Here is a 71,650-nt window from a genome sequence, read left to right on the forward strand (position 1 = left end):
GTAGTGTTTCTCTGGATCAAACGTGTCATCACATCTTTGGAATTTGTGTCTCTCAGTTATGATGTGTGATGTGGCTCCACAGTCGACCATCAGTCCATTTCTTTTAATGTTGTCTGGAAGAAATTTTTTACTAACCTTGAAGACGAATGTTTGTTCTTCATTCTGTTTTTCTTGTCTTTCAGAAGTCTGTTTTGCATTATCTTTTTGCTTGATTTTTCTCCTGCATGTCTCATCACTGTGTGTGGAGCTTCTGTGGTAACTGTACCACTTTGGTGCTCCTTTTTGGTGACAGTTTCCGGTAATATGTCCACGGTTTCTACATCTGGAGCAGGTTACTGATGATAGATCCACTTTCATCACATTGTTTCATTTGTGTCAAACTTTTCCGTTTCTTCATCGTGTCGTAGTTTGCTCTTGAATTGAGGAATCGTAAATTCCTCACTGCTCTTAGTTGTGTGAATGGCGAACGGCTTGTATGACTCTGGAAGTCCCTTCACTATCAAACCCGTCAATGATAACTTCCTTAGCATTTCTCAGAGAAGTTACTGCTTTCTCAGCTCCGATAATATAGTCAGTTATCGTTTGGTCAGGCTCCTTCTTTAAGGACGTTAGTTCTGTATACAGTGTGATATTTCTGGGTTAACCCTGGCTGGCATAATGGCGCCGTAGGATCTGAAGAGCTTTGTTGCCGTCATCCGCCGCTTATCTCATCACCAACGACAGGATTTTGTCGTTGAGGAATTGTATCAACTCCATGTAGCATTCTGCATTCAGTTATTGGTCTGGGTCATTAGAAAGTATTGTGGTTTGTAGGCCTATTATTCTCAAATGGCTGAGGAACTTTACCTCCCAAAGTTTGTAATTGTTTTCATCTCTGTCAGAAACTGATCTGCCATCTTCCTCCTGTGCTGCGCCTGGGCCCATAACCTATTGCGCCTGCAGCTTCTTCATCCATGTTGAGGAAGGATTACACGTAATACACTTCCGTGTTCACTATATCTATTTCTTTATAGCACCGTATTTATGTCACATGAAGTAATCATATAACTTAGAATAGCAGCACACATGAAAACAAATACACCATCTACTGAAAATAAACAAAACATGTAAATTAGGGCACAAAACCCAACAATACTCTTGTCTCCCGTGGCTACGAATATGCTCACGCTCAATGTGAGTTGTAAAAGTGTAAATATAATTTCATAAAATGTAATTGTAATTTTTTAAGATTTATCATATATATATATATATATATATATATATATATATATATATATATTATGGCCCATGTTTGTGGAACAGGCTGCCATGGGGCCTCACATCCGCAGAAACTGTTGGTGTTTTTATAAGCAGGCTCAAATGTTGCAGGGTTCCTTAAATAGAAACCTTCACAGTAGAGACTGAGGGTACATCCGAAAAGTCCCACCTACCTCCTTATCTATCAACTTTTCCTTCACCCCGGAAGTGTTTTTTGTAGCGTCCATGATAAGGACTGTCCGAATTCTCAATAAGCAAAGGAAAGGACCCCGTTGCTTCCTTTAGAGCCTCTTTATCAAAGGAGGTGAGCTCATGCTGACCCACAATTCCTTGTGGTGACAACATTTAAAGGGACCTGCTCATCTGGAAATCTCGGAAAAAGTGAGCAGATCATGTAAGTTACCAAAGCAATAATATGCCTTGAACGACTGTAAATCATATAAAACCCAAATTAACTTTTTTTAGTCCATTTTCGGAAACTTGTAGTTCTTTCCCACACTATGGCAGATGTCACTAACTTGCGCTGCCGTCGCATTATTATGACATCACTAAGTGATAGTGCGGTCCGACTACCACTTGATTGCCTTTCACTAACTCCTTTAGGAAGCCTTCTAACACCTTTCCTTAACCCCGCGATGTCATCGACGGGATTAAGGTAAAGTTGATAGATAAGGAGATAGGAGGGACTTTTTGGACGTACCACCTGAGTCAGCCTCCCTACTGAACTGCTGAACTGCTTCCTCATGGGAGGACCCCGAGAGCTGGAAGCTCCGCCTCCATTCTACTGGTAGAAAACCTAAGAACCTCCAGGGGGCAGCGTTGAGAACCAGGTGTTCTGTAGAAAACCTAGAAACCTCCAGGGGGCAGCACTGAGAACCAGGTGTTTTGGTAGTTCATATCAGAATAAAGAGAGCTGAGAGGTTCAACCAGAGGTGGAAGAATATTAAAAAAAAATTCCAAAAATATGTAAATGAAAATATAATTAGTATAAAGATGTACATTTAGAATTAGCCAGAGGAAGCTCTTTGACGTTAAAACTTACATGATAAGTCAGCAGAGCCAAACTGGCCTGATATGAGAGCCCACAGTTTCTTGACTTAGAGTTTTTTCTGTGTTCCACTCTGTTTCCATGGTAACGTTCTTTTGATCAGTCTTTGGTGCTTTGAAGTATTATGACATCATGACATAAAGCTTTGATCTAAGCAGAAACTGTTAACTGTGTGACAAAATGTCACACTATCACACTGTCAACAGTTTCTGCTTTGATCTTAGATGTTTTTTGTGTGAGTTGACAGTTACTATCAAGAGAATCTTCCTCGTTAGAAAACCCCAGGGAGACAGAATACACTTGAATCAGACTGAGAGCAATTTGAAAAAGTTTAAGACAATTTTATTACATTATTCTTGCAAGAAGAGACAAAGTCACAGTATAACCTTTGCGTGATTGTCCAGAAGTTTGTCTAACTCTGAAGTCAGACAGCACCTTCTTAAAGGCTGAAATTGTTTTGAGTCTGCATTGTAGGACACCAAAAGTAGCACAGAGGTTTCAAAAGTGCTTACATAGGTCATCCTTGAACACCGAATGCTAAATTTCACATCTTCTTTTTTGAGACAAAACAAGATTTCTCCAACACTAACTCAATAATTGAATTAGGAACCAGCTGACAATTCAGAAGTTTGGAAGCCATGACTCATTGTCACACACCAGGGTTCCCATCAGCGTTTCAAGCTGACAATGTTGAGTACGTTCACCCTAAATGTTCTGACAGGGACAAAAGAATGAAGGATCTTGACCGTCGCTTCATGATGGTGTCAAAGAAAGCTCAAAATTGTATTGCTGCAGTACATGCAAGGGATAGACCTGGTCTGAAAAGAATAGCGGAAGATACTGGCTCCACTGCTCGGCCTGAATCGCCTTTAGGAACCAGCGGGAAGCCGTCTTTCAGCTCAACGTCCCCTCCTCATGACATGCTTCTGTGGAAGTTTCCTGTGCTACCGAGCATTAATGGACAGTCTAAAGAGAAATTTCCGACCGTGTGGACAGAGCGGCTGTCTGACATTGATCAGTCAGTCATTGGCCATTACCCCACCTGTTCCATCAATCGAATGTCCTGGTCACAGGATGAGGTCCCCCCCCCTGCTAAGGTGTCCAGGAGGCTTCCTGTGCCACTGAGGAATGGTGAACGCCGTAAAATGGTAGCCGACTACAGCCTCCCGACAGTCGTTATGAAGTTTGAACAGCTAATTCAGACAGTGGAGTGTCTCCTGAATCGCAGGCTTTTACCAATGGGCAATTGTCAGCAGAGTATGACAACACCTGAACCCAGACCACTAGCAAACTCTGCACCACATCAACAAACTGCACCTTCATTGCCACCTCTGATAGCTTCCTCAAAGAAGTGTTTTGTTCCAGTACCTCCACGTGGACCCAAGCCAATCCCAAAAAAAAGACCTGGCCCAAACGTCACATTTCAGCCTTTAAATGCTGAGAAAGAAAAGGTGAAACAGACAGTTAAACCTTTGGCCAATCCTCCAGCGAGTTTGTCTTTCTGCTTGCAGCAGCTGGCCTCAGACAATTGGGAAGATAAAATTGATGCCATGAGGGTCATCAGAGCTTTGGCGCAGCATCATCCGGAGGTGTTGAAGACAAAGCTACAAGTGACTTACACGGCTCTCTTGGACGAGATCAACAGCAAGCGCACTCTAGTTGCCCGTGAAGCCATTAACACCTTGGTTGAGAGTCTTTCACCCATGGTAAAAGCCCTGGACCCCATGGTAGATGTACTGGGAAGCTCCCTGCTCCCCAGACTAACATGCATTGACAGATTTATCAAGCAGCTGGTAAACCGGGCCCTGGAAATAATTGTGAAGCTGTGCAGACCGAGTAAAGTTCTCACGTTTCTGTTCAATACAGGCCTGACTCACCCCAATGCGTCTGTAAGAGAATCCACAGCGATGCATCTCCTCCAGCTGATGCGCAGGGTGGGAATGGATGATGTCCTCACACTGGGAAAGAGTTTCTCTGAGCGTATTGTTATTAGTGTCTGTAAGTTGGCGGTGGATTCTTCTGCAGAAGTCAGGATTCACGCACTTGAAGCGTACCAGGAACTCGCTCTGCAGAGAGGGTTTGTGGAGCTGCGGAACAAATTAATCCCACAAAAAGAACGAGGCCCACTAATTAAGCTAGGCAAGCTAAAGAACAGATTGGTAGCACAAGACTCGAAGTGCATGCATGGGCACTCACAAAATTGATGTAGGGATTTCATAAGGATAAGGATTGTAGCAATAGGAATTGTTTATGTGTTTGTTCCTACCTGGACACAATTGAGTGACGCACCGGATGAAAGTGTGCCTGCCATAGACTTTGGGTACGTCCGAATTGTCCCTCCTTATCTATATTCAATTAAATTAAATTCAATTTTATTTGTAAAGCGCTAAATCACATCAACAGACTTCTCAATGTGCTTTTACAATGATAGAGGACAACAGAACCCAACTAAATCCTTCCAAAGCAAGCAGATGTAACAAGCAACAGTTGCCAGGAAAAACTCCCTCGCAGGAAGAAAAGTTCATAAAAAGTCCCTCTTCAGGAAGAAACTGTGGGGCGGACCCTAGACTCTGGAAGGGCGGCCATCCGTCTTGACCGGTTGGGGGGAGAAAGTACATGGGATAGGACCGGGAGAGAGAGGAATAGAAGGGGGAGACAGAGAGTGGCAGACAGGCAAGATAAATACAAATACTAAGAAAAGTCTATGATGAGCGTTGGTCTGATGATGAACCAATCTCAGTCTGGATTTTAAGGGCCGTGCCGTTGCGGTGGGGTCACGGTGCTGTGGTGGGGTTGGGTGGTGGGGTCGGGTAGTAACTCCACTCTGTGAGTCTTGGGTCTGATCCCCTGGATCCTGCTCTGGTGGCTACAGTAATGTGGTTACACGGAGAGAAAGAAAGAAAGACAAGAAACAGAAGCTCCAAATATAGAATTCTGAAGCCGGACTGAAAGTCCTCTAACAGATTATTCTCGTGCAGATAATCGTTGAGTTGTTTAGCGACTATTTCTCCAGAACTTTTGACAGGAAAGGAAGGTTGGAGATCGGCCTGCAGTTTGAGAGAAGGCTTGTGTCTAAGTTTGGCTTCTTTTTTTTTTTTTTTTAAACATGTCTTTATCCATCCATCCATTTTCTTCCGCTTATCCGGGGCCGGGTCGCGGGGGCAGAAGTCTAAGCAAGGAAGCCCAGACTTCCCTCGCCCCAGACACGTCCTCCAGCTCCTCCGGTGGGACCCCGAGGCGTTCCCAGGCCAGCCGAAAGACATAGTCTCTCCAGCGTGTCCTAGGTCTGCCCCGAGGCCTCCTACCGGAGGGACATGCCCGGAATACCTCCCGAGGGAGGCGTCCATGGGGTATCCGAAACAGATGCCCGAGCCACCTCAGCTGGCTCCTCTCGATGCGGAGGAGCAGCGGCTCTACTCCGAGCTCCTCCCTGGTGACTGAGCTCCTCACCCTATCTCTAAGGGTGCGCCCAGCCACTCTACGGAGGAAACTCATTTCAGCCGCTTGTATCCGGGATCTCGTTCTTTCGGTCATGACCCAAAGCTCATGACCATAGGTGAGGGTAGGAACGAAGATCGACTGGTAAATCGAGAGCCTCGCCTTTTGGCTTAGCTCCTTCTTCACCACGACGGACCGATACAGTGACCGCATAACTGCAGACGCTGCACCGATCCGCCTGTCGATCTCACGCTCCATCTTCCCCCACTCGTGAACAAGACCCCGAGATACTTGAACTCCTCCACTTGGGACAAGGGCTCTCCATCGACCTGAAGGGGGCAAGCCACCTTTTTCCGGTCGAGAACCATGGCCTCGGATTTAGAGGTGCTGATCCTCATCCCAGTTGCGTCACACTCGGCTGCGAACCGCGCCAGTGCACGCTGAAGGTCCAGGTTTGATGAAGCCACCAGGACCACATCGTCTGCAAAAAGCAGAGACGAGATCCTGTGGTCCCCAAACCAGACCCCCTCCAGTCCCTGGCTGTGCCTAGAAATTCTGTCCATAAAAGTTATGAACAGAACCGGTGACAAAGGACAGCCCTGCCGGAGGCCAACGTGCACTGGGAACAGGTCCGACTTACTGCCGGCAATGCGAATCAAACTCCTGCTCCGGGTGTACAGGGACCGGACAGCCCTTAGCAAAGGGTCCCGGACTCCATACTCCCGGAGCACCCCCCACAGGACGTCCCGAGGGACACAGTCGAACGCCTTGTCCAGGTCCACAAAACACATGTGGACTGATTGGGCGAATTCCCATGAACCCTCGAGTAGCCGGTGGAGGGTATAGAGCTGGTCCAGTGTTCCACGACCTGGACGAAAACCGCATTGTTCCTCTTGGATCCGAGGTTCAACTAACGGCCGGATCCTCCTCTCCAGTACCCTGGAATAAACTTTCCCAGGGAGGCTGAGGAGTGTGATCCCCCTGTAGTTGGAACACACCCTCCGATCCCCCTTCTTAAAAAGAGGGACCACCACCCCGGTCTGCCACTCCAGAGGCCCTGTCCCCGACCGCCACGCAATGTTGCAGAGACGTGTCAGCCACAACAGTCCCTGCACATCCAGGGACTTAAGGAACTCAGGGCGAATCTCATCCACTCCCGGTGCCTTGCCACCGAGGAGCTTAGCAACTACCTCGGTGACTTCAGCCTGGGTAATGGACGAGTCTACCTCTGAGAACCCAGCCTCTGCTTCCTCAGCGGAAGACGTGATGGTGGGATTGAGGAGGTCCTCGAAGTATTCCTTCCACCGCCCGACGACATCTCCAGTTGAGGTCAACAGCTCCCCACCTCCACTGTAAACGGTGTTGGTGAAAAACTGCTTCCCCCTCCTGAGGCGCCGGACGGTTTGCCAGAATTTCCTCGGGGCCGACCGATAGTCCTCCTCCATGGCCTCCCCGAACTCCTCCCAGGCCCGAGTTTTTGCCTCCATCACGGCCCGGGCTGCGGCCCGCCTGGCCTGCCGGTACCCGTCAGCTGCCTCAGGAGTCCTATGAGCTAACAGCGCCCGATAGGACATCCCTTACTTCCGGTGTCCACCACCGGGTTCGGGGGTTGCCGCCACGACAGGCACCAGAGACCCTGCGACCACAGCTCCGAGTAGCAGCTTCAACAATGGAGGTGGAGAACATAGTCCACTCGGACTCAATGTCTCCAACCTCCCCCGGAATCCGTGAGAAGCTCTCGAGGAGGCGGGAGTTGAAGACTGCGCGGACAGAGGGCTCGGCCAGGCGTTCCCAACAGACCCTCGTGACACGTTTGGGCCTGCCGAGTCTGTCCGGCTTTCTCCCCGTCCAGCGCATCCAACTCACCACCAGGTGGTGATCAGTTGACAGCTCTGCCCCTCTCTTCACCCGAGTGTCCAAGACACGTGGCCGGAGATCAGATGACACGACCACAAAGTCTATCATCGACCTCCAGCCTAAGGTGTCCTGGTGCCAAGTGCACTTATGGACACCCCTGTGCTCGAACATGGTGTTCGTTATGGCCAAACTGTGACTAGCATAGAAGTCCAATAACAGAACACCGCTCGGGTTCAGATGAGGGAGGCCGTTCCTCCCAATCACCCCTTTCCAGGTCACACTGTCGTTGCCCACGTGGGCATTGAAGTCCCCCAATAGAACAATGGAGTCCTCAGTTGGAGCACTATCCAGCACCCCTCCCAGGGACTCCAAGAAGGTCGGGTACTCTGTACTGCTGTTCGGTCCGTAGGCCGAGACAACAGTCAGAGACCTGTCCCCTACCCGAAGGCGTAGGGACGCGACCCTCTCGCTCACTGGGGTGAACTCCAACACATGGCGGCTGAGCTGTGGGGCAATAAGCAAGCCCACGCCAGCCCGCCGCCTCTCTCTGGCAACTCCAGAGAAGTGGAGTGTCCAGCCCCTGTCAAGGAGCTGGGTTCCAGAGTCCAAGCTGTGGGTGGAGGTGAGCCCGACTATATCTAGCCGGTATCTCTCTACCTCCCGCACAAGCTCAGGCTCCTTCCCCCCCAGCGAGGTGACGTTCCATGTCCCAAAAGCTAGGTTTCGTGTCCGGGGATCAGGTCGTCGAGGCCCCTGCCGTCGACTGCCACCCAATCCACATTGCACCCAACCCCTACGGTTGCCTCTGTGGGTGGTGAGCTCACAGGAGGGACCCGCGTCATCCCTTCGGGCTGGGCCCGGCCGGGCCCCGCGGGCAAAGGCCCGGCCACCAGGCGCTCGCATGCGAGCCCCAACCCCAGGCCTGGCTCCAGGGTGAGGCCCTGGCTGCGCCTCGCCGGGCGACGTCACTTTCCTCTTTTGTTGTATTTTCATAGGGGGCTTGTTGAACTGCTTTTGGTCTGACTCGTCACCTAGGACCAGTTTGCCTTGGGAGACCCTACTGGGGGGCAAGCCCCCCGACAACGTAGCTCCTAGGATCATTCGGGTACTCAAACTCCCCCACCGCGATAAGGTGGCAGTTCAAGGGGGAGCGTCTTTATTATTTTTCATATTCATACAACAATACAACAACCAACAATTTCAACATATGGCATTATTGAACAAAATAAACAAAAAAAAAATACATCAACAAATATTCAACAAAATTCTGAGCAATAAATGAAGAGAAAATAAATAAATAAGTACATACATAAATGAAAATACACATTGAAAATGATGAATATTAATATATTCTCGATATAAGTTATAGCATACTACTAACAAAAAACAAAACAAAACAAACTCTTATATAAAAATCTTTATCATCTCACTCTCCCACTGTCTCCTCCATATCTCCCCTCTCCAACAGTTCCAGAAAAATCTTCCAAATGTCATAAAAATCAGAAGCCCTTTTTCTAACAATATAGGTCAGCTTCTCAAGAGCCAAACTCGATGTTATTCAACCAGTGGTTAACAGAAGGACATCCAACATTCTTCCAACATAATGCAATACAGCGTTTGGCCTGAAGTAAACAAAGATCAACCATTTTCCTTTCTGTGGTGGATAAAGAACAGTTCTCAGGATAGATACCTAAAATACAGAGCTTAGGGCATAGAGGTACAGGAGAAGACGTGATTTGAGAAACATATTTTAACACTGAATTCCAAAATTTTGGAATCCCTTCACATTTCCATAAACAGTGAATTAATGTACCCTGGTGATTGTTACATTTATAACATAGGTCAAGATTATTAGGATTAAATTTATTTAATTGTACAGGGGAAATATATGTCCGCATTATCCAATTAAATTGTATCATTCTCAAACGAGTGTTGATGGTTTGAGTGTGTGCTTTTAAACATAATTTACTCCATTCACTGAGTGAAATGTCAGATTGATAGTAAGAGACAGGAGTGGATACGTGACTTACAGAGTTTTCCTTATGGTTTTCAACCAATAAGTTATAAAACCGGGAGATCAGCCCTTTTCCAAAACAGTTTTTTGTTGCATGTGTTTCTAAGGTGGATAGTGGAGGTTGTTGCACTGAGTTGCTTAAATTTGCCAGAATAAAACTTCGGAGTTGTAAATACTTAAAGAAGTGTTTCTGTGGTATATCAAACTTTGCTTTTAGCTCACTGAATGACATTAAAGTACAATCCTCATATACATCCTGCATTTGTTTTATGCCCTTGTTCATCCAAGTTTTAAATCCCATATCATTCTTTGCTGGGGCAAAATGATCATTACCCCAGATGGGGGCAAAACAGGACAACCTTGAAGAGTCACCCAAATATTTTTGTACTTCATGCCAAACAACAACAGAGTTTTTTACAAAAAGATTAGCAGTATCTTTCTTTAGTGTTTTAAAAGAAGCTGAGTATAGATAGCTATTCAATGGCAAATCTTTTGAGGACCGTTTTTCAATTTCTAACCAGGGTATGAAGGCATCTTTAGAAAACCGAAACATCATGGCCCTCAGCTGAGCAGCCCAATAATACCATTCTAGATTTGGCAGCTGTAGCCCTCCTCTATCATAAGGAAGATATAAGAGGGAAAGTCTGAGTCTTGGCTTCCTATTGTTCCAGATGAAATTAGAAAGGAGCTTTCTGATCCTGGGAAAAAAAGAAAAAGGAGGAGCCAGTGGAATTGATTGAAATACAAATACAAACTTTGCTAGTATAGTCATCTTTACTAGATTTATTCTTCCCAATATTGAAAGAGGTAGTGTTGTCCATCTCGAGATCTCTTCTGTTACATCAAGTACCATGGGCTCATAATTGGCTGAACTAAGATTACTTATCTTTGGGGTTATTTTGATGCCCAAGTACTTAAATCCCTCCAAGGCATTCACAAATGGATGAGATACTAAAGGTTTCTTCCTCTCATTTTCATTTAAAAACATAATAGATGACTTTTCTTTGTTCACCTTAAACCCAGAGATACTTCCAAATCGACCAAACAACCCCAAGAGAGACGGTATCGATTCTGCAAGTTGTGATAAGAACACTATAGTATCGTCAGCGTACATTGCTGTATTGTGTTCCAAATCCCCAATTTTAATACCATGAATTAAGGGATGGGATCTGATCGCTATTGCTAAAGGTTCCATGGCTATTACAAAAAGAAGAGGTGAAATTGGTGACCCTTGCCTTGTGCCTCGAAACAACTTGAAAGGCTGAGAGATGAGACCATTAGTGGATACCATAGCTGAAGAATCAACAAATAAAATTTCGACCCATCTCCGAAAATACTCACCAAATCCAAACCGCCTAAGCACTTCGAGTAGGTATGGCCATTCGACTCTGTCGAATGCCTTTTCGGCATCTAATGATAATATTGCAGTATCAGGGGACTCCTCACATTCATATATTATGTTAAGAACTCTCCTCACATTATGGAACCCTTGCCGCTTCTGCACAAAGCCATTCTGGTCACCATGAATAATGGATGGTAGAACCTTCTCAAGTCTCATGGCTAGAGCTTTGGCTATAATCTTTGCATCTGAATTTAAAAGTGATATGGGTCTGTAAGAACCGCGTTCTGTTGGCACTTTGCCTGGTTTTGGAATAAGAGTGATCAGAGGACTACGAACCCAATCAGGGAGGCAACCAGTTTCAAAAGATTCCAAATAAACATCTAGTAGAGGGGCTAATAATTTTGTTTTAAATAATTTATAAATATCGATAGGAAGCCCGTCTGGTCCTGACGCTTTACCTCCTCTAATGTTTGTAATGGCATTAGAGATGTCATTTAAATTTAATCCCCTCTCCAGTTCAGTTTTTATACTCTCAGAAATACAGGGGATGACCAGCCCATCCAAGAAATTGTTTTGGTTTATCTGGTCTTGAGGAGTGTCAGAATTATAAAGAGTTTTATAAAATGAGACAAAGGTGTTATTAATTTCTAAGGGATCTGTAGTTAATTGTCCTTGTTCGTTTCTAATTGTATTGATGACTCTGTCTGATTCAATTTTCTTTATCTGCCAAGCTAGTAGTTTTCCTGGCTTTTCACCCTGATCGTAAAAAGTTTGTTTCAGTCTTACTATACCATCCTCAGCCTTAAGCATGGAGAGCTCCTCATATTTTGCTTTAAGGATCTGTAATTCCTTTTTCTTTTGTGTTGAATCATCTATGCTAACTTCTCTCTCCAATTCTCTAATTTTGGCGTCTAATTCATTCATAGTTTGTTTAAATTTGTTAAATTTAGAGCTGGTGAAGCTGATCATTTGTCCTCTAATATAAGCTTTAAAAGCTTCCCATCTAATGGCTGCAGAAGTTTGATTTGTATTAATAGAGAAGTAGAGATCAATATGATCTCCTACAAATCTTATAAAGTCAGAATCGTGTAGCCATTTTGGATGTAATCGCCAATTAGCAGATTGTCTATACCCTCGTCCGATGTTGTACAAAAGTGATGTTGGGGCATGATCAGATAAAACAATACTATCATACAAACAATTAGATATACTAGGTAGCAGAGATGAGGATATTAAAAAATAATCTATTCTGGAGTGTGTTTTAAATACTGCAGAGTAGCAGGAGAATTCCCTTTTCTTGGGGTTCTGAGCCCTCCAAGGATCACAGAGGTTTAGGTCTTTAATGTATTGTTGAATTTTTTTTCTGGATTGGGAATGGGATGCATCTATCCCTGTCGATCGATCCAGTTTAGGGTCTAATACACAATTTAAGTCACCTGCCAATATAATCTTACCAGGGAGTGTGGCCAGCATCAGAAATATATTCTCAAAAAATGATGGGTTATCATCGTTGGGGCCATACACATTAACCAAATTAATATTTTCTCTCACGAGAGTTCCTTGAACCACCACAAATCTACCACTTTTATCATAAATAGTATTGTTTATTTGAAAAGGCACCGACTTATGAATTAACACCATAACCCCTCTTGAACGAGAAGGGAAACAGGATGCTACTACTTTGCCTGGCCATCTCCTATGAACTTTCACCAAGTCCTCTCTGAGTAAATGAGTCTCCTGGATGAACACTATTGAAGACTTGACTTGTTTAAGCCTGGTAATCACTTGCTTTAATTTAGTCAACTTTACCATCCCTCTAACATTCCAAGAAGTGAATTTAACATTTTTATTTGCAGTCATCTAGTCTTAATAATATACCAGATTGTACAGCATAGCATCATCTTTTAGTTGTTTGTAAACCCGATGAGCATCTCTGAGTAACATTTTGGGAGAGTACCGATGAAATATCGCAAGATGTGGAAAAAACAAAAACAAAAACACTTAAACTTTGCCATGAACAAACCCCCTGAGCTGTCAACCGGAACAAGACAGCCCCTCGCCTTTCCCCACCCTCCCCCCGAACTTGGGGTGCAGATAAGTGCAGTAACTGATCCAGTGTGAACAAGGGAGCAGTTAAACCAAACAGATCTCCATTGTGTCCCCTGGCAAAAGAATATGATCTACATAAACAAGTATATATGAAATGTTCATCATAGTCTTTCTTGCGGCTTAAATCTCTTCCGGGAAAGCTGACAGTATGTCGAATAATCACTTTAAATAGACTGTGAGTCCTCTGTATTCTGTAACCCTTGTATGAATTTCTCAGCTTCTGCTGGGGTTTCAAACTCATGTGATTGTCCATCAGACGTCACTCGTAGTTTGGCTGGGTAGATTATTCCGTACCGAATGTTCATCGATCTCAGCTGTTGTTTTGCCCGGTCGAAACCCCTCCTGCGTCGGTGGAGCTCCGCCGAAAGATCCGGGAAGAACATGATCTGTTGACCGGCGTAGACAACTTTGCCTTTGGCTCTGGAAGCTCGCATCACTCGGACTTCATCCTGAAAGTTTAAAAACTTCACGATGATGACTCTCGGAGTGGTTGATCGATTCGGTTGCGTCCGGCCAGGTAACCTGTGCGCTGTTTCAATCAGAGGAAGATTCGGGAATGTCGCTGGTCCCAGCACCTCGGGGAGCCACTTCTCCAGGGAAGCTACTGCGTCACTCCCCTCACTCCTCTCAGGCACGTTAACAATCCGCAGGTTGGAACGGCGAGAGTGGTTTTCGAGCTCGTCAAGTTTGTTTGTGAGGAGAGTCACTTGTTTAGCTCGAGCATCAGCCTTGCCCTTCTCTGAGTTAACTGTGTCCTCTACGCTGCTGATGCGCGCTTCCGCTACATCCATGCGCGCCGAGAAGTCCTGCACGTTCCTCTTAACATCTTGAATAGCTTTCAGGACCACATCTATCTTTGTGGAAAAGTCTTTTCTTATCCCGTCAAGTATCTGAATGACGTCCGCGTTTTGGGGTGCTCCCGTGTCCACCTCGTTCTCACGAGGCACGTGACTCGCAGCACACTCCGAGTTAGCTAGGCTGTTAGCATCTGGGACGTCGTCTTCTTCAGTCTGAGAAAAGTGTGCTTTCGAGTTGTTCCTCCTCGGCATACTGTCGCGGGTATGCAGTATTAAGTCGCCGCAAAAAAGGTTATCACTGTTTATGCAGTTAAAGGAAAGTTTACAGGATTGTATTAGAATATAGCCAGGAGCTCACAAAAAGATGTGTGCTCAGCTCAGCGCCATAACCACGCCCCTAAGTTTGGCTTCTTAATGAGTGGTTTAATAACTGCCAGTTTAAAGGATTGTGGCACATAACCTATTGTTAGAGACTGGTTAATAATTGCGAGTATAGAATTATTGATTAGTGGCAGTGCCTCTTTCAGAATTCTAGTAGGAATTGGGTCCAACAGGCTAGTAGTTGGTTTAGCAGAAGAAATAAGGGAATTTAGTTTGGCTAGTTGTATTTGCTGAAAGCATTCCAAATGACTGTTAGGTTTAACCAGTTCCTCTGTTATGGGGATAACGGACGGTAGGGTTTGATGGATGTTATCCCTAAGCGTTGTAATTTTATTTTGAAAGAACTTCATGAAGTCCTCACTACATATATTGATAGGAATGGTGGGCTCAATGCTATTTTGGTTCTTGGTCAGTTTGGCTCCAGTACTGAAAAGAAACCGAGGGTTGTTTTTGTTTTCCGCTATTAAGGATGAGTAGTAATTAGTTCTACTTCTACTCAGAGCTTTCTTATAAGTTTTGAAGCTATCCTTCCAGGCTATATAATCTATGTCTGTTTTTGTTGAACGCCAAGTTCTTTCTAATCTACGGGAGCATTGTTTAAGCTCGTGGGTTGATGAGTTAAACCATGAGGATGACTTTTCCTGTTTTTTAATTTTAATTTTTTGAGGAGCTATGTCGTCTAGCGTTGTTTTTAGCATATCTGTCAGACTGTTTGTTAGGTATTCAATGTCTGAGCTAGCAACAGTATGCGGGTCAGGAAGATTCACTGCTGATTCTATGGCAGAGGGAATTCTTTCCTTGAATTTAGTTACTATGTTATCAGAGAGAGACCTGGTTAACACGGCTTTAACTGGAGGGTTATAACTATTTAGAACAAAGTCAAAGGCTATTAAGAAGTGATCTGACAGGAAATCATTGTGAGGAGAGATGGTCAGATGCTCTATACTCAAACCATAAGTTAGAATGAGGTCTAGGGTGTGGAGATGTATATGGGTAGGGCCGTCTACCACCTGAGAGAAACCTAGAGAGTCAAGTGTAGATCTAAAGCTGGCACTGAAACTATCATTTTCTACGTCAACATGAACATTGAAGTCTCCTACCATGATAAGCTTATCTTTAGTCAGGGCTAGATCTGACAAAAATTCAGAGAATTCAGTTAGAAAAGTTGAATAAGGTCCAGGAGGACGATAAATAATTACAAATTCTACAGAATTTACTATTTTATTTGACGGGTGTTGCATGGTCATGCTCAGACTCTCAAAAGAACTAAAGTTGGATTTTGGGTTAATATTAATTAGTAACAGAGTTATAGATGGCTGCCACGCCCCCTCCTGGACCACTTTCATGAGCTATTTGAGTGTTAATATGACTTGGAGGGGAGGCTTCATTTAGACTAACATACTCATAGCCAGGTTTCTGTTAATCCAAAGAGATCAATGTTGTGTTCGGTTATCAGATCATTGACTAGAAGAGCTTTGGATGATAAAGATCTAATGTTTAGGAAACCACATTGAATATTTTTGTCTTGATTTTGTCTAGTTTCACACTTGATACGGATCAAGTTTTTGTAGTCATTAGAAGTTGTTTTCCTAGGTTTAGATAGTTTTATAATTGTGGTGGTCCGAGGGATAGAAACAGTCTCTATGGGATGTTTAACTAAGTTAGCTATGGTTGGTGACTGCCGAGAGAGAAACTCGGAGAGGCGTGTAGGACTGCGACTCTGTTGCCTGGTCCCCACTCTGGTACATCAGGATGGAGGAGCTAAGCTTTTAAATATGTTTCTAGATAAGAGGTATGCTCCCTCCAACGTGGGATGGATGCCGTCCCTCCTAATGAGACCAGGCTTGCCCCAGAAGGACTTCCAATCATTAATGAAGCCTACCGAGTTACTGGGACAACACCCTGACAGCCAGCGGTTAAAAGAAGATCAAACATCTCATCACTGATGAGGTTTGGGAGGGGGCCAGAGAAAACTACTTTGTCTGAAATGGTCCACGCATATGTGCACACGGACTCTACGTTAGCTTGGAGGACCTCAGACCTCTTCAGGCGAAGGCCATTTTCACCGCAGCGGATTACAATCCGTTTAAATCTCCGTTTACTCTTAGTCATTAGCTTTAACTGGGACTCTATGTCACCTGCTCTGGCCCCGGGAAGGCAGCTAACTGTGGCCGCTGGTTGTCCTAAGTTAACGTATCTCACTATAGAGGAGCCAATAACCAGCGTGTCCTTCTCAGCCAGCGTGCTGCCGAGTGGGGCAAACTAATTGGAGGCCTGCGGGGTATAGCGGGGGTGTCCGGTAGACTTTTTGCTGCTACGTTTACCCGACAGTCACCCAACCGCCCTGTTTCCCCGGCTGCTCGAGGGCCGCTGAGGGGGAGCTAGAGTTAGCAGCTACCTGCGCTGCTAAGCTAGAATGCTCCGCTCCAGCTAAACCTGGCCTACTAGCTACAGGGCTAGCCCTAAGCTCGACAGAGAGGAGACGTTCCTCAAGCTGACTCAGCCTCGCCTCAAGTGCTACAATAAAGCTACACTTTTCACAGGTCCCTGAGTCAGTAATTGAGGTTGAGGTGTAGCTAAACATCTGACATTTGGAGCAGGAAAAAATAGGAGAGGAGGGAGAAGCCATGACTAAACAGGTGCCAATAGGAGCTAAAAGTAAAGCAAGCAAACAGAGCACAAACGGAGAGAAACTGGAAGGCAATCACCTTTTTGGTTTAGGGATTCGGTTCTTTCCGTCCAGTAGTTGGTTTTAGCCATTCTTCTTGGTGGCTGGGCACCGCTCTGAGCACCGCTCTCCGCGGTATAGACTTTCCCTTTACCCCGTCGATGACGTCACCGGGTTAAGGAAAGGTGTTAGAAGGCTTCCCTAAAGTAGTTAGTGAAAGGTGATCACGTTAGTGTGGTAGTCGGACCGCACTTTCACTTAGTGACATCATAATGCGACAGCGGCGCAAGTTAGTGACGTCCAAACATCTGACCGGCCCCCCAGGAATTGTCCCGGTCATCTCAATTAGCCACTCTGGGCCTGATGGATAGTGTCTTTTGTCCTTGTGTGTTAGTCTGTGGTTATTTTCGCAAACGATCCCTCCATGAATATCTACGCAATGACAGTATACAACATAGGCTCAGCAACAATGTACTCACATTTTTCTTTATTGTAACCAACTAATATTTCCATTTAATATGCAAGAACAAAAAAAAACAAGTGATTGATACACAGTATACGCAGTGTGTAAAAAAAAACAAAAAACTCCAACCCAAAACAGATTGTGCTCCAATGAACGAAATGGAGAAAAGAGGCAAGATGATATTCGATTTAACATGGTGGGTTTTTGATAAAGCCAAAAAGAATAATAAAAAAAAAAAAGGGGTGGGGGCATAACTTACCAAAACCTTCTGTTTCGCATCATTCTTTTTCATGTTTGAGTAGGTAATAACATGCGTCAGTCCCTCCCAACTGAATCTCCCACCAGGGGAGGTTTGAAGGCACAGATGGACTTGCATTTTCCTTAAATTTGACAGTTTCTCTCTCTCTCAGACCATCCAAGTTCATTTAACCAATCCAGTGGTTTCCTTATTGCTCATTCCTCTCACTGACTGATATCTGGTAGTCAATTTACAGATTTTTTATTTATTCATTTGGTTTTGGTACAAAGCTTAGCCAGACTTGTGTATTTTTTGCTTATCCAGACTTTCACAATTTAGAACAGTACATTTATATTTACATACAAAAATCAAATGATCTCGCTTGTACAACCTTAATAGAGACCCCCCATTGACAGGCATCCTGTACCATGGGGAAGCAGAAAAGAAACCACAGAAAAGATATTTACAAGAAGACATTTTCATCTGGAGACTGACTAAACTTAACAATCGTGAGATACTTTTGTATTCAGATACAAGTGAAAGAGTATCAGACAACATTTTTTCTTTGTCTCAAGATGAACGAATGTTGTTTATATTAAACCCTGGAATATTTGTTCTTTACACATTCCACCAGGATAATTGTTAGATTCATAAAATGAACTCACCTTACTAAGTTACTAATGTCAGTCATCAGGTGAGGCCACTGAATGACAATCTAACAAATCTGCCCTGTTATCTTGTAAAGAATCACAGGAGTATTTTGAGCACTATCAAAGAAGGAGTAAGGAGGCTCTGCATTAGGCTTTGTTCTCAAGTTTCATCCTGCAGGAACGTTTAAGCTGGCGTACGTGAGGGAGGAAGTTTAGCTGCGAAGGAGCCCATGGTGTTGAGTGCCGCATGGATGCGGAAGTGTAGTCTTGACTCCATGCTGTAGTCTTTGTAGTTCATCCTATAAATCAGAAAGCTCATTAGCAGTGTATCATTGGAGGTGCCACAAGAATGAAAGGCAACTTTTGGAGGTTCTTTCAGTCCTCCACTATATAGAAAACTCCCTTCAAGTGATTAATCCCAGGTAATCTAAACAGTACTAACTTGGGAAGTAAACAGGCTAAAACAACTTACTTGGCATTTTCAATGGTAGTGATTGCCTTGCTGATGTCACCCTTCTGTCTGTAGAGAAGACCCAGCTCATACATGGTGAATGGTACCAGATAGTTGTCATGCCTGATATCATTCTCACTGTTATTACAAAGAAAAAAGAAAAGACCAAGAAAAGGAAAATTAATTTCTTTCATGTACCGTCCAGTACATAATGCATTTTTGGAATTGAATATCAGACATTTTACTATTAACATTTATCTGATGTGACTTGCTTTAAAAACATTTTTTGAATACCAATAGCTCAATGCAATATAAAGAGCACCTAAATAGTGGCATGTACCATTTGATAAGTTCTTAGATAACATCTCTATTCCAAACTTCCCCTTCTGTTCAGAATATATTGTTTCCGGGTTAGACGTTAATGTCCACTGAGCATTTTCCCAGAATTTGAGACTTCAACCTTTTTATTGTATTTTACCGTTTGCGTGCTTTGTCTAATTTCTTTTTAGATTCTTGCCTATGTATGTACAGCAGTTTGGCTTCAGCTGAAGTTGTTTTAACGTGCTCCAAAAATAAAGTTGACTTGTAAGCCTCCATTTGTGTTATGTGATTCAGCAGCAGCTTAACCCCTACCAGGAAATGACGCGATTGAAGCAGATCTCGGCCTGAACCAGGCGCCCCAGCTCTCTCAGACACAGGCCCTTCAGCAGCTGGACAAGACACTGGTCATCCAAGTGATACTCCGATGGGTCTACAGATGAGACGAAGCAATTTATGAGTTGTCACAAACTGCTCCCACTGATATTTCATTACCTGAAATGACCTTTGGTGATATGAATTCTGCCATCTGACTCACTTTGATCATTCTTGAGCTGCTCTTCTGCTTTCTCCAGGGTAGACAAAATGTTTTCAGTCAGATTGGGTCTTTTGCCAACTACCGTGATTCCATTCCACACGTACATCATTTCCTGTGGCGAGAAATTTGGATTTTTTTCAGACTGATAAAGGCTTGTCAGTTTGGGTCAATATTTTTCGCCATCAATCCCTCACCAAAGCAGGGACAACGAGTTTCACAGGTACAGAGGAGGAGTATCTCTGGGCCTTCTTTGCGGCAAACTTCTCTGTAGGAATTGACTTCCCAGCAATTCGCAGTCTGAGACTGTCCACCTGCCTGCAAACCCAAAATGTTATCATTTACTTCACACACAACTGTATAGATAAGACACTGTGCTCCCCTCTGCGTACCTGAATAATTCCACCACGTTTTCACCCAGTTTATTAACCTCTTCCTCTGGGAGCATGCTCAGGATGGAGGCCTTTTGAAATACATAGGTTGCCTATATGAAAAAGAAGAAAACTGGTTGTTGTGAGGGAAAGAACGGGGCAAAATAAATTGGACTACATGGTAAAAATAGAGCATTAGATACCTGGGACCACTTGCTCTCCTCGCAGAGCATGTTGGCATATCGATAAGCCTCTTTCCATTTTTGTTCAAAGGAGTAGGCCCACATCAGCTCCCAGTAGCACAGGTGGTGAATCTGCCGCCACTCCTCCTGCGAGGCAATACAGGCCAGGAACTTCTCCTGGGCCTACACAGAAACCCCGAACCACTTCATTTCACATTTCTATCTCTACCAAGAACATGAGCTAGACTGCACTTCACAAGAGGAAACATTTGCATTTTGTACGATTACTCACAAATGTGAAGTTCCCTTTGAGCACAGCGATCCTGGCAGTGTAGAAAAGCATGAGAGCTCCCTGTGAACAACGTTTACAGCGTCATTTCAGAATGATTAAAAAAGTAAAAATTGGACAGGAAACACATTTGCAGCAGCTACAACAGGGTCCACCAAAGCTACACATGCCGCCACTCACATTAGGGAACTTTTTAGTGTAGGGCTCCAGCAGAGTCTCCGCCTCACTGAGATTTCCATCACCGGTTCCTTTTTGGTGGGGGGTGGGTGAAGAGAAATCATTAATATGATCATCCTCCAAGTGAACCTCTCTCTCTACATATTCATCTATTTCAACCTAGATGGCAAATAAGTTATTTCAAGTCTGCTCACCGAGTATCACAGTGATGTAGAGATGAAACATCAGCAGAGTGAGCGTACTCAGGATAGAGCGTAAGCTGTTACTCGCTGCTCCTGCTTTTAACTCTGACAAACCAAGTTCCTGTGAGGGTGAAAGAAAAATTAAAAAAATATTTTTATAACAACGAACATCACTATAGTCAGACTTTTTTAATAGTGTCATAAGACCTGAGGTCTTCATTTGTTGAGTAATGCCACCCACCCTGTCTCCTGAGAAGCCCAGAAACTCCATCAGTCTGAGGACTCTGGATGGGAGCAGTGAGAGCATCTGGTATCGAAAATAAAAGGACATTAGCACCTGGTTAGGGTTACTTCATTGGACACAACAGTTCATTTTGCAATATTGAGGTATTGAAGCTCCATTGGCAGAAACTGTATATTGTAGAATCATGTGCAAGATTATATTTTCAAAGTCTAGAATTACCTACACTAATTGGAATTGCGTTTCTTTTTTAATACATCAACTATCTCCATACTGTTCCAAAGAAATAAGTTCTCTTCTGCAAAACTCCAATCTCACCACTAGATGGCACACATTTCCGTGCAGCTCAAAAAACGGCCCATTGATGTTTCTACCATCTGATGTGTGTGTGTTCTCTTACCAAATTAAAGGACCCGATCCCCATGCTGACACCTCCTGTGAAATGAGGGTGTGTACTTGTCTGCTTTTTCTTGTCTTCCAAGCCATTTATCATCACCTGGCAATCCCTGAACAGAAAGTCAACAACTTGAAATACACGTTCGCTCATTCATGTAAATCTCGTTTTCATCTTTGCGTCAGTGCTGAATCCTTTTCTTCACAACAAGCACACTCTCAGCGTCTTACTTGTAAATTTGATAGCTGTTACGGATTCTCATTCCTCCTTTGATGAAGCCAATGATGCTTTCGTCCAGGAATGTGAGAGCAGCTTTTTGCAGCAAGACTTCAGCATAGCACAGCTCTGCATGCATCTCTTCTGTCAATGAGAATAAGCAACAACAGCTGCATGAAAAACAAAAGAACTGCCTTGGATAAATTATCAAATATTTGTTAGACAACTTGCTGTTGACACAATAATAACTTTTAGTGTCAACATGACAAGAGCAAATTCTTGTATTACAAGTTTGTACATGACTTTTGCACGCCAGCAATAATTGCATCCGAACGAAGGTTATTTTTGGTCTTCAATCTGGTTAAAATAAATTGTGTTGCTCAATTTGTTCGGGAAAAAAGAAGTTCATTCACCTTCAGTCAGAGTCTCAGTGGACTGTCCGCTCCAGAGGTTGGCTATGCTCTCCATTAACCCAACCTTCTTCCGAAATCTAAGAAAAGAAATGGTCTTTGTAGTTATACATTAAAATCCTCATTTTAACTTTTAATTATTATTATTATTTTTTTTAATTTATTGAAACCATACTTATCGCAGGTCTGCATGGATTCCTTGAGTGATATCATGGCAGCATCCATGTCCTTTGGCTCAAAGGTCATGCCTGCCTGCATCACCAAAATGCTGCTGTAGCCCATTGCATGATACATGCTCTGACTCTTCCTAAAGGACACAAACGTACAACGAACTCTTTGAAAAACAAACCCACAGCTAATAAGTCAGAAGACCAATCAATAAGCGTCGGAGATTCTGTAACTTACCAGGGTTTTAAAAGAGCCAGTGCGTCCATAAACCTGTTGTTCAGAAAAAGGTCGAGGGCAGAGGAGCACTCCTTCAATGCCGACTCCAAATCCATTTCGGATGATCTACAGAGAGCAAGTGAAAAGTCACATTAAAACTGAATCACAGAAGACAAACACAAGTTAACGCCCTCGGGTTAATTGACGCAAATTGGCGTAACATGACACATGGTTAATTTGCTTGGCTTAGCAGAGAGCAGCAGCCACACTCAGACTTCAATTTGGCTTCGAAGTGCAGATTTTAAGCTTTAAACCCATTTTTAAAACCAGAGTTGTGATAATAATTAAAAACCTGATGTGTTGGCGCGTGTTTTCTGGAGGAATTGCCGGTAACATAAGCGATTCTGTGCCTGGGATCAGTGGCAGAGGGAAAAAAAAAAGAGAAACGTGACACTCCTTTTCTATTGGTCAAAAGTCCACTCCAATCAGCCAATCGGGAAATTGTATTGCTGTTGCTATGAGAGAATGGGCAGACTACAACGGCTCGCCTGGCAGTCCGGAGGTCCATCCGAATACTTCCTCCTTGTTCCTTTCCTATCTACTTTACCTTAACCCCGAGGATGACGTCACGGGGTTAAGGCAAGTGTCGGAAAGCACGTTCACCAGGTGACATAATGGGACGGCGGCCCAATACCACAAGATTGGAATTGGAATCAAAGGAAAAGAGGCCACCATGTGAATAAATAACCAATGCAAACTGAGAATAGGCCGCACAAAAAATGTACTGTGCTTATTTAGCCACATCTGCATAACATTCATAGTTGGGCTATGAGTTTTAGATTATTTAAAGTTGTTCAAGGCATATTATTGCATTGGTAACTTAACATAATCTGCAGGGGCGGAACTGGCTGCTTTTCCACCCTGGGCAGTTGCCAACTTCACCCATAGCAGAATCCGCCACTGATGATCTGCATTGAGCCATCCTGAGTTTCCCTGAACGCTCGGACGAGCGGGTCCCTTTAAATGTTGTCACTGCAAGGAATTGTGGGGCAGCATGATCTTGTCTCCTTTCCTAAAGGATGCATCAGTGTGTCCTAGAGTAAAGGAGGTTCTAAAGGAAGCGTTGAGCCTCCTTGTTGAGAATTTGGATGTTCCTTACACTTCCGGGGTGAAGGAAAAAAATAAAATATATATATATATATATATATATATATACATACATACATATATATATATATATATATATATACACCTGGGAATTTCTTGTATTTTTATATAAATGTGTTTTTTTGGATACATTTCTGCATTGGTTTGTACAAATGCTTTCTAAGTTGTGAACATTTTTCATTGCACATGTTTGTAGCTGTCAATATAAATAATAAAAGAAATCTAACTTTTTCCCAATCGCATTTTGTAGGTCCAGTGTGTTCAGCCAGTATTTCAAAATGAGTAAATAAATGAAGACTCACATAAGTGAGGTTGTGCCGGAAAAAAAAGACATCAGGAAACACAGTCATTGATGTTGACATATAGAGGTAAAAGCTAAATTAGTTAAAAACGGCAGACTGACCCCCTGGCTCCAAAGTTGAAGTTAAGAAGAAAACCAGGAGTCTGTTGCCAGGATGGAGTAAAGTACAAGTAGTGCGATCTCTAGTGTTTGAAGTAGGCCATTGCACTGAAAGCAGGATTTAACCGAGTTTGATTGGAAATATTTCATTTTGCACGAAAAGTAGTCAGCGTGTCATGAATCTGACATTTTAATAAACCAGACAAAGGCATTCAGTCTTAACTTACGTTACATCTTCTGTGTGATCAGTGAGGTTCACCTGAAAGAAATGTTGACAGAACATTAAAAAAGTGAAATCAAGACAGAATATCCAAAAGGTTTGAATTCATTTAAAGTAGAAAAGAAACAGAACCATAACGTGAACAACACATTTTGATGAATAGACAACTCCACACTTCTAAAACGAAAAACTCTATTTATTATTACACTATTTCAATTTGAAAAATACAATTCTATGTTGGAAAATGTAGCTTTAGACCTAAATGAATCAGCAATAGTGTTAATAAATTGCTGGAAGTCATCTTTGTCCGTGTTATTTTTGAAATAATATTTTTTGTATGATACAAAATAATAATGTGGTGTTTTGAGATGATTGAGATGTTTTCCTTGAATCCCCTCTTCAAGCGATACTTTAATGACCCGAACTGATGATTTCATTAAATTTGGAAATTAAATTAGTTGAAGTAATCTCTTTTAATCTACTTTTTTTTTCCACCAGCGCACTCCTTTCATGATCTTACTTGAGATAACTTTTAAACGAAAGAAGGTCATATTAGTCATTGTTAACTTTAATTTTTAGATAATTGAGTAAGTAAACTTACCAGCTGCAACGAGTTGCCTGTCGTCTCCATTAGATGTTTGAATAAAAACACGCAGTCCAACTACAGTGGTGGATAATCTGTGTCTGAATCAGGATGAAGTGATGGATTTGGCTGTCGGGGGATTTATAAAGTGAGATTCGGGCGTGGCCTGGACCCGGCGGGCCACCCCACGCTGTTACATCATTCCTTCCTCCTCTCGGGCTGAGAAATGAGCTGTCTTTAAGCACATGAGCATTTCTTCCAGATCTGCTTGATAAATTGAACGATTTGCGTGTGAACGAGTTGAGCTGCAGACTAGATGAATGAATGAGTGTTGGTTTGTTAGGTAATTCAACTAGAAAATTCCAGAGGAAATTTGATGTGCCTGTCTCTCTCCCGCGTTTGATCTCAGCGTCTCCATGGCAACAAACGCTGATCTGCTTTGGTCCCAATCACTTTGTATTGGACAATTTCCCCCCGTTTTTTAGGGGATTTATTTAGGAACAGTTCGCGGAGTCATTATCAAAAGCCGTAGCAACATATTCCCGAACGTTGCGCACGTTTTGATATCCTTTTTGTGTCAACAACAATAACAACAAAAATAACAACCATAATAACAACAACAACAACAACGCTAATAATAATAATAATAATAATAATAATAATAATAATAATAATAATAATAATACAATTAAACGGCCGCCTAGAATAGTAATCTTTGCGCCTTGTCACTAAAGCAGGTACAAGGATTTAAGATTCCAAGAATTATAAATTGCCCCTGAAAGGCAGATGTTGATGACACTACACAAGTATGATGTACTAATAAAATAATTCTATTAATACTTCACCTCCTAGTTCAATATTTATTTACTATGATTCCTTCTGAATTGTACAATGAAGCAGCCCCCCCCCCCCCCCCCCCCCCCCCCCACCACCCAAATCATGTAGCTAGAACTGTTCACTGACAAGAGTCAATTTCTCTTTAACCTTTATCTCACCACTGTAATCACTTTAAATTTAATGTCATCAGAGTAACGTGGAAACTCAAGACTACAGGTCCAAGTTTAAAACACAATTACAAGTTTGGATGTTCTAATTTTTCTAAACTTTGTAAAGGTTTTTTTTTTTTTTTTTAATAACTTAAGCGAGGAACTTCTGGCTGTCAACTCTGGCAAAGCGTTGAAGGTAAATGTAACAGTCAAACCTTAGACAAGTGGTGTGAAACGAAAGCAATTGTTACATAAGATGAAATGAATCAATGTCAACGTTCTAAATCTGTCCAGAATTAAAGAGGCAGTGGAGAGGATCATGTGTGATTCGTTGAATGTTTCCTGAAGTTGTTCCTTGTTTAACGGTTTGATTAACCAAGATGGCAGGGTTGTTCAAATTTAGGTACAATTCTGGGAATCTGCACACAAACTAGGTTGTTGTGATCTTTTTTTGTGTGTGTTGCTCTTCACACTACCCTCATTCAGAGTGTTATTATTTACAACTCAGCAAAGTGAATTTTCCACTTAACTTATCAGTGTACGTCACAAAAAAAACAGCGGAGAATTATCAGACTAAACTACATGGATTCTGAGATTGAAACATAACAACTATTTTAAAACGTGACATTCACAATATCTATTTTCTTTGTATTTCATAATAAAACAATAAACGGCGAGTTTTCGTGTTAAAACTACATTACCCACAATCCTTCGCGCCCACGCGGACGACACGATTAAAAAAATGGCGGCGTCCAAGGGGCTGAACGCTGCAGACACAAACATCCCAGACTTTGAATACATCGACGTCAACACCAAACCGTTTCACATCGGCTCGTTCAGGGAGGAGTGGCTGAAGAGGCTGAAGCCAAGCGAATACTCCTACCAGCAGGAGGGCGACGACGACACGTTTGATGCCAACTTTGCGAAAGAGATGGGGCTCGGTGCGGAGACCATGGCTGAACTCAAGTCTGTGTGCAGGTATCGGAGCACCGTGGGGCCAACCGTTTGTACAGAAAGCTGACAGTCAATATGATTGAGACAACATTACTTGATATGTCAAAAAAGAACCGATAGCTTTCTCCCCTTGACTCAATTCATTTATCTCTCGTGCTGCTTAGTCCAACTGCAGGTGTGTGCGTCACTGGAGTCGATCCCAACCAAATGTCACTGATCACAGTCCATCACAGGGAAAACACACAGAGACAACACGTCACGTGCAGGGAAATCTGAATCGACAGGCACAATTGTGATGACCAGAGTTGTTTAGTGCAGATCTGGTCCTGGATTACCCCCCCGTCCTGCATGCTTTAGATGTTTCTTTGCTGCAGGACACCTGATATTGCAATGATGGGTCTTCATTGAGCTTTATAGATTGCCGATGACATAATGATGGGATTCAGATGTGTTAAAAGTAGTGGAAACCAATAATTATTTAAACTTTGATAGCTGGCTCACAGGCTGCAGAGTGCAGTAACATGCTAGTTGAACTTGTCTACCCTATCGCACATGTTCAACACATACAGAAGGCTGACGTTAGGCCCTAACGCCGGATTAACAAGCATTTTCTCAGCTGTGATACAAATGCAGGTTTTGATAATTGAAGTTTCAAGATACCTTTTTACTGTTTGACCAGTTATGATAAGAAACACTTTTGCTTTCATTTGTTCTTTCAAGTCTCGATTCGCTCCGTTGCCATCCTGAAAATCAGGAGCCAGACCCAGATGTTGTACCTCCAGACTCCGCCCTAAAAACACTTAAGTAAGTATCAAGGTTTTTGTTTTGTTTTTAGTTTGCCGTGACATAGTTAATTCTACATTTACACACGTCACAGAAAACCAGAATAAAATGCTTTCTCGAAGATGTGCTGATACACTTTTTACATTCGGCCTGATCGTCTGTTTTGTTTTTATTTTAATTTCTTTGTTTAACAGACAAAGGAAGCAGAAGCAAGATTACAAAGCGACTCTAAAAGTCACCAAGAACAGACATGACCTTTACGCGGATGAACTGGTGGGTTAATTAAATTGTCACAGAAGAGCCATCAGTCCAGTAGCGAGACCACGTAATAATCACCCTCTTAACATTAACATTAACGTTAACATTTACTATTGAATAGCCGGTTTAAAGCAAGGCAGCAGACATTTGTAATTCCCGTCTTTGTCTTCATGTAAGTCTGTGGTTCTCGGTGTGATCTCCAGGATCGTCTCACTGTGAACAGGAATCTTGAAACCATGACTGACGTGGTCCCTGAAGGGGAAGTCATCCTAACCATCAATGTTTACTATCCAGCCACCTTTGAGAAAGTGAGCATTCATCTTTCTCTTTCTTTCTTTTTCCACACTGCAGCAGAGCTTTCGCCTTGCATAACTTGATGACTGACATCCTCTGTGACAAATTTCCATCCGTTTCTTTCAGTTTCTCTACGTCCGGCCACACACGACTCTGCTGATGACGGGCTCTCATCTCCTGACAGAACTCCGGGATGCAATCTGCTGTGTCAACGACCTGCAGGCGTCTGGAGAGTTGAGCAACAACCCAGACGTGGCTCCAGACTTCATCAGCAAAGTAACTACGACTGGTTATGTGTAAATCCACAGTCTGTATGGATGTTGCACTATTTCTGGGAGTTTGCGCCCAACTGTGTATCTAAGTTTCTATACAAATATACTGTTCAAGCTTTTTTTGAACTTTTTATTTTCCTACATGCAGAAATGTGACTCAGAAATTGTCACAGTGATTGTATGAACCAATATGTCTCTCAATTGCCGGACTGTACAAGGCTATTAATTGCATATTATAAATCTTTCTCTGAGTTCTAACGCAGACATGGGGAATTGTTAGTTTGCTTCCATTGCTATACTTTGTGTTCCTGGAGTTAATTTTCAAAAATCAATAAAGTATTTGTCTCGTGAATCATAAAAAGATGGTAATGTTACGTACATTTGAAGCAGGTATCACTTGAAATGACTCCGAATTATTAATATTTCAAGATAGTAGTGTCAAGTAGAAGCATGCTGATTGAAATCCCCCCCCCCCTTAAAAGAATAAATGGATTATTTGTATTTGCCTTAATTCCTATGAGTTGTTATGGTAGATGTGCTCAGTCTCAATTTGTCAACCTGGAAGTGAGTGTGGAATGTGCATGCCTGTCACAATGACTGACGTTTCCCATCTCTGGTTTAAGAGGTCGCGCATCAGGGTAAACCTCGAGAACAGTCCAGCCGCAATAACTTGCCACAACTAAAAAATGACTTCTTCATTGAGTTCTGTGATCCGTATGAAAACTCTCCGAATTATTCTGTTTCAGGATCATTTCAAGTCGGCCTTCTTCTTCTTTGAGGGAGTTTTCTACAATGACATGAGGTTCCCGGAGTGTCAGGACATCAGCATGTGAGTATGACCTCGACTGGGAAGGCTGAAGCGTCTGCGTGTTTTCAGAGTTGCCGGAGAAAATGTGAAACGTGCAGGACAGATGCGGCCATCCACCACCAGGAATGGCCGCCTTTGCTTCAAGGTGTAAGGTTTTTTAATAAACACTCAAATCGGTAAGGATTGGCTGTGCAGAAACTAAAAAAACAACAAAAAAAAAACAACATTTCATTCTTCATTCAATAAATATAGAATCTAGTTTCCATAGATATCAATAAATGTCTGAGACATGCTCCAGTTTGTATAAGATTCTCTGGACTCCATGGTGCCCTGGTCTTGTTTAGAACTGACTTGAATTCTAGAGCTTTTTAAGAAAAACAACAACTTTGTTTTGGCGTCCATGTCCAAGCCTGTTAGTTTTTGCTTAATGGGCTAAATGCGTCACTTGAGTCGACTGTGGGTTCATTGTGTATTCTTTTATTTGAATGTCTACGTTACAACCACAATTGGTATATTATCATACAATAAAAAAGAAAATTGTCTTACGGTCGATTTCTTTTAAATAATTCCATGAAATGAATTTAGGATCATTCGACTAATCAGCAGGGTGCTGTCGCATCCCATGGTGTCCACTGGGATTACACCTACTCCCTAAAATAAATCCACAATAAAATGTACAGATGTAGCAATTATTTTTGATATCTTGGTTTTTTTCCACCGCACAGCGTCAATCTTTTAAAGCTGTAATGAACAAGGAGTTCAGTCTTGGATATTTAATCACTCCTTGTGATTCCTGCCCGCACAGAGAACTGAGGAGAGGTGTCAGGAGGTCCCATTTACGCGCTAAAATACTCTTGACTGTTGCTTTGTGGTCATCTACCTTCCAGCAGCAGATAAAGTGTGTCAGGCATATTAGGGCTTAAGACATTCAGTTAAAATCCACAATCGCACCGTTGCAGTCATCTTTTCCCTGCAGTCATATATCCAATTGAGATTATGAATGGGTGTCCGCCTCACAGAAACCCTCTGTCTTTCATGGTGCATTTCAGTCTCCCTTGTGGAAAGCTCATGAGGCTCCATTAAACAGATAAACTCCAGCAACGGTTGCCCGACTTCATTGTAATGCCATGTAACCTTGATCCTCGGAATGGCGACAGACTTTTAACGTATGACCTCTTTTCCTGCTGCTTGCGACACAGGGTGATCCTTGAATGGGCAAAGGCCCGAAACTTCCCAAACTACAGCCAGGCGAACATGGCGGACACGCGGTTTGTGGATCTGACGGTGAAGGTGGGATTCCCGTACCTCTACTGTCACCAGGGGGACTGCGAGCACCTCGTCATCATCACAGACATCAGGTCAGTGCTTCTCATTGGCAGTTAGTTTGGGAGTTCAGGATGCTGGCGCCGATTCCAGGCAGCGTAGAGACGGAACAGGTCACCAGTCCAGGCGTGTTTGTGAACTTCCTCACTCTTACGTATAAAGCAACATGAACTTATGTGATGGTATTTTGATATATGCAAAATGGAAAGATATCCCCAGTATACCATAAATAGAATCAACACCAAAGTAAGAGAGCCCCCCCCATATCATAATGCTTCCACCACCATGCTTTACTGTGGCTTTAGTTCAGTATTTCAGTTAAACTTTTCTGTCGGCTCTTGAACCTAAAAAAGAACAATCTCACTTTCATCAGTCCACCAAATGTTTCTCCGTTTCTCTTTCGGCCCATAGATGTGTTCTTTGGCTAATTGTTTTGTTTTGAACGGTGGGACTTTGCAGCGGCTTCTTGCTGAGAGATTAGATCTTATTGTCACAGTACTCACGGGTAACTTCACACCATCCCTGGAGCTGATTGTTGGCCGGGCCTTTGCCATTCTGGCCATTTTCAGATCCATTCAGATGGTCTTCTGTTTTCCTCCAGGTCTGTTTAGTCGAGCATTTTGTCCAATTCTTAATAGGTTTCCCCTCTACAATCAACGTCTTCATCAAAGTACCCTGTTCTTCTGAGAAACATCTGGAACTGGGTTTTCAGAGTGAAATGCTGGCTTCATCCTTGAAGAAGTACTACTAACCCGATTGAAGCTGTTTTTTCACAGAATGAATGAACAAACTCACTAATGGGAATTCACGCTATTTTCAAGGAAGTATTCAATGACACAGACTGGTGAGCGTCCAAATCTTGAATGTGGGATCTGTTGGTTTTTTGACTCTGACATCACAACCTGCATGAGGGGGGCATGGTGGGCCGATGGTGTCGGCCCGCTAAACTCCAGCTTTTGAGATTTGAACCCGTGTCAGCGGTTAGTGTGACTTCAGTCAAATGCTGTATGAACACAGCCTTTATTTACTGATATAAAATACAAATACTGCATTACTTCGTGAACCTCGGATGCTGAACTTTATTCCCAGTCTTCGACGAGTGATCATAATGACACTTTGTTGATGTCTGATTATATAATGAACTCACTTTGGCCTAATTCATCCCTGCAAAATGTGAATGTATTCATTGTTTTCATCATCAACCTGGGAAAAAACAATTTTCTCTCAGATTTTGATGCATTTTTGTCTGATAATATTTACACAGTTCCGAAGGTACTTATACTTGTATTATTTATTGTCCGTTCAGGTTAATGAAACTCTGCCAGAATGCTTTGAATCAGCCGATATATGAACATAAGACAGCAGACTGAAAACTCTGTATACTGAGCAATGCCGAGAGACTCGGCTGCAAGTCAGACAATCAATTTGCATATTATTCTTCAGTGTGATTGGCGCTCGTTTATCATCAAGAAACGCCACTTCAGGAAAAATTTCTGTAAAGAATACATTAACACAACAGACCAGAAGTTGCCGTGCATGCAGCATGACTTAAAGTGTCGCCACATCACAGCAGACGGTATTAAAGTCTCAACCAACACTCCCCTAGGTCCACATAAGCAACCATAAGAGACTCTTGAAAACAGTCCCTGAAGGTTTTACACAGAAAAAAGTGTTTTAAACCATGTTGAGAAACATGTTGGAACACAAACACAGTGTTTGCAGGCTGTTTTTCTACCTGGAGCGCTACGAAAACAACTCCATGTTGCCGTTTTACTGAAAGAAACACAAATTTTTCAAGCCGTCTCATCAATGAAAATTTTATTTGCGAGGGTATTGGAGCATTTTGATGTCCACTATTTTCCTAAATCCAGTTAATGCATCAGACGTAGTGCGTTGCGTATCAGTTACTGTTACCCATTCACATGAATGGTGACGGAGCTGCCACGCGAGGTCCTCACTTTCTATTAAAAGCCACACTTTAAGGCCAGGAGAGGCAAAAATGCAGCTTGAACCTTGTGATTGGAGAACGACCTGAGCCACGTCCACTTGGTTGACCGATATCTACTGGTCCGGCTCGATAAAATCACCTTATTCCTTCATTTCTGAATACCTATTTTGAGCTTGTTAGTTAGTTTGCACAGGTCGCCATTTCATTGCAGTGTTAATGAATACAGACAAACGACTCATGCATTCCCATTTGTAGTCAGTTTAACATCACTGGTTAGCCCAACATGCAGGGTCTGACTGGAGGAACACACCTGTGCAGACAGGCTGCAGGCTTGAAGGAGGACTCCTCTGAGACGTCAGTGTTTTTCTTTGAGTCGGGAGGATCAGACCTGAAGGCATTCACATGACGCGAAGATAAAATGATCCTAAAAGCCAAATCAAATTGGAACAACTACGGGAGGCAACATTTTTCACATGACCGAAGTAACTGGATAATAATAGTCCAAGTTGGTTGCTCACTAGTTAACTGAATTTCGAAATGTTCCGTATCGAAATAACCCGCGCAGCGATCCAGGGCCGCTTTATCTCATCGTTGAATTGGGTGCTTGTTCTCTCGGCATGTGTAGAAACGGCGACCATCTCGCCCTGGAATCGGCTCCTGTGCCTCCATCGACAAATAAACGGACTACTACTATCCAAGCGGTGATACTGTTGGTAACACGATGCTCTGAGTGTCTGAGTTGTTACTACAAGCCTCAGAAATAAAGCAGCCCATTGTCCCACTCTTTTGACGGCTCTCACGAGATTCTGATGCATTAAATGTCTGTGAGGCGGATTTATTTATTTTTTTCTTCTTTTTGGTGGCGTAAGCAGGACAACCACACATGAAATGTCAGTCGGGTGAGACAAATCTTACCACTCGCAGCCTTCATGGAATGATCCTCATCCTCTGCCTTCCTCATTCTTCACACGTCACAGATTGGCCCACAAGGACGACTGCCTGGACAAGGAGCTCTACCCTCTGCTCGTACACAAACATCGAGTCTGCACCCAGAAGTGTGCCGTTTGCCATATCTACATTAGCAGGTGGGTTAAGATAGATAAATAAATACATTTGGCTTTTAAATCTCCATCACCTCTTTTTAAATCTGACTCCTTTTAGATGGGTCACAACCAACGATCAGTTCACCCCGAGTGATCCGTGTCTCTTCTGTGACAAATGCTTCCGGATGCTCCACTACGACGCCCAAGGCAACAAACTGGGGGATTTTCAGGCTTATCACTACGTGGACCGTGGCGCATTTAACTAATGCAATAAACTGTTGAAGTCGTTTCTCATTATTTCAAATTATATCTATATTTTTTTATCACTCTTGTTAATAAAAACATGTTTACGTTTTGATATCCTAGTTTTCTTGTTTGACATTAAAAAAAACTTTTTTTTTTAACGTTGTTTTTTTAGCAAATCAGTGGAAAATGGCCTTTAGAGTTCAGCACCTTCAATCTGAAGCAAATCAAACATCTCAATTATGTTTAACACATTTGTCTTCCAATTGCAAATGTGTAATTTCAATAAATATATTTTGTCCTTTATGTATACACACAAACAAGTGAGGTATATTCGGCTTTCAGGTGAAATTGCAGGATGATAAAATGCACCCCGACCTTTACAGGTGAACTTAATGTGACCTTCTCTAAACTGAGACTTTTTGCACCACCTGCTGTTCTCTAACAAGGAGCCTAATGGCAAAATTCACATCAGGTGTTTGATCCATGACTCAACCAATACACTTCCTGGTTCAATTAGAATTAAATTGATCAAATTAGACTTTATGCCAGTTCCACATGTTTTAGTATCAGTGAATGTGACTTTAGAGGGAACCAGCAATCTCAGTTATATTGCCATTTGTGATTAATAAACAAACGAGGGGTAGTTTCACTCAAAATGCTCGAGAAGTTAGTCTGGCTTTATTTCGATTTTTAAAGATATTTAAGTAGCTCCTATGACTAAGCAGAGGACTCATTTTATTGATGAAGCAGAAGGTATACATAGACCAGACAAGCCTCACCCTGATGAGCCCATCAAATTAATATGAAAACACACAATCGAGGAGAAGGGATGAACTAAAGCTATCACTTTATTATTGAACGTTGAAACAGGTCATCAGACAGGCACAAAAATACTCTTATTTACATCTTATGTTAAAAAAAACCCAAACAACTTCATACAGACAATTGAACATGGTTTAGAAATAAAATCATCTTGGCAAAAGAAACTTTGGCACCTTCCACAATTTTTCCGTCTGTGCATCCGAAGTAAATATCAAACATGCTCATTAGAGAGTTACTGCAGCTACTTTAAGGATGCTTCTAACTACTAGTAAACCACCCGACATATCGAGCGTCTAAACAAGAGATGATCAATCATTCGACCGCTATCTAGCATGTATGAAACATTAAAAAGAAACCTAACGGCTCCGAGCGTGTCCCTGAAAATCTACAATCACAATCTTTTACTCTCTAAGGTGTCCTCACTCAGATTTAGTCTCTGTAACAAAGTGTCTGAAAGGTGAAATATTACGCAAAGTACAAAAATAGAATATGCGGTCAGTCATTATCTGTGGGTGTTGAGGGGTGTGTGTGTATGTGTGTGTGTGGGGGGGGGGGGTTGTATTGAAACTTAAAAGCAGCAGCGCTGACGAGCAACAATCAGTAAACTAGAAACCAGTGACAGCTATTAGTTTTGAACTGAACAGGATCTCCTCGCTGTTCAGTCTGAACAAAGGTTTTAGTACAACAGCAGCAAAATGTTTTTCCTTCAAGGCGTATGGGACATTCAGGCGGACTCCTCCTGAGCTTTTTCTTTTGGGGCGCTGCGATCACAAAGAACAGAAAATACACACATAAGCAACATGTTTTATTATTTTGTTACTTCAATCAAATTGATTTGTTGTGTCTATGTGTAAATGTACACGTTTTTCTTTGGGTGGGAACATTTTAATTACAACAACAGAAAGAAAAGTGCAGAACAAATCAACATGGAGATCAACTGGCTGAATGCTAAAGTATTACAAAAGCTTTTTTAATGAGCGCCAACATACCGGCCCTGTAGGAATCAACATTATTCTTCCCCATTTAACAATGATCAAGCCATGTTTACAGCAGCTTGGCAGGTAATTAAAAGTTATATTATGGTTATGCCCTTTCTTTTTTGACAACTCATGGCCAAGAAAGTTCGTTCTAAGAAAAAACTGAACATCAGTCGATGGGGTTTGTCCATTACTTTTACTAGAAGGCGGAAGGATTGGCCACAATTTAAGATTTTATACCAATCTCACACACAAGTAATTAAACACTACTGTAGTAAAAAATAAAATAAAATCTATGGACTAATTAACAGAAGCTGTGTCACTATAAATGTTTCTCTAGTGAGACAAACGTTTTAATAACTTCAACTATTCGGTAGGTATAATCATTTAGGGAGTTAAGTCATTGTGCTTCCACTGATGTCTTCCGTTTATTACCTTTGATTTTTTCCTGCCGGAGCGTCTTCAACGATCTTCTCTCTGTCCGACTCCGGCTTCTTCTCCTCTGGACTGAGATCGCCGTTCGTCACCTTGTCTGCAGGCGGCAAACAGAGACACACGCTCAGTCAGCACAGAACACCACTACGTGACCTGAACCACCACAGAGACGAGGCGCGGCGGAAGCATGTGACGAGACACTCGCCAGTGAGAGAAACGAGATTTTCCGTCCATTTGCCATGCTTTGGCCCAGAAACAGCCCTCACACAGAGGCAGCCGTTACCGCGGTGGAGCAATAAGGACATGCGAGAATGTGACTGTGCAGCTGAGTGCACTCAAGTGTTGAGTGCCGAGAACGACGACCACAGAGATTCTATCAGATCTCCTGGAACGGAGGAAAATGACGAACCAAAGGACCAATGTCTCGTTTAGCTGCTCGGGTCTAGATGTGGCCTGTTCTGATCAATAACCAATAGACATTCCTTCTGGTGCCACACCATCGCATGACTTACCCACACTCTACTTCCATGTGCCTCCAAGAATCCAGCATGAAAACAGCAAATAAGGTCGTGACTACAATCATCATCATCCCACCTTCCATCCATGTCATCAGCAGCTTTCTGAGGTCGGGCCGCACCGGACTGGAGCCCATCACAGCTAACACACACTCCATTATGTGGCCTACAATAAGTATTAACTGATGAATTACACTTTTACTGAACACTTTCACTACTTTCAGCGGTAGAAAAGCACTTTACAGAGTCGTATTCACTGATTCACACATATTCATGCACATCTGCCGATGGTGAGGGCTGCAAAGCCCCAACAGACGGGCATTAATGTCTTTCAACTAAGCCAACATGATGCGTTCATGGACCCGGAACAAATAAAAGGTTCCAACCCTATTCTCATTTACTTTAGAGTAGGAGTTCAGTTTCCCCACCAGCATGAGCAGTGACATTTAATGAGCTTATGATCCAAGTGTGCACGAGACTCAATAGTCATGGTCACAGTCACAAACTCCCCGGACGACTCAAGCTCATGTGACCAAAATCTAGTAGTAGAATCAATCAGCTAACTCTCAAAATATGCCGCCATGTTGTTTTAACCATAATCTCAATTCTGTCCCCCCGTTGTGGCATCAAATGAACCAGAAAAATATCATGTGTCAAGAAAAACTACGGAAAACCGCTTCCAGTAGCAGTGAAGTTCTTTTGGAAATTCCTAGACTGGATCAGACCCTGAATGCAACACTCGGCATCGCCAAGCAGCATCAAACCTCGTTGAGAAACGTAACAGGAAACACATTTCTCTGTTCTTGCACAGTATGTATAAACCTTTATAGAGAGAGAGAGAGAAAAAAAGGGACAAAAAACGAGATAATGAGTCGGGAATAATACCTGGGTTGTTTTCCTTCGCCAATTCGACCCTCTTCAGCGCTCCTTTCTTCGCCTCCTCGTGTTGCCGTTGTTCAGCTAAAGACTTGTTGAGCACCTGGCTCAGCACACAATCGCCTTCTCCCACCAGAAACATACTCTTAAACTTGTTATACAGCATGGTGGCCTTGTCCATGATATCCTGGCTCGCCTTGAATCTGCGGATCTAGTAAGTGAAGAACGTCGCAGATCATTTCATTTCATCATGAAGTTAAACAGAAAAGGCAACAAAAACATGCTGATGCGAGCTGTTATGGAATTATAGTCATATAACACCATGAGTGTACACACTTATTTCAAAATAAATTCATTTCTTCATATAATAATGTAATAAATAGTAAAGCCGTACTCCTGTCTTTACACATCTAAAGGAAGTGTAAAAATGGCTATAAATGCATTTTTGAACAGGACAAAGAGGAAGGTAAACTAATTGTGTGTCAGTCTTGACCTTTTTGAGCGTTGCAATAAGTTCACTGTGTTTCTGCAGGTGTTGAGTTGTGACTTGAAGGGCGCCGATCTCATCCAACGCGTCCAAACACTTCTTCACGTCCTGAACCAGGTGAGAGCCAGCAATGGAGATCAAACGAAACAAAGACATTTAAAGAAACAGGGTGGGAAGCAATAAAAGGAGAGTTGGCCAACCCGTGTAAATTCAGACCTTGTAAAACTGATCGTTGACACAAACACAATCTTGTCCAGGAAATAGGGACACTGGGCTTGAGCAAATACAGCAATAATGCCAATGACAATAAATGCAACAAAAGAACTATAAATGAACATTAAAATGGATTCAATTAAAGATTAAAGTGTGTGGCTCGCCAACATGTAGGACTGTCACAAAGAGGAAAGCGTGAGCCTTTTGTCTCTGTCAGCTCTGCACACGAGGCAGAACACGTCCATCGACAATGCTCTCTGAAAAGAAGGCCGGACAATGATGAGAGGAACTTACAGGGTTGTCAATTTTCAGTGAAATTTTGATTTCACTGTGTAGCTTCTGGAGTTTCAAGTCCACCGACAGCTCTGAGTGAACGGAAAGAGAAAAGAAAACACGGTTCCACCAGAATCAGTGTCACTTAACACAGATTTGTGTGAGTGTGTATTTCACAGAACAGCCGTTGAAGGAGAAACTTCACTGAACATTCAGAGCTCGAGATGAAACAACCGAGGTCAACCGTGCGTTTAAGAAACTATTGGCACCTTTCTTCTTGGCTCCTGTCTTTTCTTCAGTTTTCTTCCCATCATCTTTATTTGGTCTGAAAAACACAAAGAAAGAAAAAAAACCCAGCACATTGTTAGAAATAGAGACGCCCCAGGAAGTTTTTCTTTTTTCATTTATCCTCTTTTTATTATTAAAACTCTTCCTAGAAATGTGAAAAAAAAATCAACCGTAAGGACTTTGTGAAGGTCATTTCAAGGGTTGACTAATGTGGCCTTTCCTTATTTAGTATGAATTGGCTTTTTGTCCGACTGGCTTAGTGCTTATGTTGATATATGAAAGTTTAAAGCAGACGTGCTGTGTTGTATTATTTAGACATATCCTAATAATCCCACACAAGCAGCACAGATTTCAGTGCCACAACTTATTCCTCCTCTCTTCTGTAGTTTTTGTTAATTCGTCATCGAAGAAACAGGAAGAAATTAAGAAGTTACCAGATTTGGTCACTTGCTTGATAAACCTTTAAAAGGTACGGGTGGTGATATCCACAACTCTTTACCCCAGGACTACTTTTGGTATTATGAAGAAAAATCATCTTTTTAGGATCACACAGGCAGGAAGAAAGCCAAACCAATCCACCACAGAACAATGGGCTCAGAAAACCTGCTCCACCAGACAATAACATCAATATAATGAATCAAATCGGGGGGAAACTTTGCGCCATGTATTTTGTTTTCTTTTTCTTAAACATAATCTTGTTTTAAATATACTTTGTTTGTCATGAACCAATAAGCCTTGACTTACAAATCACAGCATGTGCTGATAGGAAGTACAAACTCACTCTCTCACTTCCTCCGCCTTCCTCCGCCGTGCTTCTTTGTCCATGTCTGAGTTCTGCTGTTTCTTTTTACACTTGTTTTTCTGAAGACAAAAAAAACAAATACAGCCGTGAAATTATCGCACAGACTGTTCCAACATGATGCATCTTTATTCAGGACGTCCCCGATGAATCTCTCTGAATGAGGCTATTTGTGTGGAGACGCTCGCCTCTTCGTCCTCGGAGCCAGAGGAGCTGTCCTCTTTGGACTGCTTCTTCTTCTTGGTCTCGGGCTCTTTCACCTCAGCCTCCTTTCCTTTGTTGTCCTCCTTCTTTCTCTTCTCCTCCTCTCCACTTTGGGTCTTATCCTCTTGTGCCCTCTTTCGCTTTTTATCAGCCTCCCCAGCGTCCCTGAGAGGAGGGAAGAAGGTGCGTCTGTTGGGCTGGTTGCAGTGGTTTGCGAGAGCGCAGCTTCGGGGGCCCCCGAGACGTTTGTGACCAAAACTCAAGCGCAAAGTAAGAATGTTTGTTCTTTATCGTCCCTGTCAGAGTGAACGCACATCGTGAAACGTGATGTTTGCAAAGTCTTGGGCGTACGTACATTTCACTTCCAGAGCCCTGTTGGTCCTGCTGCTGCAGCAATAGCAACTTCTCGCTCTTGGGCTTCCTGCCTCTTCGTTTAGGAACGTCTCCACCTGATTGCATAAGATACACACCCAAGTACACACACACGCAATCTAAATACATCTTACATGTGTACATTCTTATTTTGAAAACAATCAAATACCAATTTTCTATCACAATGCAGTGCTTCCTTTAATATGTCCTGTTCTCAGATTATGCTCACTGCTCCTCTCACTGTCTCAGTTTTGAGATGAGACTTTGATTAAACAATAGGGATAGTCTGTCAGTTTCAGGCTGATTTATTTACAGTAAATTATTCTCAGAAAACTTCAATCTACAGTATAAATGAGTGCACACACAGAGTAGTTAGAGTAAAGGTGTTTCTGTTATTGACACGAGCGCATCAGTCCAGGCTTCAGTAACTTCGGAGGAGCAGTGTGAAACAAACTGAGAGACCTCCGCTTCACTTGGACCCCCAGCAAGCAGAATTTAAGTGATATAAATAGTGTTAAATAGTCCAGGAGACACAAGCGCAAAGCTATCCATGCTGGGTTAGACGCCCCAGGGTAAGACCGTTTCACCAGGGCCGTGAGCGTCACCACTGGGTAAAACAGATTAATATGAACAACACCTGTCCTCTGGGCATTGGACAAGTCCCAACACTTCAAAACCATATGACATTTTCTCTTAATAAACTTGTTCAGACATTTAGTTGTACCGTTGAAGAGATAAATTAATGCATCAACTTGAGAGGAGTCAGTAACGGCATCAGGTTGAGCAGACGCCTACCTGAGGGACTGGCAGGACTCGCTGGCGCGTCATCTTTTTCATTCTCCTGGTCTGCGTCACTCTGGAAAAAACAAAAAAACAAAAACAAAGCATACTTCAAAGTGTTTCAGCCATTTGTCTTCTGGAGTGAAAAGAAATGAATGAACAGTACCAACCTTTTTCTTCCGTCCTCTCTTCGGTTTAGAAGCATCGGATGATTCTTTCTGAGCAGAGCCCTGAAATTCAACACATTTTAATTATGTTACCCAAAAGTTAAATGAATACTTCATGTCTCCAGAGGCACCCTCAAGAGAAGAAACCGAGAATTATTATTTGACTTTGGATCAGTGGCACCATCTGGTGGATAAATATAATATGACACACTGCACAATACTGAATGTGCCAGTTTTGCGTTCACTGAGTTGGCATTAGATGTTCATAGTTATGAATAGTAAATTAACCACAGATGACAAATTTCTCAGTATATATTTAAAATAATCAGTGTGTACTGCAAAACTGGAACACAGTGAATGTGCTCAGATGTTGCGGGAACAAGGAATCTCGAGATGAAGCAGCTTACCACCTCCTACTATCAGAAAATGTTTAACTGAGCCCCAACTCACCTGTCTCCAAAGTACACAGAAAGTCATGTGGAAATAAAACGACATCAACTGATTGCAAACAGGAGAATTAAGCAGAACATGGACAGCAACGGCGGAAAATGGAAGGTGTGACCACAGCATGTCAGAAAATGAAAAAGGAAACCGACTTTATTGGAAATATTTGGAGTCGCACTGAATTGTTGTAATCCTGAAAGACTTCGATCCGCAGCCATTTTCACCGATTCACGTTTCATTATACATATAGTGCGTTCTAACACATCGGATATCTCTTCAGTAGAGTGAAAAGAGCAAACCCAAACCCAACATTAATCAAGCATCAAGCACTGACAAGACCAGATGCCCTCCGACAAAACATTTTTCAGTCAAAAACGAAGACGCCACCAATTGAGAGACCACTGATTGTCGCATGCGTTACATCGCGGAGAGGGGATCACACGACCTGCACCGCTGTCACCATGCAAAAGTACGTACATCCTGGTTCTGAGGACCCTGCTCAGACATCAGAGACCCCTGCTCCTGTTCTTCCTCCTCCTCCTCCTCCTCCTCCTCATCCTCCTCCTCCTCATTCTCATGCTCAGCCTCATTTCCTGGAACCTGAATGCACCCAAGACACAGCATAGGACGCAGTGTGGTGGGGTAAACAAATCTTGAAAGGGAGAGAAATGTGCGGGTGTTCCTCTGCTGCACACGCTACCATTAGCAGCACACAAGCCTCTGACTTTATCGTCACAGACATTAGAACAATGAATCTCTGATCTCCTGACTGCAGGAAGATGTAATTCACTATAAAACAGACAGAGGAAGATTTGAGAGGCAGCAAAACAAGAAGGAAGCTAACAACACAAGAATAAAGCAGAGGGATGTCAAAGCAGTGGAGTGGCATACATGAATTATTTGCATATTTATTATCCAATGGTGGACTCTAAAACTTAAAAAAAAAAAACAACCTTACCGGTATTTTAAGTTTCATCCCTTTGTCATCTGCATGCTCTTCTGCCTCTGGACTGCTGTCCGAATCCTTTTCAGTGAAAGACTCGGGGCGGACAGGCTTTAAAGAAATTTAAAAAAAATTTAATAAAAAATCAGCACAATGAAACTTAGAGTCCACCGCACACAAATATACTGAAGCTGGACAAAAGAAATACAGACCGAACTAATTTAAATATCATGGGGAAAGTTAGTTTTTCCTCCCCAACAAGCAACAATTCAAGCCAAAGAAGATCAGTAATAATATTCAATATCACAATAAGTGTATTCTGGACTGAGCTGTGAGATCTGCAGTGTTTCCCACGACTACATGAGGGTGAACTGAACCCGACAGAGATTTGTGGAACGATCTACTCTGGCCCGACATGATTATCTTCATCAGGGCCATTTCCCAATCAATCACAAGTGACTGATAAAAGTTTTACTCTCTGAAATCAGTGAAAACTAACTTTTCCCAAAAACTTGCATAACATTTAGAAACTTCAGAACGATTTGAAATCATTGTCAGGTTTGACTCTATGAAAGCCCAATGAACACAAGCTGAGCTCGTCCTGCTTCCAAACTTTCCAGAAGCCACTTTTCCGCCAAAGCAGGTGTTTGTTTGTGAGAAGCTTTGACTTTTATCCACCATTTGATTTGATTTTTTGGCGATCGAGTCGTCCATGTTCGAGAACTACGGACGAAGGCAAACCACACGTCAGACACAAGAGAGGGCCTCAGCTTTGTGCCTATTCCTAACCAAAACATCCCAAGAGTGCATGTTGGCCATTATCATGCAAAAGCATGCAAATTGTGAAAGACAGGCGAGTCCACAGTGATGGAACCATCTCCGGAGACCAAAACTGTTTAAAAGATACTGATGTTTATTTAAACTTCAGTCAATCCGACCACCGACTCGGATTTGTTTGTGACTTCAAACTGTTTATGGAGGTGGACCGCCATACCTTAGGGGCCGTAAGCTCCACTTTCGGGTTGTTCTCAATCTCCCACAATCCTTCATTGAAGCCTTTCCTTTTGTTGGGCTTGGCGTATTTGTCTTTGTTAAGGAGGTAGGGAAATATATCTTTTGGCCCCAGAAATGCTCTGCAAAAGGAAAACCATGTTAATGTTTTGAACAAAAATGTAGTACGGGCTCCGTTCAAAGTGGAGCAACATGGAAACTAAACAAGCAAGGTAACTCTACACATCCCCCCCCCATCAAACATTCATGCCCTTAACAAAACACCTTCAAAAGAGCACAGCCACAACTTGACGGCTAGAATTCAATAAACACTACCCTTCTCCCATTTGAACACATTTTTCAATGTTATCAGTTCCCTGTAAGCAAATTCAATAAAACACGTTTGAAATTACATTAAAGGTTAAAATGATTAAATACAGTCTCTTAGTTAACTTCAATCTGATGGTGTAGTTGATTGACTTTTTTGTGACGCAGCATATGAAATATTCAGAAAGATTTTAAAGTAAATTAAAATCAACGTATGCAGTACTTTATGTGCGTCTGCTGTGGCGAGATCCCAGAAGGCAGAACCTTTCATTGTTATTGTTGGTGACTGAAAGAGGTTGGCACTCTCGCCTTCCAGGCTGCCCCGGGTTCGAGACACAACAATGGAGGACTTCACAGTGTCTGAACGGTTCACGCTTTTGAATATAACAGCGCTTTAAAAGAATCTCCCCCAGGGCAGTGTTTCTTCTACACTCATTTATCAGTGGCGGGTTCGGAGGGTCCGAGCAGGCTGGATCAGAGACTGATCAGACACTTGATTTGAACATTCCTGCATTTTGGCCAAATAAAGTGACCGACAGAGAGAGAGAGGAGACACATTCTTAAATTACACCAGATAGTATGCATGTGAATGGTTGTATTACAAAAGGCACTTACTACTGGCCAGAGTTGCAAACAACAGTTTTTGGCGACAATGTCTGAATTCAAAACTTTTTGAAACATAAATGCAAAAATGATGTTAAAGTGATATATATATATATATATATATATATATATATATATATATATATATATATATATATATATATATATATATATAAATAAGGATGGCTGGTATATACAGCTGTTTAACATTAGTTTGTTTTTTTGACAGAGCCATGTGTTTTTTTTTACAATAATTGCATTTTACTTTTGTTGCCAATTGTGTTTCACAATGGATGCATTTGTGGAGTTTTCATGTATTTCTGTGACAGATTCCATTTCAATTTTGTACAATATTTTTATACGTACAATTTCGCAGTTTAGCTGTTACACTTTACTTTGATTTATGATCGACTCAACATGTGCATGATTTGAAAAGTATTTGTACTCCATTGACTGTAAGCTGTGCTATTAAATGCAGTGTTTATTTGCAATGTAATTCCTTTAAAAGAATTTGGCTTTGGGGACAATAAAGTAGATTATTAATAGTATATTAACATTAGATTGTGCATCCTCATATTCTTCAAATGCTTTACACGCACGTTTCATGGGTGCCAAAGAAGAAAATTGGAAACTTGATGTTGGAAGGTTTCACAGCACCATCGGGGACTTCATCGATCTGAAAAAAACAAAACAAAACAGAATCATGACCACTGATGCTGGTACTTAATTACTCTCATATGACCACTTTTTTCAGTAACAAGTAATCTGACTCGTTACTATTTCCAAACTAGTAATCAGATTAAAGTTACTTATCGAAGTCACTGTACATTACTATTGTAGCATCCCACAGGACTTTGAAAAGGAAGAGTTTCTTGTCTGTGAAGCCGCTTTATTACTGGTGCGTTCAGGGAACACAAAAGAATCGGAACCAACTCAACACCATCTTTAAACCTTAAGATTCCAAGAATAACAACTGCAGAGATGTTGCACAAATTTGTTTTTTTGTAATTTTCCTGAGGAAAAAGTTATGTCGGCAGGAAGCCACGCCCCCTTTTGGGCAAAACTATGTCATTTTTTATGTTGAGATGGTGGGGGGTGTTGTAACTTGTTATCTAACTTGGTTCATTTAAACAGCCATTAATCAGTAAAGTAATTACTTAATATTTAAAGGAGCAACGAGTAACCAGATTACTTTTCCAAGGTAACCGTGGCAACACTGATCAAGACCTAATCACATGTGCATGATTGCGAGGAGCCACGTGAGTCACCTCGCTGGTTGTTTACATGGTTGCTTTGCTTTAATTGCACGTCTGACTTACTCGTGCAGGCCAGTGCGGATACCCCTTCATCTTGGCAAAAATCAGATCGCCGGGCTTCCAGTCTCCGGTCATGCTGGATGTTTCAACGAGCTGCGGAAAAAAATAAGTGGACAAATGAGCTTAAACGCGAGTATTTGTGTCTTGAATCCCAGTTATCGCAGCAGCGGAGAATCTACTGGAAACGTGTACACCTCCGAGCAGGGCCCCTCCCCCTAACCACAGCCCGCATCCTTAACGGTTCATTCAAACAAGACAGTCACGTTTACCGTGTCTGGAGAAAACCTTTCGTGACACACGATCACGGAAAGAAGAGGAGATAATCTGAGGGCAGCGACACAATTAGCGTGAGACACGTTATCGAGCGTGGGGGCGACAGGGACCGAGCGCAGCGGCTCGTCAACAAACACACGCCGCTCGGCTCGCCGACAAAAAACCCACTCCCGCTCCCTCCACCGACCTCTGCTGTGTGCTCATATCTGCCTCTATCGACACGGTACGAGGTAAAATTGAGTAAAATGTGAATGTTATGGCAGTTCTCAGCAGGAAAACACACACACACCTCTCCTTTTCCGCACAGTCGGACGCACGTTTTCCGCTCCCGCGCAGGACGTCGGCGGACTGTACCATCACACTGCGAGGCCGGGGGGGTCTGTCCCGGGTGAGTTTGCTTTAGAAACCAAAAATGAAAAGTCAGAGACTCCAAAAATAAAGAGTAAGTGCTTGAATTGTAACAGTCGGCGTGTCGATGACAAAAAATTGGAGCAGTATTGAACAGCAAACCCACAAGTAATAACTCACGGAACGTCACGACACCTTTAAATTAATGGAAGCCTAATGAACGACACGCTGTGCATACTGTAATAAAAAAAACTACACCACCCAAACAAACGTTCAACAGCGACAAATCAGCTGCAGGAAAGAAGTGTATGATGTGTTTTGATAACATTACTTTCTCTGCACAAAATGCGTTCATTAAATTTCTAAATAATCAAAATTATTATAAACAATCACCAAACTGCAGCTTTATGAAACCATTAACGGTGTAGAGGCTTCTTGAGTTTACATCATTCAGCTTGTTTGAATTCTACTCAATTAAAGATTAAAATAATGTTGCTGGTAAAAAAGTTAAAAAATTAAGACTTGGATAACTTTTCCTGGCCATGTTAGATTGCATTGTTAACGGATGACAACCATTTAAATGTACCTGGAAGATATGATAAAAACCCATTCTCCAGATGAGAATATAGATAACGTTTATGGTACAGCAAACAATGATGTAAACATAAAGAACAACAACAACAAAATCGTGTCAAGAAAACAGACTTATTTAATAAAAAAAGAAAATGCAGAAGAAGCATTAATAAAATATAAAGGTATAACAGAGTTCATTATAGGGTAAGATATGTACTCCAACGTGCTTGGATGGGTTTCCTCTTGATAAGTGATAAAGCAGAGTAGAAGATTGATGGGTGGATGCAACTACCCCAAAATCTACCTACCCGAAAATTCACCTAGTATTTTATAGCAATGTGAGTATGTGTAATTTGTTGCTTCTAACTCCAGATTGTAATAGGCTATATTCTCAGAGAAACTAACTTGGACCAAAATTCTACAATCTACAGTTTTTTCCTGACCAGGTATTTTCCAAGCGTGGGAGTATGAGGGTTTATATTGCTATCCCAAAGTAGAAGTTGTCTCTGCGGTGTTAGATTGCACTCTTCCATAATTTAGTCAGCAGTCAGGTAAATGAATAAAGATTCAAGGCCACGTTCACTTTTTATACTTTAAGGCTGCACCTTTCCAGAATCTGTAAGGATGAAAAAAAAAAAGGCAGAATTTAAAAGCAAAGTGACCTTGTTCAAAAAATAACCACTTTTGTTGCGTTGCTGATGGACAGAGCACATGCAGAATAAATGCAACAGACATATCACTCTGTGAAAATAAAATAAACTATCGAACAAGCAAGATCTTATTCTACAAGAAAAACATTTGATCGATTGTAAGGAATTCAGAATATTTCTTACAGTTGTCAAGACATACTCTTTATGAACATATGGTTTAACTTACATATTTATATACAGAAGGCACAGCTTTTTGTTTCTGTTATTTCCTCAGGCATTCAATCTGGAACCAGCGCCAAAAACATAACACACCAAACACTGAGGGGTAAAAAAAATAAAATAAAGAACACAAACTTCCATATTCTTGAAACTGAGACAAGTACAATTTTAGACTTCTGCCATACTGATTCAAAAGGAAATTGGTTCCACTGCATTCAATTTAGTTTGGATTCACTGACCTCAAGTGGTGAAATAGGGTATTACACGTGAACGTGAGTCTCAAGGACATAGTTCTATCCAGGATTTGTGATTTAATATCAACTGCACGAGCAGCATGTTTGCAACATATATTTGGTAGTTAAATATCTACTTGTGCTGATGTGTGTGTTTTTTTCTTCTTCACGAGATGCTCAGAAAATCTGATGCAGATACTATCTGGCATTTGCACTTATTCAAGTGATTATGCTACGATTTCTACAATTGTCCACCTTCACAGTTTTATTTAGCATATGCTTTTATCTATAAAATGTATACATGTAAACACTTTTAAGAAAAATAAATCAAGCTCAATTATTTAAATGTAAAGCTTTTCAACAATATAAAACACCACATTAGTATCCAGCATAGAGTGATAGAAAATACAAACATTTCTCAAATTAGAACCAGAGAAAGTTCGCGCTATACATTTTATCAAATTAGTTTTTTGCAGCTTTAATCACGACTCAAAGCATTCTGATTATATGTTCCTCACTTACATGTAGGTTGACAAAAAAGTTGGATATGTCAGCTACAAAACTCTCAACTATAATACTGACATTTATAAACAGAAAAATATTTACAAAGACTCCGGCAGTCTTCACCTATTGATGGACTTCCTAAAATTGGCTCTTGAGATTTATTTTTTTTTTTTTTTAAAGTCTATTGAGATTCCGAACAAATATACCAATTGAGAAAGTATAATAGCAAAAATCAATTGGGGGTTACAATAAGTGTCATTTCTGCTTATATAGTGCAGTTCTCCAGCTGCCAGCAGAGAACAGGAAATGCCTTGAGCAGGTGGTGAGTGTGACAGAACACATCAAAAACAAACCATGACTACTAAAACAGTCGTACTCCAAGAAAACCATTCCTATTCAGGGAAATCATGCAAACTCCACACAGAAAGACTTAGACTTGGACTATAAGGCAAGAGTGCCAACCACTACGCGACTATGAAGCCCTAAAGATATTCATATAAAAAAATGCCAGCTGTATCCTAAAGCACCACAACCATTCTTAACATAATCTGTTTTCCCTCTTTTCCCTTTTTTCCCTCTGTTTTTGCAGCTTCGGTCGCTGCAACATTGTGTGTGTTTCTCACTGTTATATAGGTTGACAAAAACATTCCCAACTACAACGCCAGAATTTATGAACATAATGAAGGTGACCTCAATATTTGCGCGCGCACATAAATCCAAGAGCCTGCGTGTGAAAAAGACAAGAGAAGACACTGATAGCTGAAGGACAGGCACTGCAGCCACAGTGTCCCTGTGAGGGGGATAAGGGAGAGGAGGAGGCCAGGACGGGCCAGAGCGGGGTGTATGAGACAAAAGGAGGCGAGGTGGAACCCCAGGCCCATGCCCCAGGAATAACTCACAGGATCTACCGGCCCCCTACGCAGCCTGCGAGGTGAGAGACCTTGGTGTTGGACCTCAGCCAGCTTAGTGGGGTTCCGGCTTAGACACACGTCTACGGCGGAGGATGGAGCTATGGAGGGATGACAGTGTGTGTGTGTGTGGATATGAGTGTGTATCCTTCACCCTGGCAGACGAGGTGTTGGCAGAACATCCCAGCCCACTCTGTCTCAGAGGGCCACAAAGTCCTGCTATCCTTCCTAACTCATTTGTTAACCTGCCTCTCTTCTTTGCTGCGTCCTTGCTCATGCTGAGAGAAGCTACTTTACACATGACCAGTGCCATTCAAAATCACCTCCATACTTTGGTGCCGTCCTCTGGCCACCGTGACAATGAGACAACCCAGAAAAGGGAGCAGCTGGATGTAATGCAGGCAGTAATTTGCTTTACTCCCGTTGTAACTTCTGCGGTGGTGTTTTCTTAACACCACCAAAAAGCTCTGGAATTTGTGTCGCAACTCCTGGGCTAAATAGACAATACAAGCAAATGCACTATTGTAATATTGTCAGGGAAACTCCGTGAGCTATTCCTTTTTTTTTTTCTTTTTTTTTTTTATAACTTTCCAGACTTGCTACACTTCCTGCGGCCACTAGATGCCCTCAGACTTTCCCATCAGTCATTATCAGCTGATCCTGCACCTGCCAGCACACCTGCTCCCATTAGTCCATTAGCCCCCTCCGCTACATGAACCAGTCCAGCGTCTCTCTTGTCATTGTGTTCTTGTTCCTGGCTCAATCTGTCGCAACACCTGTACCCCCGTGCCATCTTGCACTATCCATCAATTGATTGCCCGGCTGTTCCTGTCTGTTTGGTCGTTAACTCTATTTGGGACCTCAGGAAATGTGACACGGTCCCACCTTGACTGACCACAAGCATATTCTGAATGCAGGTTTGACACCACACTTATCAGTCTTTGAGAGACACGAGTGTCTGAACCCAAATTACACTGCACTATTTATCCAGCAGTAGACCATACACAAATGCACTGGAAATCAGTGAGAACAATTTTCTGATGACTTCTCACAGACGAAGATATGGGATGTTTTTTAGTTTAGCAATTGGCAAACTGAATTTCTCTGTTTATGGACCGTTTAAACAAGACATTCAGAGAAAAAAAGACGGGAAAATTAACTTGCAATGACAACAATGACATAATGTAGTCCACCTGCAGCAGGAGCGGCAGCAGATCACACCTTCACACTGACAGAAGAAACACGTTGGTTGGCTGTATTTTGAAGGACCACTACTCAAGACAAAACATGTTCTCCGTGCTGCCATCTGAAATGAGATAGTGAGATTCTGAATCCTTGTATCTCCAACAACAGTCTCAATCCTCAATCAGCCAAATTCAACCCGACCTGAGCAGTTGGGGGGGGGGGTTAAGAGCCTTGTTTATGAAGTGACAGCAGTGACACGTTCACAGAGATATCTCAACCTACAAAGTTTGGGTGACAGCTTTCACCTCAAGACCATCACTGCCTATTCTATTCTATTCTATTCTATTCTATTCTATTCTATTCTATGAGCAAAATCACATATTAAAGTAGGGGTCAGTTTATAGCAATGGGAGTGTGACACACTGGAGTAACACAGAGCAGCACAAGGCAAAGTGAAGCTGCTGGCACAGGAACCATTTAAATTGATTTAAAGAGCCTGAATTACATTCAGAGAACCAAAGGGGTTGACGGACTGCAAGTGTATCATGAAAACAAACGTTTTTTTTCACTTCTCAACCAAAAGGTCTCATCGGTTTTATTTCCAGATGAAAGATAAAACCTCTATTTAAAACTATAATCAAGACCAGCGGGCTTTGTCATACAGTTAAATATATGATCACATGAAAATCATGAGAGTTAAAACAATATCATGCAAGGTCTCGTATATGACATACACATATTGTCTGGCGTACCTTTTGCAGAAATTAGGTCTAAGTGTGAAACGGAAACATGTTTTTTTTTTTTTAATGCATTTTATCTTCAAATTAATGACAAATCAATAATCAGAAATAAAAAGAGACAAGTAAAATTGCTGGTTAAATAAAAAGTGACACGTTTTGTGTCTATCCTATGTGTTTGGATTCTCAGAGGACTCCTTAAATCTCTTTCAGACTTAAAAAAAACTCAAGAACAAAGACTCTTCAATATATATTTGAAGAAAGTTCTATGTATGGAGAAACATCCACATAACTTGGGTATCTTCACGTAGTTGTGCTTTGTGTCCTCGCACCGGCCAACTTAATATTTCTGTCAATATTTTGTGCCAGAAGTGAGGCTGTCAACTTTTTTTTTTTTCATAGGGTTTCATCATTGCTTGGCATCGGGACTGATTTCAACCTGAGTGGATTGGACCACAACATTTAGTATTCATCAGTCCCTTTTATGAAAAACATCCATCACAGAGCAAACTCGGAGAGACGGGCAATCACTCACAAAACCATGATTATAGATTATAACATTGCCAACTAACTTTAATATACATACAGTTTTGGAGTGTGTGAGAAAACCAGAGGAAACCGTTAAATCTGACACCCAGGGAGAACATGCAAACATACGGAAGAGTTTTAGGGTCACTGAAGAAAAAAAAAATTCGGAGGCTAATAAAAAAAACAAAACCTTCGTGGCCTCAAAAAAAAGTCGAAAATCAAATTCGAGATTTTTTTTTTTTTCCTCGAAAAATGTGTACACACAGAGTTTGTCATATTGATTTCTGTGTGGTTAGCATGTTGATATGAGTAGTGTGTCAATAAAAGTAATATTAACAAACACAAAGAAACGGCTTAAAAGTCAAGTGAAGTCAGTTTTATTTACATCGTCTCAATTCAACAAATTTGCCTAATAGGCTTTACAATCGGTGGAACTTTTCTCTGTAAAAGCCTCCATGAGAACACCAAAAAAAAAATCAACCCAAAACATCTCTGATCTTTCAGAAAAGACAAACAACTTTACTGCAAGTAGCCCCATCTTGTACGTCTCGCTGCAAATATGAATAATGTTAACATATTACAAAGGTCTCTCTCCTTCGAAGTTTGTTGAAATCATTGATTTTTGGTTTTTCCATCCTCCTCTGGGCATCATCTGAAGGGCACCTTCTTTGGACTTAAATGAGTGATGGTGCCCTTGAGCGTGTGTGTGTGTGTGTGTGTGTGTGTGTGTGTGTGTGTGTGTGTGTGTGTGTGTGTGTGTGTGTGTGTGTGTGTGTGTGTGTGTGTGTGTGTGTGTGTGTGTGTCATACACATGGATTGGCATCTTTCCCCTTACTGCTGGCAACCCTTCAGCGGGTTAGGGAACGGACGGCGTTGCCACTGGAGAATGATAAAGTAGTCACAAGACAGGTCAGCACATTCATTAAGACCGCAGCAATATTTGTGAATAAATACAGCCTCATGGACTTGGCAAACATATCCTAAACATTTGCATAATATTATTATCAAAAGACAATCCTGTAAGTGATGAGGGCTATTTGCTAAATAAAAAGTTAATTAATGGAATAAGTCTTTTTTTTTTTTAAATTAGAAGTCCTCATGTTTGTGCTCTCAGCGAGGGGTCTGATTTAATAAAAGTAAGAAGGGGTGGGCGTACCATGAAGGGGCTTCTAAAGGAGGCGTCCAAGAGCTTTGCATAATCACCAAAGAAAGCTCCGAGATCCTGGGAGGAGACAAAGTGGGGTGAAGCAAAAGGAAGAAGATGGAAGGAGTCAGGGCCTCGGACAGCAGGTGAGTGTGTGAAGGCAGGGGATGACAGATGCTTCTGTCAGCGTTCCAACAGTCGCCGCTTTGTGGGAGCAGCGCAGATGCCTTCTCCCCCTCTCCCCCCATGACCCCCACTTCCCCTCACCCCTCCATTCCCTCCCTTTTCTCCTCGACAGGCTGTGATGTGGGGATAACAAGACAGGAGCAGTCCTCTCAGCAGTAAAGTGACCACACTGGCACGGTGCTACACGTGGACAGGGGAGGCAGTGAGGTGATGGAGAGGCCCAGGCTGAAGCCCAAGGCTTAAGGAGGGTCTCAGCGGCTGCGGCGGCGGTGGGGGTGGGGGTTATAAATGTGGGGGTCAGTGCACGAGGACAGGGGAAGGGCTCTCTCGCTGGGCTGTAGGAACCAGCTGAGACATGGGGTCCATGGCGGTCCTGCCTGTGAGGAAAGCAGATGTTTTCACTCGGGGGTGTGCCAAGTTTGCAGAGCAACCTTCAGCTGCTTGGAGGTCAGGTCTTTAATAAGGGGGCTGTGCACAGGACATTTTGGAGGCAAATGCTTCAACTTTGATACAACAACATATTAATTATAATGGTAGACCATAGGGCAGAGGGTTGTAGCGGAACATCCCACCCCACTGGTTTGGAGCCTCCGTCAGGCTGACATCAGCCAAGACTGGCTGGCAGGATTACTGCTGTCCCAGCACTGGCCCTCTTTTTCAACTAGACCTCACGGATGCAGCAGCAGCTTGTACTGGTTTAACCACAACTGTCTGTCATGTCTGAGGTAATATCCAAAAGGACCTGTTTCACTTGGATTTAAAGAAAAACCTTCCTTTTAACAATTGTGTGAACAAGGGGTCGAGTGACCGTGTGTTGATTTCAGTTAAAATTAACATCAACTTTTTCAAACCTTTTTTCCGCTCTTTTTTTCAATGATTAGTTCTTTGGCTACTTCCGAATGTTTTCTCAATCTAATGTAGGTGGCAAGTAACTTCACTGGAGGGAAAAAAATAGTCAGAGAAGCTTTCCTAAACCAGGCTCAGTCTGAGTGACGGAGTTTTCATGTTGTGCCACTAGTGGGTGCTGTTGGTTGTTTTTTGTAACGAAACCACAGGCACACACAGAGAGCAACATGCAAGAAACATTCAACAACTACCAGTACACGGAAATCCATATGGAGAGACGACCACATTAGATTGCTATTGCGGGTGACTGTTGAATAGAAAACTATCAAGTCCCAGGAGAATATGGACTGGGAGTCGTGCCACTCTGGACGCCGCCATTGCTGTTATCACCCATCTACTCGCACATGTGCAGAAGAACTATTTACTGTAGCTGTGGTGCAGAAGCACAAGAACTTAATGTATGGACAGTTTTGGAAAAGTTATTTTTAGTTTAGTTTCCTATGATAAAAAAAAAAATAGTGAAGCTGCTGGATACTTAGAAGAAAACCATTTTAGTTACTTGGAATAATAACCCACGCTTTACTTTTATTTGACTCCTTGATTTCCAGAAACATAATAGTGTGCTTTGGAACCTCAGCTGAGCTGTGACCTCCGTGTTCATTGCGTTCAACTGAAGTTACGTCACTTAGTTGGAAGTCAAAACAATAATGTGGTTGTTGCCACATAACGTCTGCTGCACTGAGCAGGACACAGAGAGACGACAACTTTCCAAATGTTTTCCTCTGTCACAAAAGTAACAAATAATAATAACAAGGTCACAGAAACTTCAGTTAAAGTAACAGTTTATGTACCTTAATTGTAAGTATTTATTACCAGTGTGTTACTACCAAAAGAAGTGGCACAACACTAACATGTTACTTTAAAATGTGGTTATTTCTCACAATGTGGATTTGACTCACACTGACACCTTCAAATCCACAGTTTGGGTAAACGTGGCAGTAAAGGACATTTTTATGAGGCCGTAAGACTGCATGAAATAGGACAATTAGTTTCATCACAGAGCCACAACGATTACAAAAAAGTGATCATAAGACTCTATCCCTTCCCAGCCCGATGAGTTAAGAAGGGAGTTTCACCTCATCTCAACCTTTGCATTGATTTTCGAGAGAGTGGGAGATCTGGGGATTACTTTGGAGAGCAGCAATGAAGACCCAGCTTATTGGGTCTTTTTTGTATTTGGCAAATGGGCTTGACAAAGATGGAGGAGACAAAATCTAGGGCTTACAGCTGCGGCACCCAATCGGGGGAACTTGAAAGCAGCGCTGGGATGGGAAGTAGGGAGAGAGGGTACCTCATTTAGGAGTGGTGAATTTGGACAGGGGGCATAGGGAAATGCTTAACGTAAACCACAGAGGCCCCAACAATCGTCAGGAATTGAGACGTTTTAAACCTTTAACGGGGGACTGTGATCAAAGCGGCGGCGGATCCTCACTTGAGTGTGAGAGAGGAACCGCAGGGAACAGAGGGGATTGGGGGGATCATGGCAGGTTGAAAACGTAAAATCAGCACATTAGCTTTATAAGGGCATCAGAATATAGATGATCTAGGGATCATTGGACCCATGGGGAACCAAAGAGAATCCAGTATGTACCAAGCTGAGCAGAGGAAAAATGAGGCCACTGCTGACAGAGAAGCCTCCCTTATCAAAGATGCAGTTAGAGTGGGAATAATGTTGCCCAATTCCCATGGAAAATACCTCTACACACAAGTTTCATTTGAAAATGGTAACATATTTGTGTGTGTGTGTGCGTGTTGCAGCCCGTCAGTAAACCTCATCCCGCCTCGCATTTCACAGAGTTCGATTCACTTCACAAATGATCAGCTTTCGTCACGTCAAACTTTTCTGTCTTAAGTTCACTTGCAAAGTCATGAACAACTCTGATCGTCATTTCAACTAATCAGAGAGAGAGAGCGAGAGAGAGAGACAGAGACAGAGACAGACGCCTATATACCCTCAAATCCCTCGATGGTATGTTTTAAGATCTGATGCCTGCCAGGTCCAGGTATGAACCTCACGTCTCTTTCTCAACCCACCTTGCACAGAGCACAAATTAGTCATGCTCTCCTCCCTCTTGCTGCTGCCTCTCCCAGTCGCAGGGCTAATTCAGAGGAGCACTAGCCCTGGGTAGCAGGGGCGCTCACTATGCTGAATTATAAATCAAAGAGCACTTACATAAAACCACTTGCTAATTACACTTTCACTTCACTCCCTTTTCTCCTCACCATGTCACTGTACTCAGGCTGTGATCACTGGGAGGTACGGGAAGGTGCAGAAACCTGTAACCGCCTTTGAGATAACTACGTTTAAGTGACTGAGCCAAGATGAGAGCAATTACTTTCCTGTGATTATCATGTGCTGCACTGATGTTAAAACCCACCTCTTGATGTCTGCTCCTCTGTTAGTATGCCCAGAACAGACCCACATGGCTACAAACGCAGCTCTTGCATCTCTTTGCTTCTGTACCATCAGCTTAAGATATTTTTATCTGTGAACTCCGTCCTCTGCTGCACTTGTATTTGTGACTTCCTCATCTTCTTTATGTCCTCTGAGTGTCATTCTCTACCCCCCCCCCCCCCCCTTCTCTGTGAGGCAAACCAATTTATCACCAGCCAAAGGAGGGCCTTCACTTTGTCTGTTTTTGAGGCTCTCCCTCCATAAGCTGCTTTCCTAATGAAAGGCAGTGCCGCATCCCGGACAGTCCTTGGAGATCCGAGGGGGCAAGAAGTCCAGTTCCAAGCCCAATGTGGGGAAGTAATTACCCCTCTGGTGGACCGCTGAGAGGAGCCCTGCCAGCCGGCCAGAGCACCTCACACATTGTGGACTTTCACTCATAGGCCTCATTGTTAGAAAGGCCCCTGAACCTGCATGTCAGAGGACCAGGACGGGGGCGATGCAAAGGGGTCGACTCAGCGCGCCTTGGCCTGGGTAGCCGGTATTGGCGAAAGGATTGGGGGTCTGGTGCCAAACTCAGCAGAGGAGGGGAGAAAATGGGGAGATGGAGAAGGAGGGGCTTTGACAGGAAGAGGAATGAACTGTCACGGAGAGATAAATAACGAGGGGAAAGTGGGCAGCAGGTGACCCGCGGCAGGGCTGCCTCGTAGGGACAGTGACCGGCTGACCTCGGGGCGGGCTCTCACGGGGGCCACCCACTGGTCACCTACATCTTCACTGTCAAATCGAAAGAGGCCGGGGGCAGATCGCATTCATGAACGGACTACAGAGGAGGATTTCCAGCAGGATGCTTTTAACAAAGAATTGCAATGTTGGAAAGCTCCGGCCCAGAGGAGCAGCTTCAGGTCAAAGAATTGGAGCAAAGATACTGATCTGCTTATTCTAAATTATGACCTTCAAACCACTTTGACTGGCTTCAGCACATCATTCAGAACATTTCCTTCAGTACTTTACATAAGTACAGATCTGTTATACTTTGTCATTATTTTCTTGTTTGGTGCGACTCCATACGAGACGATCATTAACTTAAAAATTCAATATTTGGGATATTTTTTGATATGTGGCCAGGCATTTTTTTTTAAACGTCAATTCAAAAATATCAAATTTCATTTAATGATAAGAATCGTTTCCCCACGGTTGATTCCCGTAAATGTATTTTAGAGCAATCGTGTTGATGATTTTTTTGGGGTTCATATCCAGACATCTTGTTACGTTACCAAACTTTAAGGAATGACTGAAGCTGAGAATACTTGATTGAAAAACAACTGTACACAAAATAAAACCTATTGTTTTTTGGTGCACATTTTTTATAAATTCAAAAGTAGACCTCGCCTGAAAAAAACCCCCCAAAAACAAAAAAAACCCCTCCGTTCAGCAGTTTTTTTTCCTCCCCTCTGTACTTTTTTTTTCTCTTTTTTTTTTTATATCATGAATCAGTGTCTGAGTTTCTAATGCAATTTACTTCAGGGAAGTTGCCCATCATTCTCTCTATCTCTTCCTGCTGGTATTGATCCTGCTCACTGACCAATTTGAGATCTGCCTCCACGGAAATTCCTGCTTCCATATCTGCACCACTGAACCAAACCCAGCATTTAACCTGTGACAACAGAACGTCTTTCTGTACTTTTGGTGTTTTGGTATTCTTTCCAGTCTGAATTATTCTGAACTGGAGGAACATGACGGTGTAATTATGGAGACCAACATCATGTTGTCCTGTTCAACGACTGGAGCTTAAACGGTGAGAAATAAACTTTCATCTCTGCTCAATTGTCCAAAAAACAGGATTAAGACTGCTAATTACAAAGTGATGTTTTTTATGATCGTGAACCTGTTTCTCACAACATTTCACTGTTTTATTTCACAATAACTGAACAAATGTGTACGAACTAGACACTGAAAACAGTCACCAAGAAATGGATCCTTTAGTCCTTTTTAAGTCATTTTCAATACATCAGCTTGAATTTAAAATGAAAGTTTTTTTTTCACTTCATGAAATCTTCCCCTGTTCCCGTTTGCAAATTTGCATGGTCAAAACACAAGTCACCAGTGTTAAAGTAGCGCTGAAAAAATGTTTTCCGCTAAGAAACCACAAATAAAAAGTCCCAGGTCAGAAACTTCAGTTGGATATGCCAGTCTGTCTATTTCCCTAAACAAGAACTCAATAAACAAACAAAAGAACACAGCTTTTCCAGACTTTGTAGTGAGAAAAAAAACCCCACACTGACTCCCAAAAAAGCAGCAAAAAGAAATAACACTTTGTGTACACTGATGTGCACAAAGCTGTTAACAAAGAGTGTTATTCATGAACCACTGCAGACATAATAGTTTGATGCCTACGTCAGGATTTACCCCGCACATTAGTCCAAACACAGAACACCCCGTCCTGTTCCAGTCCGACGTCTCTGAAATCAAGCAGGAGAAAATCCACTTTCAATCGCATTATCTGGCTTTGTTGGTCCCACTTTGATAACTTCCAGTCAAACAAACATGTTTACACATACTTTTAAAGTCCAGATGTCAGCACAATAGTTAGTTAGTCATGACTGTTTACTTGTTCTAAACATTTAAGTCAGTGCATATGGTATTTATCCATAATTGAACAAGAATGGGTCATTTTCTGTCAAACTGTACTGGAGGGGGGAAAAAAAAATACATTATTGACAAAATGCCGAATAGAAACAGTGACAGTGACCCGATAAACAAATCTATCGGGTAACTCACTATCATTGAATAACCTCTATGTCACTTGCCCACAGTGCTTCCATACTAATGACTCCCAATAGGCAATAAACAAAGAAAGAAAGAGTTATTAATACACAAATTACTGTATTTTGTGGTTTGTTTTACACCAATATTGAATTCTATTACATTTTATTCTTTACTCTGCACCGAATTAATTTGTTGTGGAGTTGAGAAGACACTTATTTTTTAAAGTTTGGATCTTCAAAACACATCTATTGAATGTTTTCAGAGTCCTATTATTCCTATGACCGTGAGAGAGAATTCACCAAGCGTTGGATTGTTCACCCACTAATGGGGAACGTGAGCTGGGTTAGTTTCACCCCACAGATGACGGGTTGTTGCATTAGTAATCTTTGTTGGTTTGCCAGTGGAGCTTTGGTAATTGTTTGAATTAAAAAAATTTTTTTATGTTTCTCAGAACAGAAGCTCAAAAGGCTGATATGTTATAAAGCATTAATTACGTGCTCGTATAGAATATTGAGGTATGTTTTGCGTTCCCTTTTTTGTTTTGACCATTACGTCATGTTGAAATACTCTTCACACTGTGCTCCTGGGATAGCCATGATGTTACAGATACACTTTCAAATACATCTTTGTAAAGAATGACAATTCTATTGTATTTTAGAGGGGATGTAAGGACATGATTTGTCAACAGATGATAAAAGTGCCCCACAAACAAGAAATTCTTTAAATGATGTATTGTTTTTTATTTTATTTTATTTTTTTTTTTAGGCAGACTTGAAAAAAAAATGTGAACATGCTCCTCAGTCTGGGTTGGCCTCAGCCTTTTACAAAACCTTGTGAATTTGCTCCAGCATTTTGAACGAATCCTGGCATTTCTACTGTAAAAGGTGTCAGCAAAGAAGCAATTTAAAATCAGACTGATTAATTAAACTTGATGGGACAAACTGAACGATCTGATTTGCTGTTGGATCAATGCAAGAGGATACAGGAGGAATTGTGGCATTAGTTTGGCTCGCATTCATAGTCTTGATTAGGCCATAGTTTGCGGTCTGAGTGCACCCTGGGGAAACGGTGTCTCACTTCTGTAAGACAAGAGGGCCCAGTTGAGAAGTTTATGATGATTGTGTGTGTGTGTGTGTGTGTGTGTGTGTGTGTGTGTGTGTGTGTGTGTGTGTGTGTGTGTGTGTGTGTGTGTGTGTGTGTGTGTGTGTGTGTGTGTGTGTGTGTGTGTGTGTGTGTGTGTGTGTGAGAGAAAGAAAAATCCTGTGTAAACGGGCCCCTGTGCTCAGCACCAGACACATTTTTGCCGAAGGCGTTCAAATAAACCCTATCCCATAATAGTCGGGGTTTTCTGGCCTGAGGAGAGGTGACAGCGGGCCAGGCTGGAGTCGTCATGGCGATGGCCCGTGCAGAAAGTCGATACTTGAGAAGGGGAATTGAGGGGAGGGAGCAGAGCAAGGGTTGACGGAAGAGCAGATCAATTTTGCTGTTTGATCTTGCACAGCCTCTGAATAAATGTATATTTTAAGATGTCTCTTTTTTTTCTTTTTTTTTTTCGCGCTCTGCGCAAACATTGACATTTTTCATGTTGATTCTTGACTTTTGTGGACAGAGACTTGATTTTATCCATCATCTTGGACTTGTTATTCCTGCAGTGGTTTTCCGGTACATCTACAGCCCGGCTAAGGTGGCCGGGTGCAGGCGAGACACTACTGATTGTGGTTACAATACAGGCACGGAACTTTTAGCCTGCTGCTGTTATTCTGGCCACCAACTTCATGAACACACATCTCCCCACACAGCCATACGTCTCCTCGGACAGCTTTGACAACGGTCAAACGGTTTTCTCCCATTCAGTGACTCTTTACCTCCTGACCACCCGGTTACACATACACTCTAAAGTTGCTGTTTGTTCGGTCACTGCACAAACTTTACATACTTCTTGCTTGCACTGATAACCCAAGACAAATGCAGGAGTGAAGACAAATATTTTCTTTATTTTTTTTTTTATTATGATTATTATTATTTAAAGCTCGCTGATGCAAGAGTGACGTAAAAGGCTCCAATGCATGGACAGTGCCAAAGACCAATGCACAAATGGTAAACAGTGTTGCGTTGGGTTGCGTTCAGTTCCAGCAGTGCTATCAGACAAATTGTCAGAATGTTGATGCTACTGTAAATAAAAACATCTTATTAGACTTGATAGCATGAGTGGTCTGCAGAAAAAGGCTTTTATTTTGATGGTATGAGCTGTCACTCTTTGATAGAGTTCATCAATTGTAGCGATTCCTTTGATGGATCATTACAAGCCTGTTTATTTTTTCTTTCTCTGGGTACCAAAGATTAAACATGAGTTCATAAAGACATTCATGGTCTGTGGGTTTATACTTCCTCTCAGTGCCAGGGGTCTGGGAGGATTTGGTCCATTTACAGCCCTCCCGTACGTCGTCATGGCTATCCACGCTACATCCCATGATCCCTGAAGTCCTTTATGTCCTTGATCTGGTTTAAATAACAGGCTCTGCTGCCATAATTATGATTTTATCTCATTTAGCATTGCTGGATTAAAGTGTTTCAAGGTTGGATAGATTGGAAATAAAGAGGGATTTGAGAGTGAGTTAATGAATTATGCCGAATGGACATTTGTCTAAATTATTTATTGTCTGTATGATATTAAAGCTATGTGGTGATTACCAATTTAAATGTCTTGAGGGGGAGTTTTATTTCGTTTCATACAGGCTACGTAAAAGAAAAAAAGAAAACTGCTCCTTGTCAGGCCGTGCCTCTGTAATGTGTGTTCAAAAGGCATATTTATTCCCTTGTTGCTTCAGATGCATAAATTATGTATCGGACTGGGTGTGAAACTGTTCTTATTTTCTGAAATGCATCACAAGTGCTGCAACACTCAATTCAAGATCAAATGAAATTACATAAGTTGAAGGAACACATGATCTTTAACAGCGATAATCAGGCACTTCTATTGAGGCTGTGCAAATTAGAGAGATTTTTTTAAGATGATTAGAAAAAGTTTTGTCTTCTCAAAAAGGGCTCTCCAGCTCACTGTTTGCACAAAAAACATTGTCGAGTACACATTTTTTTTGTGTGACTATTAAACCACAAACCAGAGTTCAAAAACAGATCTTGGTGGGACGATATTCCTTCCACACGTCTTCAAAGCTCCATTAAAAATACAGACTAAAACTGACATGACATGAAATGGAATTATAGAAAGCATGTTTTCAAACTATTGTTTCCAGCGCAGAGTTAACTTTGACCAAAGTCAACGTGTGTCAGAGGAGTTTAAAACGGTCTGAAATGCAAAATCCAAGTGTTTGAGGAGTTAATCTGACGTGATGTGCGAACGCGTCACAGCAGCAGCTAAATGAAAAGTGGTTTTGTTTGATGATGCTATTTAATGTGACTTATAATCACAATGTATAATTTCAGTTATGACATCAAAATTTTGAATACTCCTCTACCGGTAGGACTACTGTTTTGAGTAAAAACAGTTTGTAGCAGTTGATCGGAACTGCAATTCTATGAAAAAGTATAACATTAAATAGACAGTATCAAATATGCACTAATCTGTGAAAGCACTTGCAAACTAGAGGAACTAAAATATACTTTTGTAAAATGTATTGTTGTATACTTAAAAGCTACATCAAATGTAATCATGATTGCTGGAATTCAACACTGTATTTTTGATCACAATCATGTGAAAAACACAGAAACTCCCAACTTTTCATCTTTCAAATGTCAAAACTCCCCAATAAATTAGCCAATCAAATTCAAGGGTAAATGACCCAATTTTGTCTCAAATAAGTGTTTCATTTTGTCATTGCTTCCAGTTTGTGTGTGTGTGTGTGTGAGAGACTTTTATCCCACCAAAAGGCTTAAATCTTCTGCACAATTGAATTTTAAAGCAAAGTAATAAAACTGAATGATCTGCACCTTGAGGAATATCTGACATAGGGAGAGAACCGAGGTGCTTACGGGATTCCACTCTGTCAATATGGATCTTAATACCACTCAGCCTCTCCATTTTATGTAAGATCACCCTGTGTGTGTGTGTGTGTGTGTGTGTGTGTGTGTGTGTGTGTGTGTGTGTGTGTGTGTGTGTGTGTGTGTGTGTGTGTGTGTGTGTGTGTGTGTGTGTGTGTTTGTGTGTGTGTGTGTGTGTGTGCTGCTCACAGGAGCCGCAGTAGACCATAGTTTGCGACCTACGCCGGGCCTCAGCAGCAGACTGTGAGCTAATAATGCAGCAGTGGAGCCTGCAGGACTGCACCGCGGTGCCAGCATGCCACAGCTCTCTTCTGCCTGACCCCCTGACCTCAGCCTGAGCTAATGAGCAGGTAGGATGGCGGAGCTGAGCCCTTCCAGCGGCTGAGTTTTACTCCAGATCAGAGATGATGACATTCGTCTCCTGCAAGAATGCGAAGGAGGAATCTTTTAGTATAAAAAAAAAAAAAGAAAAAGAAAAAACTCACAAGAGGCCCCTAGGTAAACATGCAAAATCACATGGGCTTGCAAATGTACACACACAACACAGTAACATATTGAGGATGGCCACATTAATAATTCACTAACATTAATTATGACATGCCTGTTTCTCAGTTTGGTGCCATTGCTGAGGGCATGTTAATGCGACTGTGTCTATCAGGACTCCCCCGCTCTTTCCTCCCTCTCGTTCTCGCAATCCTGTTCCCCCTTCCTGGGACGAGTCACTGCTACCAGCCAGCCACAGCCACAGGGACCTAATTAACACAACATAAATTATGGCACGCTGATAAAGCAGTCACTGGTGCCTTCATAGGGCAGAACGCCCCTGCTCCCGCACACCGTCCACACGGCAGATCAACATGGCCGACTGTGTTTACTTGGTAGATTTCTTGTTTGGCCTGCGCGCAGGGATGTGAGGAAGTGTGTGTGTGTGTGTGTGTGTGTGTGTGTGTGTGTGTGTGTGTGTGTGTGTGTGTGTGTGTGGGTGTGTGTGTGTGTGTGTGTGGGTGTGTGTGTGTGTGTGTGAGAGAGAGAGAGAGAGAGAGAGAGTCATTCATCTGGCCAATGCCACCTCAGTGAGGGTGTTATTAACTGGATCCTGGCAGTTCGTTGAGACTGTGCTAATTACTGCACATTATCATAATTTTAGTCCAGACTGGAAATCTTTCCACAGATTTTAAGTTTTTCAAGGTGTTAGTTGTTACTCATTACTGAATAATAACAAACACATAACACTTTTTTTGGGGGGGGGGGGTTCTGAAAAATATTACACACAGTTATTGGGTTTCTTACTAAGAGACTAGACTGACACCACTCATGCTGCATTGCCAAAAGGCCTTTAGGCCAATATCAACATACAGGAGGTAAGGCAAAGTGTAAAAACAACAAATAAGACAAAGACCGCATTCTCTAAATCAAAGTGGCCACTTTTCCCAATTATCCACTGGGGATCGCACAAATAATGTGACACTGAGACCGAGATGAGAACATCAGGCAGCAATTTGCATAGTTGAAAGATTTTTGCATGCAAAGTTGCATTCTTAGCATGAAAGCCAAACTGTGAGGGTAAATTCTTGAAAACACGCAGGCTAATAGCTGCAGGAATATTTAGTTTGAAAAGCGAGAGATTCTTATCAGCATTAGAGCGCGAGAGTGACAGAGAGAGAGAGAGAAAGAGAGAGACTGTTTTCATGTTTCTAAATAATGCCATTGTTAATGTGACGCCACATAAACTAAATTATTCTTTACCTTCAGAAATATGTCAGTGCTAAAAGATAAACACACTCAAAATGAGGGATTCTAAGTGAAATCTGAATGACCCAAACAGTCGGTGCGCCATCCCTGGAAAATACCTCTAAACATATGTACAGCTCCAAAGGAAACGTGTTAGATTATTGCATTACTGTAGGTTTGAATTCCCTCTGAAGGAAGAAATGGGATTCACTGACCGGTAAAATTATGTCAAGAAAGTGATTTTTTTTTCCCCGAGCTTCTCCTGAGTTAAGGCTTGTCATGCACTTTTCATTGTCTGTCAGGAGAGTGAATATACTGCTTCAGATCCATTCAACACGGAGGTACTGGACCAATAAAGTATTTCAAGTACCGAAGTGAAGTAAAGTGAGAAGGGCAGCGAGGGCTGGTTGCCAACACGTTCACATACAAACAGAGGAAACACTTTGTTTATCTGGAAACTGATCAGGATACAAATAAGAGGGGGGCGGGGTGTGTACTGTATAGTATTCTTATGCATGGTCACAGGTCACTCAGCTATTAATGTGCATTTTGTGGAGGGTGGCATGTTGACAATTTTGATTCAAATATTACCAGGTTACTGTGAAATGTCCCAAAGTTAGGAAATAATAATAATAATAATAATAATAATAATAATAATAATAATAATAATAATAATAATAATAATAATAATAATAAAAATAATAATAAATCAAGAAAATATGCTGACTTTCAGGGACACAGTGATTCCTGATATGAAGGTATTTTGTGTAGGATATGCATGTTCTCCCTGTGCATACATGTTGTTGTCTTTTAACATACATGTTGCATATGTTGTTGTCACCAGTTTCTCAATCCAACAACATGCAATTTGATCAGCTCCAATTCATGTGACCCTGAAATGGATGAAGCAGTATGAATATGGCTGGATGGACGCTATAATGTCTATTTATCCGTTTAATGGCGCTGGTTACCATTTGTCTGTTTTACTATAAACTATATGCATGTTTCAGTTTATACAATAGTAATTAGATGTATTAATTCAAGAGGTATTCCTGATCACGGCCATTCTCTTTTTTTTTTTTTTTTTTAAATCTTTTTATTCACAGTTTTTTAGGAACATACATACATAAGCATACTGTCCAACCAAAGTGATTCCGTAAGAGAGGGAAGTGAGAAAGTTTTCCCAGGACAGCAATCAACAAGTGTAGAACATAAACGTGTACGGCTTGTCCAACAAACACTTTAACAATCATCAATACCGAAACACTCAGATAAATGTGTGTAGTATGAAGCATCACGGCCATTCTCTGCAATTTTATCCACACACAATGATTAAAAAGTGCAAGTGGTGTAGTTTCTTGCACCTCCCAGTGAAGCAGGCAGCTGTCCCAGCAACCTGTGTGCCTGGGGCAGACCTAAGGTGACCCATCAGTACTATCTGTCAGTGACAGCAGGAGGCCAATCAAACAGGGCACAGAGAAGCTGACCCCAGGGTGAGCATGGCAGTTCATAATGGCTTTAAGGTTGTGGAGTTGTAAACAGTTTTATGCCCTATACTGTAGTATTAGCTTGATTTGAGATGAGTTGTTTTTCTCACTGTATAAATAAAACTGATTTCAGTTGTATTAAAGATTTTTTTTTTTTGTGTGCCTGGATAGGTAAACAGGTCACCAGTCCATCACAGGACAAACACAGAGACACAAGCAACCACACAGTCACATTTACACATATGGACAATTCAAACGCAGCAACTAACGTCATGTTTGTGAATTCTAGCAGAAAACCAGAGTGCCTCCAAAAAGCCACACACACTGTGGAACATGCTATAAAAGGGCTTTTCTGTGTGCAAACGCCACACAGAGAAGCCCTCAAATGGACTTGAAACAGGAATATTCTCACAGTGAGGTGACAGCTCAAACCACGACTCCTCCATGCAGCCAGCAGAAACTATAGTATGTCAAAATAAAATAAGTGGGAATGATTAAAATAGGTCAGTTTATCTATTTTGTTAACCTTTATACTAACCGCGAAAATATCATTGACATTAAGAATGTCAAAAAGGCCTTTGCCAAGAATAGCAGCAGACATAGAGTTTCAAAACATACAGTTATCACAGTACAATAAGTGATACTATTATGAATACAAAGATGACGCTAGAAAAACTTCAAGAGAAGTCAAAATGCTTGCTATAACTGAGAACTGTGAAATCAATTAAAACATATACGACCCTGCCTTAGTAGTTGATATGACTATAAAATGATCAAACTACATCTTTTTTTTTCAAAGTAACCACCATGATGGCTTTGATTTAAACGGAATACAGAAACACTTTGTGAGCAGGGTAAATTATCGGAATTCTACTTTTTGTAAGAATCAGTCAAACCTGCATATTTAGTTCAATGACTAACAGTAACGAGTTGTTGGTGAAATACAAAGTTCATCTGCTTAGGCATAATATAAAGAAGAATATATCTGTGACTACTGACTGATCAAGGCCAAACCAAGACCCATCTTTAACAGCGAAGATGTACATATTGTCACACACTGAATCATTAACTGTGTTTTTTTTTTTGTTTTTTTAACTTTCCTTGATGGGAATATGTAAGATATTCCATACATATCTCTGAAAATCCTACTGCACTGCTAGCCAAGCTGATACGTCTCCTTCGATAATTAGCTGCAATTCCTGTAGCCGCTTGTTTTTGGGGCCTTGAACAAATACAATAATAATATTGAAAAAAGTCAGCAAGAGCAGGCTTGGGAGCGCATGGAGGGGAGAAATAGAGAAGACAGCGAGGCAGAGGTCGATAAACTTAGACAAAATGAGAATGGAAGTCTGGAGCCATCCGTTAACCTCGAGCACTTGAGGAGACAAACCTCAACTGTAGTTAATGTAAACATGTTGGGGACCAGCAAGGAGAGAGAGTGGACTTAAACTGCACTAAGGGCATAATAGCTATAGTTCAGAGGAATAAAGTGAACGAAACAGCAGGCTAATGAGCCATGAAAAGATGGAACCCAGTGGCACTGGCATTGCTGCCAAAAAAAGAATAGAGTAAATAAAGTGTGGGGGGGGGGGGGGGGACAAACAAAGAGTATTCCAGCAGCTCCTGGCTCTTGAGGAGAATCAGGCAGCGCTCAGGTAGCCTTGTTCTCTGTTTATCCGAGAACAACAGAGGAATGGGCCGGGGTGTGTTCCTCCAGGTGGATTGTGGGCATTGCCCATGGATGCGCTGTTTGATTTGCGCTCGGCCTTGCTGTTGTGCTTGTCTGTGAGCTCTTGACATGTGCACTGCCGCATGAATAATTGAAGCCTCGCACGCAGTCAGGGTCCAGCAAGCACTGCTTGCGCTCTCTCTCCTCTTCTTTGCCTCAGTCCTCCTTTTGTTTCTCCCCCTCTCGCAGCCTTCCCCAAGTCTCTTTGTCTCACTTTCCTTTCAACAGGACTCAACAGCCAGTCCTTGACAGACCCTGTCTAAAAACTGTTGTGGCATTTAGTGAAATTGTAACGGATGCAAATTGTGTTTCCCCCCCTGGAACCCGTTGCTGTCCAGATAGTCCACCTATACAAAAACATGCCCTCTTTTGATTTGACCTCATCGACATGAGAAAGTCTTTTCGGAAACTACCATTCACGCTGACAATAAAAACCCACACAATCTTTAGATTCAATCATTACCAGTATCCTTAAAAACAAAGTAAAATTCAATTTAATTTGAATTAAAAGATTTTGTTAGGACATCTATTTGTCTTCTTGGTCTGGTTTACTTTTTTTTTATTTTATTTTTCAGGTTGCTTTGACTGACACGTGCTCAGCAAGTACTCCTGTCAAGTCCATAGCAGAGGTCTAAGCTGGAGTGTGAGATAAAGCAACAAAAGCCATACCTGGGTCAGAGTGTTGATGAAGACATGCTAAATCAATGAGAAAAGACTGGAGGAGATGAGAATATATGAGTGGTCTGTCTCTCTGTATCTCCCTCCCACTCTCTTTCTCCCTCCCCTCACTTTCTGCCTCATACTAAGGCCAGTACAGTTATCAGCCCCAGCAGATAAACAAGTCTGGCTGCCAGATATAACTCCAATATGTGAAACTCAATCATAACTCCGGAAACCGGCTGGGAATATGAAAGGAGGAAAGAGGAAAATGAAAGCTGCCATGCCCACAGGGCAAAACCCAAGGTCCCTTTTGGCAAAGTAAAGCTCCCTCTCTTCCTTCTTTTCTATCACTTATTTATCTTAGAAAGTAAAAAAAAAAAAAAATGCTGCAACCCCTTTTTCTAACCCCCTTTAAATTTTTTGTGAACATGTTCTCACTAGTTTTTATAGTATATAGTAGTAAAGAAGACGTGCTTGGTGTCTTCATTCGTCAGTCCAGGACACTGATAGCTGTAGGGTACATGCTTCTGAAGTCTTCTTCACTCTCCATCTTTTGCCACAAGGATGTCTGTGATTTCCACTTGTCAGAGAGGGCCAGTCATGCAGAGGGGATGGGACCTGTGCATCAGAGGGAACGAGAGAGAGAGAGAGAGAGAGAGAGAGAGAGAGAGAGAGAGAAAACATAAAGAAAGAAAGGGGAATGGGGGGAGTGGGGGCACCAGCTTTGGCTGGACTCACTCATGCCTTGACATTGACGGCCCGGAGAGAGTGGTATAGGACCATCTACCCCAGAGGACCACAAAGTGAAGGAGTGAGGGAGGGAGTAAGAGGAGAGGGTGAACTGCCAGAGGCTGCTCTTGGCTTTGAAGCGGGGACTAGAAAGGGCTGAGGGCACTGTTAGGCCCCTTGAAGTAGTTTCAGCACTTGTCACTCTTTCGGGCATCGCCTAGAGCTGTGGACAGCTCTGCTCTTTCAGGATCAGGTCCCACTATGGACTCTGCAGCGCTGATGCTCGCCTTGATGTGGTGACTTGGATCAATAGTCCGACCAGTGAGCCACTGGCACCAACATGTTGTGATGTTAAAAAGTAGATGAAGTGCCTCTCAGTGCTTGTGTACCTGGAAAGTGAGAGGAAGTGGTTCCTGTCAAGAGCCTCTCAGCAACACTCTGCAGGCTACAAAGTAGTTTAAAACCGTGGTGGATGGCATTGCCGCTGATTTATATATTTGTCCGTGGGTGCCCAAATAATATCCTACCGTCATATAAAAATCACATCATTCTGTCTATATAGGGTTACTCATTGCTTCTGAACATCTTATTTTACAAAAGATTTCTTTATCTTCTAACAATACATTCTACATAGTCTACGTAGCCAAAGCGGCCTACTGTTACGGAAAGAAAGAAAAATATTTGACTTGGTCACTGGCTGTTGTCCACTCCTTAAAAAGGAACACGTTTCTTTCTGGCATCCTAATTGTTCAACACTGAAAGATGATGGAGTCTCCCTTGTCCCATGGTGGAGCGTAGATAGGACTTTAGTTGTCACAGACCTGAGAAGGACCTCTCTGATGTGCAGGAGGTCATGGGGACAGGAAGTCCAAGTCACAATAAGTTGGTGCGCTGTGGCAGCAGGGTCCACAGCGGCTCTCTCTGTTCTCCTCCCAGGAAATCCGCAGTTTTTCACAATGTCAATACCACAATAGCGTGTCCGCCTGCCTGCCCCCCGAATCATCTGTGTTTTAATGTAGCTTGACTGAACCTGCAACCCAAAGATGATGTTGCAGTGTTCATCATCACCTGATAAAGCTGCAGTCTGTCCAGCGCCTCTGGTGACTGGAAACTGTGTGATGGTGCACCTTCTTCATCCAGTCGACATGGGGTTTTTCCCAGCGTTGGCAGGGCTGGGCCACTCAGTGCTGAGGACATCAGCAGCCGCAGTTGTGGTTTTCCAGAAATCTTCAAATTTTCAAAATTGCGGTGTGTGATTGCTTGTTTTAGCGCAGAAAAAAACCATCAACATCAGCTGTTAGTGAGAAAAATGTTCTGAACTTCTGCAGGTGCTGAAGTAAGCCATTCACTTTGCCGCCTGCGTCACCTTTATCCCCTGAAGACAAGTCATCAAGAAAATCTACTCGCTCACTGTAATTTTGAAGCTTTCAATGTCCAGTGCGTTTGGCACAGAGTGTGCAGAGACGGTGCGCCCGTGCTTTGGACACTCATGAAGACAAGGCAGTCATTTCTGTGAATTTGGTATCAGTGTTATCAGGTCACAAATGAGTGACATGAAGTTCCAACACTTGGGAAGGTTTTGGACGACATCCTGCACAACCAAGTTCATCACATGTCCCGTACAGTGGACATAAAGCGCCCGAGGCTCCTGCAGACCATGTCAGATCCCTGACATATTCGATGTGCCATCATAACACCGACCTCTGCAATTGTTTACAGGCAGGGAAAGTCTCAGCAGTACATTCTTAAACAGGTCGAAAAGTGCATTGTTAGTTCTGCTCGTGTTCCAATAAAATCCTATAAGAAGTTCCTCTATTTACAGACAATCAGTAAAAACACGGAAACACACAGACACCTGTTCCTTGACTGTGATATCCGCCATTTCGTCCTTGAATATGGAGAAAAACTGCATTCTTTATCCCCTCCGTAAATGTTCACAGAAAATCTTGCGCAAACAGTTATTTTGTTGAGAATGTCATGAGAAAGCCCCGTCGCCAGTCAGGTCTGTAGCTCTGGGAGGTCTTGAGCATGCAAGTTCAGCAGTTGTCAAGTTTGACTCCGTGTCTTCATGACCCTGAATGGCTTGTCTTTGACACGCCAAATATTGTACAGAAGACAAAACACTCATCAACACAGTTCTTGCCTGAGCCATTGGCTTTTGCTTGGCGGTAAAGAGAGCAGTCGCTACTTTAACTCCAACATCAGCAGCACTTGCAATACTGTGCAGCAGCT

The 71,650-nt window shown here is 42.2% G+C and overlaps 3 protein-coding genes across 4 annotated transcripts; 1 reads left to right on the top strand and 2 right to left on the bottom strand.

Moving 5' to 3' along the window:
- Window positions 1–17,367: 17,367 nt before the first annotated feature.
- On the bottom strand, window positions 17,368–24,988 carry LOC308110162 (tetratricopeptide repeat protein 39B-like). The gene is made up of 18 exons (XM_080464291.1): window positions 24,801–24,988; window positions 24,207–24,238; window positions 22,434–22,538; window positions 22,204–22,335; window positions 22,032–22,108; window positions 21,633–21,762; window positions 21,409–21,514; window positions 21,009–21,074; window positions 20,780–20,888; window positions 20,589–20,656; window positions 20,412–20,471; window positions 20,141–20,302; window positions 19,959–20,050; window positions 19,764–19,884; window positions 19,570–19,681; window positions 19,347–19,464; window positions 18,735–18,851; window positions 17,368–18,561 (listed from the first exon to the last, which is right to left on the bottom strand). Exons 1-18 carry the CDS (start codon window positions 24,828–24,830, stop codon window positions 18,447–18,449), a joined length of 1,752 nt encoding a protein of 583 aa, XP_080320417.1. The 5' UTR covers window positions 24,831–24,988; the 3' UTR covers window positions 17,368–18,446.
- Window positions 24,989–26,489: 1,501 nt separating this feature from the next.
- snapc3 (small nuclear RNA activating complex, polypeptide 3) lies at window positions 26,490–34,011 on the top strand. Its single transcript, XM_080464292.1, has 9 exons — window positions 26,490–26,746; window positions 27,443–27,526; window positions 27,700–27,778; window positions 27,967–28,071; window positions 28,184–28,333; window positions 29,076–29,158; window positions 30,337–30,495; window positions 33,386–33,493; window positions 33,570–34,011. Exons 1-9 carry the CDS (start codon window positions 26,511–26,513, stop codon window positions 33,715–33,717), a joined length of 1,152 nt encoding a protein of 383 aa, XP_080320418.1. The 5' UTR covers window positions 26,490–26,510; the 3' UTR covers window positions 33,718–34,011.
- Window positions 34,012–34,527: 516 nt separating this feature from the next.
- On the bottom strand, window positions 34,528–46,127 carry psip1a (PC4 and SFRS1 interacting protein 1a). 2 transcript variants are annotated; one of them, XM_080462792.1, is made up of 17 exons: window positions 46,091–46,127; window positions 45,532–45,621; window positions 44,812–44,888; window positions 43,287–43,425; window positions 42,308–42,403; window positions 41,827–41,949; window positions 40,909–40,968; window positions 40,754–40,814; window positions 39,942–40,035; window positions 39,571–39,751; window positions 39,365–39,444; window positions 38,565–38,620; window positions 38,317–38,387; window positions 37,816–37,917; window positions 37,332–37,533; window positions 35,932–36,028; window positions 34,529–35,280 (listed from the first exon to the last, which is right to left on the bottom strand). In XM_080462792.1, the coding sequence occupies exons 2-17, from the start codon at window positions 45,601–45,603 to the stop codon at window positions 35,244–35,246; spliced, it is 1,548 nt and encodes a 515-aa protein (XP_080318918.1). In that variant the 5' UTR covers window positions 45,604–45,621; window positions 46,091–46,127; the 3' UTR covers window positions 34,529–35,243. The 2 variants fall into 2 exon arrangements, with proteins under 2 accessions (XP_080318919.1, XP_080318918.1); XM_080462793.1 differs by lacking the exon at window positions 41,827–41,949 and having other exon boundaries at window positions 34,528–35,280.
- Between the last annotated feature and the right edge of the window lie 25,523 nt (window positions 46,128–71,650).

This window comes from Lipophrys pholis, assembly GCF_963383615.2.
Source record: "Lipophrys pholis genome assembly, chromosome: 5".
Lineage (NCBI taxonomy): Eukaryota > Metazoa > Chordata > Actinopteri > Blenniiformes > Blenniidae > Lipophrys > Lipophrys pholis.

Bases quoted from the DNA above. Each gene is read 5' to 3' on its own strand.
- LOC308110162 (XM_080464291.1), bottom strand. From the start codon at position 24,830: ATGGAGACGACAGGCAACTCGTTGCAGCTG. The intron at 21,515-21,632 runs GTAAGACGCTGA...CTTTCTGTTCAG, and splicing joins AACAGCTATCAAATTTACAA to GGATTGCCAGGTGATGATAA. The intron at 19,885-19,958 runs GTACGCAGAGGG...TTGGGTTTGCAG, and splicing joins AACGTGGTGGAATTATTCAG to GCAGGTGGACAGTCTCAGAC.
- snapc3 (XM_080464292.1), top strand. From the start codon at position 26,511: ATGGCGGCGTCCAAGGGGCTGAACGCTGCAGACACAAACATCCCAGAC. The intron at 27,779-27,966 runs GTGGGTTAATTA...TGTGATCTCCAG, and splicing joins ACCTTTACGCGGATGAACTG to GATCGTCTCACTGTGAACAG. The intron at 30,496-33,385 runs GTCAGTGCTTCT...CACACGTCACAG, and splicing joins GTCATCATCACAGACATCAG to ATTGGCCCACAAGGACGACT.
- psip1a (XM_080462792.1), bottom strand. From the start codon at position 45,603: ATGACCGGAGACTGGAAGCCCGGCGATCTGATTTTTGCCAAGATGAAG. The intron at 39,752-39,941 runs GTACGTACGCCC...CCCTCCTCTCAG, and splicing joins CAGGGCTCTGGAAGTGAAAT to GGACGCTGGGGAGGCTGATA. The intron at 35,281-35,931 runs GTAATAAACGGA...TTGTGATCGCAG, and splicing joins CCGGCAGGAAAAAATCAAAG to CGCCCCAAAAGAAAAAGCTC.